The sequence below is a fragment of the Cavia porcellus genome, unplaced genomic scaffold, assembly GCF_034190915.1.
Source record: "Cavia porcellus strain 051 isolate PalLab524CR breed Dunkin Hartley unplaced genomic scaffold, mCavPor4.1 scaffold_24, whole genome shotgun sequence".
In the NCBI taxonomy this organism is placed as follows: Eukaryota; Metazoa; Chordata; class Mammalia; order Rodentia; family Caviidae; genus Cavia; species Cavia porcellus.
In genome coordinates this window covers 33,655,129-33,713,104 of record NW_026947507.1, presented here as the reverse complement: position 1 = coordinate 33,713,104, position 57,976 = coordinate 33,655,129, and the positions used below count along the sequence as shown (strand labels likewise).

General features: G+C 41.8%; 1 protein-coding gene across 1 annotated transcript; it reads left to right on the top strand.

The window, feature by feature from the left end:
• Nucleotides 1–9,494: 9,494 nt before the first annotated feature.
• Slc18a1 (solute carrier family 18 member A1) lies at nt 9,495–35,738 on the top strand. Its single transcript, XM_003479341.4, has 16 exons — nt 9,495–10,803; nt 12,681–12,894; nt 14,347–14,710; nt 15,309–15,367; nt 18,057–18,140; nt 18,811–18,903; nt 20,408–20,497; nt 20,721–20,764; nt 25,832–25,892; nt 25,964–26,059; nt 30,260–30,338; nt 31,228–31,279; nt 33,137–33,200; nt 33,377–33,496; nt 33,715–33,848; nt 35,345–35,738. The coding sequence occupies exons 2-16, from the start codon at nt 12,771–12,773 to the stop codon at nt 35,456–35,458; spliced, it is 1,578 nt and encodes a 525-aa protein (XP_003479389.1). The 5' UTR covers nt 9,495–10,803; nt 12,681–12,770; the 3' UTR covers nt 35,459–35,738.
• The last annotated feature ends 22,238 nt before the right edge of the window (nt 35,739–57,976 follow it).

Genomic DNA, 57,976 nt, shown 5'->3' with positions numbered 1-57,976 from the left:
TGGAAGAGAAAGGAAGACAAAACTTTGCTGGTGTTGAGGGGAAGAGAAGAAAAATTATTCTGTTCTCTGGATCTGTTAAATTTCCAAGAAGGTGTCTGGGCTGAACTGAGATAAGATTTGCCACTTATCAACAAGTTAATGTGGAAATAAAAGAGACAAACCAAAGCCTACGGTCGTCCCAGCCCTGCACTGGAATTTGAACCCAAGGCCTGAGCCCAAGTCCTTTGCATTGAGCTACATCCCCTACTGTTTTTAACTTTTATTTTAAGGGAAGGTCCTGTTAAATTGCCCATACTAAGGTTTAAACTTGTGAGCCTCCTGCCTCAGGCTTCCCAGCGCTGGGACTACAATTTTTATTTACCTAGTGTCCAAAATTGGCATGAATATAAGGAAGCAAGAATGCTCATTTTTCATACTTTATAGGTAAGAATGAATTAGTATGGTATTGAAAAGAGCAGTTTGTTAGTTACGTATACTCAGAGAGGCGTTAGCAGTGTTACTCAGGGACAGGAGATAGCAGTGTTACGGTTAACGGGAGGCTACCTGGAACCTGAAAGACTTAGTTTAAATACTGATTTTGTTCGTTGTATGACCTTGAATGAAGATTTATCCTCTGTAGATCTCATTTATAAAAAGAGGATAGTAATCTCCACAAAATTATTGTAAGTATTAAAACAGGAACACAAAGTTTTAGCAGTAGTAAGGGCTAGATATTTCTGAGCTATCAATATCCTTGCATACCTTTTTGACTGACAAAACATTTATGCATTAATTATCACATGTAAGGTCTTTCCTAAGAGCAAAATGCCATATAGCTAATTTTTACTAAGCAGGTACTATAATTTAAAAGTTATTGTCTTTTATCTTAACTATCAAGAAGGTAAGTTGGGGGCCAGGTGTTTAGCCCAGCCGCATAAGTGCCTGCTTGGCAAACATGAGGTCGTGAATTCAATCTCCAGTATCAAAAAAAAAAAGAAGGTAATTTGGACATAACGAAGCTCTACCAGAGGAATGAAAATGTGGGGCTCCTGTCTTAAGAACAAACACTTGAGTCTGGGCATGATGGCTCACACCTGTAATCCCAACACTCCAGAAGCTGAGGCAGGAGGGTTGCTTCAAGTTCAAGGCTAGGCTGGTCTACAAAATGAGTTCAAGGTCAGACTGAACTGCATAGTGACACCCTGTCTCACAAAGACCAAAAAGAAAAACAAACAAACAAATAAGCAAACAAAAAACAACAAAAACCTCCTCCCCTGCAAAAAACAAAAAAAAACCCAAATGAATGAACACATGTCCATCAATTGATTGTTTTATAGGGAGAGGTTTATCTAAGGAATAGTCACCCTATTGAGACTGTACAATGGTTATTGCCCTCCTCTTATTTGTTGAAATCCTATCTATACTTTACTCCCAAAGACTGCAAGGGTAGCTGGCCCCAGTAGCAAAGAACATGGTCAGAACATAAGACTGTGACTCATCACCCTGGTTTTAATGTTGACTGCGTCTTAACATACAGTATGACCTTGAGGCAATCCCCAATTCCTGAGTTTCCATCTGTAAGGAGGGAAGATGTCATGTGACACATAGTTCTCAAGGATTTAAAAGAAGACTTGCAGAAAACACATTAGACAGAAATGCAAATTCTTATTTTTTTATTATAAATACTTATTGAGGAAGAAAAATAAGGAAAGGAAGGGCAGGAAAGCCCATGCTAGTGACCTAATTTTTCCATATAATGTGTGTCTGTTTTCCTTTACTGGAAAAGCCTGATCGAGGAAAATATTGTTAAGATAAACTACAGCAGATTAAATAAATAGGCCTATACATTTCCATGTAAGAAGCAGTAAACTAATATAAAATTATCATGTAAAAATTTCTGCATAAGGTGGGAGAAGCAGCTAATTTTAAATTTTCATTTGTTGTTACACTGGGTATTTTAAAATACTGACCCTCAGAGATACACGGTGAAATTCATAGGCTGGAAACAGCTTTTTTGCAGTTTCTATTTCATATGCCACATTTCTTTCATTGTCACTAGGGTCACAAATGGGTTGTGAAGAAGAGAGGGAACAGCAGAGGGCCCCCTATGATCAGGACTAGGGCTACTTAAGAAAAGATCAATGCAAATATTTAAACGTAAATGCAAGGAGAGGCCAATGGTTAGAAGTTTACTGACCAAGGACAGCTCTACTGTTGCCTTGTCATCTGGAGCAGAAAAGGTATCCTGGAAACGCTAAGTGCCTTTTATTAAATACTCTTTTGTTGCCAGATCAAATCAGATCTCTAAATCCCAAATTCTCTAATACTCAGTGAGACAAATGTTGACACACTATTTGTTGTTGTTGTTTGAGACAAAATCTTGCTATGTAGTCCAGGCTGGCTTTGAATTCACTAGGTAGCTCAGACTGGCCTCAAACTCACAGCAGTCTTCCTACTTTAGCCTTGAGGGATCTGGGGTTATAGGCGTGCATGACCACACCTGGTTGTTGATACATTTTTAATGCAGTATTATTCAGACACTAATCCAGTGTTGTGTTGTGTTTAGATATCCCCTCAAAACCTCATGTGGTCATAGGTGGGGATTTTTCATAGGTGGCTGGATCTGGAGTGTGTGATTCATGGTACAATGCTAGGATTAAGGTGCTGGGATTAAAGAGTGTGTGACTATTAAATCAGTCCACTGATGGGTTTGGCACCACCCTAATCTCAGTATCCTGGGTAGAATGTTGGGTACTTTATGTCAGCAAAGAGAAAAGCAGCTAAGACAGACACATAGGAAGTCTTTTAAGCATGGGAAAATTTTCCTGATGTAGTACTGAGTACAGTGTTTTATATGAATTGATATACACAATGATCTGCATTATTGATAGATGTATTCATGCATTCAGAAAATACTGGAGAGGTATGTGATATATTAACAGTGACTAACTCTTAAGTTATGAGATGTTTTGTTTTCTTTATATCTGTCATTTTTTTTACCTGAGCATCCACTATCCTTTTTAACCAGAGGTAGAGTTAGAAATATTAAGGTGTTTCTCTTTAAAGTGTTATAATTTTGATTTTCACTGGCAAAAGTTTCTATGACTAATGGTACGATAAGTGCATGCTCAGGAAGATGTAAAGTTTTGTGATATACAGACCTGAAAGGAATTAGGTCAAAGGGAACAGTAACAGATAACAGATGCAACACAGGTGAGAGCTCATTGTTTTAGGTCTAAGACTAGTTTATGATTGTTAGACCACAAATGGGCCTTGGGAATCAACTAGACTTGGCTCTCCAATATACACATGAGGGAACCAAAGTTCAGGAAAGTCAAGCAATCCTTTCTAAGTTTTGGAATGAGATAGCAATGTATTTCCCAGACTGCGGCCTCAGTAATCACCTCCTTCTATCTCTGTCTCCTCTGCAAAAATTTGAATACGTGCAGGATAATTATTGACTTGGCAGTCTGCTTCATTTCTTTCTAGGGGCACTTTGTAAGGCCAAATAAATTCTAAGAAGAACCTCTGAACTTCTGAAATGAGAACCCAAAACCCAGGCTCTAACTTGGCATCAGTCTGAAACCGTATCTGTGATGTTGAATATGAATGATGGACTAACTGGGCTAATATCTGGGATTTTCAGGAACAATTCTAGGGACATTTGTATCATCTCTGCTCTTTACCAGTTGTCATAGTAATGGGCTTGTGCTATCCCAAAGTGTGAATCTCATGGACAGAAAGATTTTGTTTTGTTTTGTTTTGGCTTTCTTGTGATCTCATTAGAGAAGCAAAAGCACCTGCTATTGGTAAGTACATATTGAGTGAGAATTGCATTGAATCCAACATAGAATGGGCACTGGAGAACCTGGTAAGAACTGTTTGTTCCTTCTTTGAGCCATGAATCCATTGCACTGAGCTGGGATAACAGCTGCAGGTTCACTCCTCTACAGCTCTGTCACCTCTTTAAAGCAAAGATGACATTCTTGTGCTGCCCATCATTTCTAAGGAGCTAAAGGATAAATTGTGGAGACAAGATTAACACACAGGATTCATAAGAGATAATGTGCAAAACAGCATGGAGTGAGATGCTGGAGAGTGTAACTGGAAAGGGAAAGATTAGCAAGGGCTGGTTTAGGTCAGGTGGCGCAGGGTAGAAAGAGAAGAAGATAGGCTCTTCATTTAGAATTTGCAAATGTGGACGAGAGGAACAACACTGAGTGTTGGATCATTGAACACAACTGTTTGCAGTCTCACTGTTTGAATGTCCACTTTGTATGCTTTAATTTTGTAACTTAACTACTTCTAAGATGACAATATGTAATCTATTAACTAGTGATTTCTTACTGCTTATTTTTTTAAATTCTGTATTACTTATACCCTTTTACTGTTTTTTTTTTCTTTAAACAAAAATTTTAAAAAAGACTGAATGTTCCAAGTAAGTAGTGAGCAATCTGTGAAAATTTTCCTGTTTAGCAAGAAGTAACAATTCTGAAGCGGCAGCTCCGAGGGGAATTTATTTTAGGGATCCTAGTGTTGGGGAATTCCCTCAACACACAGATGAGTTCATTAGACCAGAGTTGATGTCTTACCACTTTTCTGATATATAAATTGTTCAGATACAATATTGTGTGTCTCCTTCACGCCAGGCACTCAGTGCTTATTGTTAATTTGCTTGTTAAATCTTCATGAGAACTATATAAGATAATAATTCGAGGCACACAGAAATCAAGTAGTTTGTTCAGTCTCACAGCTGGTGAATGGCAAACCGAGGCCCCAAACTGTGATAACATTTTTGGTTTCCTGGTGTGTACAGAAGACTGTTTAGAGAAAACATGGCTTTTGTCCCCAAGAGGCATTACTTATCCTGCACTAATGAAGTCACTGTTATTTTTATGGTTCTGTGATCCGATACAATGGTCTTAGAATGGAAGATTTTCTACATCTGGCATGTGATTAAAGTTAATGAGGAGCCATTGTATTTAAGGCTAAGAACCCAAGGATTAGGGTGTGTTTCAATACATTCAGTTCTGCTATGGAATCCTTCCCACACTGTCAAGAATAGGCAGGCTTGGGGGCTGAATTCCAAAAAGAAAATGGAATTTCTTTATCCTCATTCCAAGACAGTGAGGCTCTGGGAGTGGGAACATGTATTTCCGGGATTCTAGTACCATGTCCAGTCTTATATGAAGCCCACAGAGGTAAGAACGACTCTTCAGTGTCATTTTTTAAGAACAGTGGTCACAAATGGTTAGCAAGTATTTCCCAAAGATCCACGAGTAAAAGGCTTGGTCGCCAACCTGTAGTACTTTTAGGAGGCAGTGGATCCTCTAAGAAATGGGGCTTAGAGGAAGGAATTAGGTCATTGGAGGCATGCTCTCAAAGGGATATTAGGGTCCTGGCCCCATCCTGTTTCTCTCTCGTGTACTATGAGGTGATGGATTTAAACTTTTCCAGAAGTGCCATCTTCACAGGGAGGGTTCTCTTCTTGTGGAGATTGGTGTGAAGGATGCTGCCTGGGGGTGGGGTGTAAAATTTCTTTATCCTCAGCCTTCTTAAATATTCTTGAGTTTGCTACCTGTGTTCCTACAATAGGGTCTGTGAGGTTCCATCTTATGTTGATTTTTTTTTGTTTTGTTTTGTTTTTAAAAGTGCTCTGAAGCCAACACTTCCTTTCTCTTAGGCATAGCAATCCCTTACCTTTGGGACACACATCTCGACTCCTACAGGGACCCAAATGCCAAAAATAGACAGCGGGAGTGAACTGTAATACTCTCACCATCTTTTCGCAAGCTGTGACTTTTAAACCAAAGTGGAAGGCTTTGCTCTCAAACCTCTCTAGTCTGAGGCTAGAACACTGCCATCTGCTAAGTATAAGAGGAAGTTAGAACTAATTGTTAAATATTTGAACAGGGGGAGCAGGAAGTCATGAGAAACAAAAGCACCCTGCAGATCTGAATCACAGTCACATCATGTCCTCCTTGACCCGAGGTAATTGTAATTGGGTTATATGCCATTTGACCTGGAGGAAAAGCTGTCTATCTGAGAATGCCCAGTGCCACCATTTTAACTGCAAAGATAACAGAACCCCTTCTGGTAAAGAGCCTTAGGTTTCAATCTTTGGCTATTCCAGCTAAAAATCAAACAGCCTGTCTACATATAGACTGAGCTATTGCTTTTTATTACCAGTGACATTTTAGTTTTAATTTTTCCAGTATTATTGAAACAATGTAGATATATAATCACAATGTAAATGCTATTTTTAAAAAGTTTTAATTTTAGTAAGATAGATGTAAGATTTACCATTTTAACCATTTTCTGAGTGGATAGTTTAATAGTGTTAAGTATATTGACATTATTGTGCAACCAATCTCCAGACGTTTTTCATCTTATAAAACTGAAACTTTATACTCTTTAGAAAAACCGTTCCCCATTTCCCTCTTCCCTCGACCCTGAATGCTACCACTTCCCTTTCGGTTTCAAAGCATTTGACATTCTAAGTACCTCATATAAGGGGAACTATACAGGATATGTCTGTTGGTGAATATTTCACTTAGGATTATGTCCTCAGGATTAATCCATGTATCAGCCAAGTGTCTCAGTTTCTTTTATGGTTAAGGTTGACTAATATGTGCGTCTAGCACATTTTATTTATCCATTTGTCTGTTGGGGGAAATCTAGGTCGTGTCTACCTTTGGATTATAGGACTATTGTTATGGTTTGTGTCTGGATGTCTCTTCCCCACCACCACCCTGCCCTATCCAAGCCTCATGCACTCATGGTGGGTGGGCTTTTTGGAGGCAGTTGAATCTAGAGTTTGTGATTGATTCATGGTCCAATGCTTGGCAGGTTGTCTGCATAGAATATAAGCAACAGAAAGAGGCTTGTCTTGCTTTCTCTCCATTGTTCCTTTTGCTGTCTGCTTTGAGCTCCCCTCTGCTATGAGTCCCCTGCCTTGGAGCCAGCTGATTATGGGCTGGAACCTCTACAAACTGAGCTAAGTAAACCTTTCCTCCTTTAAAATTTTGGGTGTCAAGTATTTTTGTCTCAGCAATAAGAAAAGTAACTAAGGCAGACGTTATACTGTCAATATACATAGTTTTTTATTTACACTTCATCATTACTCATGTGAACATGTTAATTTTTTCCCAGGTTGATATATTGTCTTTATAATAATTTATAATTTATAATAATTTTTCCCACAATTTTAACAGTAGCTTGATAGCCTTTAGAGTCCACATATTTAAATATTTTCTTTAGCTGGACATTTGAGATGTTCGTAGTTTTCCCTAAATGCTATGGTAAGTTTCTACTGAGGTTTGCTGCCTCCATCCCCCAACATTTTTAGTTATATGTTAGATGGGATCCTTAAGAAGTTAAAGTCCTACTAAGTCAAAAGGTATGAACTTTTCCCAGTTTAAAAGATAAAAAGAGAAGCCAGGTGTGGTGGTGCATGCCTGTAATCCCAGTACTCTAGAAGACTGAACCAGAAGTATCTGAGCAACTTAATAAGAGCCTGTTAAAAAATAAAAACTACAAATGTGCTGAGGATGTAGCTTAGGGCAAAGAGTCTGAGTTTAATCTTTAGTAGCACACACACATAGAGTAAAAGATAGAAAGCAAAATTGCTTTTTAAAAGAATTACACATTTTGTACTCCTACTAATAATATACATGGATTCCAGTTCACCATGCTCATGGTTTCTCTTTTTACATTCAACAACTAACCAGAATTCATTAATGTTTAATAGATATATATCCAAATTATTCAGAGTTATGGACATTTGTGAAGACAATCCAGGCTTGCCCTGCTTATGAACACTCACATACTATAGTTATACTGTTATAGTTTGTGTCTGGATGTTCCCCCAAAGCTTCATGCAGCCAGTGGGCAGGCTTCTAGAGTTTATGAGTGATTCATGGTCTATTGCTACACGCAAATGGGTGTGGCCTGCACACACTGTAGGGCACAGAAAGCCTTTTCTGCATGCTGCCCTCTTTTTGCTTTTGTTGTATGCTGTTTTCTGCTACCATGAATGGCTGCCCCTTCCTTGGAATCAGCTGAGTATGGACTTTCCTCTTTTAATTTTAGGTGTCAGGTATCTTATTCCAGCAAGGAAAGAAATTAAAACAAGCCAAATATGACTATATATATATATCTCACATTAGCAATATACCCAGAGTATGTACTCTATAAATAAATAGTAGCTAGTACTATCGTTGCTGTTGTGCCCATTAATGCCAAAACATGATGATTCTTTGCTCACTGATGAATCTGCTGTTATTCTAATGGGCTTGGCCTTGTAGGTAATGTAGTGCTTCTCTCTAACAGTTTTTAATATTCTTTTTTGTTCTGAGTTCCTGGAATTTTGAATATGATGTGTAGTGGGTAAGTTCTTTCCTGTCTATCTGGAATTCTAAATGCCCCTCTTACCTTGAAATCCATCTCATCCCCCAGATTTGGGGAAATTTTCTATAGCAATTTTTTTGTTTTGTTTTGATACAGGGTTTTGCTATGTACTTCAGGCTGATCTTGAATTAATCCACTGTGGAGCCTGGGCTTGAACACTCAGTAATCCTCCTGCCTCAGCCTCCTGAGTGCTGGGATTACAGTGTACACCACCACACCCAGCTCTATCATAATTCTCAATATCTTCCTCAAAGAGTATGATTCTTATATTTCTTTTAGAATTGTCTAGGGGCTCTTTGGAAATATTTATATTGTTGTCTTTTTTCATTCTTACTGAGTGAATGCTCTCCTATGTTCATCTTGTTTTCTCATAATTCTTATATTTGTATTGAAGTTTGTAGATCAGGTGGGATGGAAGTCTCTACTAGTATTGTGGACTTCTCTGTAGTAAATGATTTTATTTCTTTGGTGTGCCTTTGGCTTTGGGTGTGACTCAGTATGAAAACACCTAGTCATTAAAATACTGTGCTATGGCTGGGGATATAGCTCAGTGGTAAAGTGCCTGCTTGGTAAGCATGAGGTCCTGAGTTTGATTCCTGGTACCGAAAGATAAAATAAAATAAGATAAAAATAAAATAAGATACTCAATATGAAGCATTGTATTGTGAGAGAAGAACCATTATCTTTAACTTCAAATCCAAAGAATCAATCATATATCAAGGTATAATTTAAAATAGTTTTAAATATTTTTCATCCTTTTAGTAGCACAGGAAATAAAGGAGTAGTAATTATATAGGATAGACCAAGAGAAAAGAGGAAAGACAAGAAAACATGAAGAGGAAGGGGAGAAAGAAGCAAATGGTGGATTTTAATGACAAATTTATACTCTAAGAAAGGATGAAGGAAAGAGAGGTTTAAGAGGTTATGTGAGGGGAAGGAAAGAAAGGTTAGGGACTGTACATGGAAAGTGAGAGAAGATACAGGAAAATTGAATCCAATTAATAAACTAGCAGACACACGAAGTTAAAAGATCCAAATATGAACCTTTAGAGGGAGAGAACTTGATAAAACAAGGTCAGACTCTACAGAAGCAAAAGCAATAACTAATGTAAACTTAATATACATGCTGCAATGTACTGCTTCCCCTAATTTGTTACCTTTCTAAATGCCAATATTTAAGGGTTTTTCCTGGTTAGTAACTCATTCATGATGTGCTCCGCGATTTCCTGTGGCACCCCACCACCTTCCAAACATCCCAATGACTTTTAGTGTTAGGCTAACATATACCCGTATTGACATGGCTTATATCTAGATGTTCCTTGAAAGCCTCATGTGCTCTTAGATGGGTCTTTTCAGAGGTGGTTGGCTCTCAGGTGTGTGAATATGGATTAAGGATATGTGAAAACTAAATTGATTTAGCAAAGTTCTGGGTGTGGAGAATGGAGGCCCCACCCTGGGTTTGAGAGGCACCAATCAATGGGTTTGTAGCCTGGATGGATTATAGAGGGAAAGATGTGGAAGGCAGGCTTTGCTGCTTCCTGCCCGCTCTGCCGCAGACTGCTTCTCCCCTGCCATGCTGCCTGGCCTTGGAGTCTGCCTACTATGGACTGAAGCCTCTCCAAACTGAGACAGAAGAAAGCCTTCTTTCTTTCACTTGTGCGTGTAGTGTGTTTTGCCTCTGCAGTGAAGAAACTCCCTAAGATGCATCTCTCAAGGATCCAAAATGAGCTGTCCTCTGTCATTCATTCAGTGATCCGCACAAGAAAGATTTATTGGAGACCATTATGTTCCAGATACTGAATTGATATTGGGATGTAAGGGCTGTGCCTTCACTCAAGCCACAGAGGTTGGACTGTGAGAGTGGATTGTTTATAGGTCAAGAGCACCGAGATCACTTAATTTTATCTTATTTTTTGCTCTGTACAGGTTCTGAGATTTCTTTCTTTCTTTCTTTTTTTTTTGAGATTTTTTTCTTCCCAGGAAGCAATTAGGGTATGAAGAGCCTCTGACAAATAGCAAATGACATGAAATGTACCCTGATCCCATCCTGTATTACACTCTATATTCGGAGCCAGGCAAGAGTTAAAGAGTTTGATGACAGACAAGCACCAGTGAAAAGCAGGGCAGTCAGGTGCCTCTGTAGTTAGAAAGCTATCGCTCCCCCTTTGTGTGCTCCCCGGCCCTGCCTACCTGCCTCTGACGCAGGGAGCCAAGGGTCTGAGTGAAACTTGTTGGAGGCTCCAATTAAATCTGTGTGGACAAAGGGCAGGCATGCACACAGCATCCTCAGATAACAAGTGGCAATAAATCCTTCAGCACATCCACATTCAGAGACTAGAGAGCCGAGTCCCTGCCTGGTGAGCAGAACAGCTGCTGATACCTCTCTGCGTGCCTCACACCAAGATGGGATGCAAGGTAAAATTTTTCTCTCTCTTTCTCTTTGGGCAAATATAATACTTCCTTGTCATTTTTGTCCCTCATTAGAGGAGTTTGACTATAAATTCGGTTATGAATTTGTTGGAAATTTCCTGATTTTCTTTCTTTTTGGTCTTCTCCTTATATTACCTATGGTGTTCTATTTACTATCTTTTAGTTTTCATAATTTTTTTTTTCTTTCAGTCCAGGTGTATCTTCAATAAGTTTGTATTTGAAAATCCCTTAGTTGGAGAAGTGAAGGGTCTTAAATAATTTCATGAAGTGGAAAATCCCTTAGTTGGAGAAGTGAAGGGTCTTAAATAATTTCATGAAGTGGAAAATCCCTTAGTTAGAGAAGTGAAGGGTCTTAAATAATTGCATGAAATCCTTGGTTACAACTTATTTCAGAATTTGATTCATTTGTGACCTCGGTCACTTGATTTGCCATCTGGAGAATGTTCTTCCAGTGGTAGCCTCAGAATCAAGAATCTCAGCTCTTGGAATACATTCAGTGTTTGAGACTAACTCTGAATTCCAGAGAAATCATTTAAATTTATTTTCTGCTTGTATTGTGAAGCTTGTTCATTATAGAATACTGTATTTAAAAATAATAAAAATAGAAAATAATTGAAATCATCAATTATAAACAGCCAGCATTTGGGTTTAAAACTGAGTCTCTATATTTATTTTCTACATAATTAAACTCCAGCTGTAAATACAGTTTAATGTCACTGTCTCTCTAGCTCTCTCTTTCTCTTTGCTTAATATTAAAATTTCCTAAGTCATTATGATTATTTGAAAACATGGCTTTAAAATATTCCATTTTTCACTGATAAAAATTCATCAATTAGTAATTTTGATGATTAATCTTTGGCTGTACCTCTTATAATTTCTTTAGGATAGGTAACTTGAAGTAGAGTTACTAAGTCAAAAGCAAACATGTACTAATAAAAAGCAAAAATAATAAATGTAGAAAGGAACAATTTTAAAAAATTAAATTATTGATATTATTGGTACCACAACAGAAGCCACACATAAGAAAATAAAATCTTCCCTGAAATGATAATACTTGAAGTGTGACAAGGTACTGTGACCAAATGCTGGTGAATTACAGGAAACCCCAGATGAGACACTAATCATGAAAGTCAGTATCTTACATGGGATGATACATCTTTCTGAGCAGGGGTTCATAGCTTACACAAGGGAAAAGCACCTCTAGTACCCTACAGCAAAGGAAAGAGGTAGAATGGAAGTATGCAAGTGAAAACCTTGGGATTTCATCCCCCTGACACCAGTTATGTGACCCAAGACAAATCTCAGCTCCTGAGGCTGTGATTTTGCCACTGTGAGATGAAAGTTCTGGTCCAGTCCAGGGTTTTTCAAAGGGGAGGCTAAATGATTCTGGTCTGTGTAAGACATATTTGGGTGGTACGTGAAACCTAGACTGTCATTTTTGGGTGATAGACATAGAACAGAATATTTTTGCAAAGCATATAAAATTACTTTTAAAAACAGTATTTTAAAAGCACAAACTTAGAAGAGAAAAGGAAATAATAGTCCTAAACAATCAATGACTTATTAATGACCCAAACCAGTGACTAATCTATGATCCAAACAATGACCTTCTAAACAATCAAGATGAGAGGCAAATGTCAAACATTTAAGGAACAGGCGACTAGGCGATTTGTGCTGTCTGTTAAATATACTAGGTATAATTCCAGATATAAATTGCTGGTAAGCAGTGTTGGCCTGGAAGGCAGTGTGGGAATTGGTGGAGTTATTATTAATAGGTATAAGAAACGAAAGGAGTCAAGGCATAGAAAATTTTCAAACATCATCTTTCTAACTATAATCTGCTGCACTTTTCATTGTAACAGTGAGCATCACTGGCTGAGCAGACTTGCTCTGCACTTCTGTGGCTCTAACTGCCTTCTCCCGGAGGAAGAAGTATCTGCCCTAGCCCCACCATGCTCCGGGTGGTCCTGGACGTTCCCCAGCGGCTGCTAAAGAAAGGAAGAGAGTCCCGGAAGCTGGTGCTGCTGGTGGTGTTTGTAGCTTTGCTCCTGGATAACATGCTGCTTACTGTGGTGGGTAAGTTATAGCATCTTTGTATTGAGGGTTCTTTTGCTTTGGGCCCTGGAAGGCAGCACATATCCTGCTCAATTTTAGCAGTAAGCAAACTTCAGATTTTTTCTGATGGAACACACATGGAAGTCTCTAGGGGCTGGCGGAAGTTGCAGGCAGTGAGCTCAAAGCCTGCCAGCCATTGCTCCTGACACCAGGGGCTCAAAGAGAAGGCCATTCAGAAAGCATCTGACTAGAAAAGAGGAAGTCAAGGAGACAGAAAAATCTTACTTTTCTTCTTCCTCATTCTGTCTTCCCGAGGTCTTAATAACTACAGTAGCCTCTGAGACAGTAGGTAGTTTTGCCCTCCAAAAATAGTACACTGCGTTGGGTATCCAAGTTTTTACCAAGCCCTACTTTTCACACAATCCTGCTTTTTTTGCTTGATACTCTTTTAATCTATACATTATATTATTGGCAGTATATAAATGGTTATTAAAAAGTTGTGCCTCCTGAGTAAGATGTAAGTCTTTAAATAAGAATGTTTCCAGCTGGGCATTTTGGTGCACACCTGTAATCCTAGCATTCAGGAGGCTGAGGTAGTAGTTCAAGGCCATCCAAGGCCACAAGTTGAATACAAGAGTTCAAGACCAGCCCGGACTGCATAGTAAAACTTGGTCTCAAGAAGACAAGAACAAAAAAAAACAAAACAAAATATAAAAGATTCTTCCTGAGACAAATAGTTAATCAAATACAGTTGGTTCTTATTCATGGTTCTATAGTTGTAACTATGTTCTATTAAACTGTTGCAAACACTGAATTAGTCAATACTGAGTCATTTTCATAATCAGATGCACACACAACGCCCCTCTTGCTACATAGATTAAATTCTGGAAACAATGCATTTTGCTTATTTTTTTCTCTATAAAAAGTTAAATTCAGAAGTGTTAAGTGATATGTCCAAAGCTACCTGCTAACAAGTACTATAGCTGGGATTCAAGGCTCATGGAACCATTCCAGAGCTTCAGCCCCTTAGACCATACCCCACTGGTTCCCACGCCTCTTCCTATTCTCTGATCACCTATGTGGGGGGACTGAGACAAGGGAGCAACATTCACCTTCTCCTTCAGCCAGAATATATGCAGCAGGTGCTTCAAGTTTTTAGGTACTTTCCACCCGTCTGCAAAAACTCATGAGAGCTCAGCAAGTATTGATCTCAGGTTACAAATAACTTTGGTGAGTAGTGAGTTAGCCAATATGAAATCCACGAATCCATGAGACCAACTGTGTGATGGTTGGAATTCAGGTCCTTTTGCTAATAGGATAGTGTGGGCAGGTACAATCTTTAATGGGTGAGTGATATCATTTGGACATCTTCCTTTAGCATAAACCAAGCCCCATAGCAATGCTCCTGAACCTAGTAGGGCTGAAAAGATTATCTGTCTTTAGCCTCCATCACATGTCTTCATTGACTTTCAGTGCCCATTGTGCCCACCTTCCTGTATGCCACAGAGTTCAAAGAAAGCAACTCTTCTCTGCACCACGGCCGTTCTCTAAGTTCCCTGCCAGCTCCTACCTCTACTGCCTTCTCTGCCATCTTCTCCTTTTTTGACAACACCACCATAGTTGTAGAAGAAAGTGTTCCCAGGAGCACAGCATGGCCCAATGGCTCTGCCAGCACCATCCCTCCTCCAGTCACTGAAGCCAGCTCAGCACATAAAAACAACTGCTTGCAAGGCACAGAGTTCTTGGAGGAGGAGAACATGCGAGTTGGAGTTCTGTTTGCTTCCAAGGCTTTGATGCAACTTCTGGTCAACCCATTTGTGGGACCTCTCACCAACAGGTATCTCAGTGGGCACAGTACTCTACAGGCTCAGGTAGTAATAGCTGTGTGCTAAGGTTTCATATAGATGATTACAAGGGGGAAAAAAAGGAACACTCTGGTCCAAGGGGAGTCAGCTATTTGAAAATCTGGTTCCTCCAAAGGATGATGTATTGATAAAGTACTGTGAGCTTCTTTTCTTAGTGATGTAATGAATATTAAATATTAAGCAGAGAACCAGTGAGCAGCACCTTACAGCTGATGTCTCATCCATGCCCTGGAACAGGGCTTGAGTGGGAAGAGCAGGAGAATCTAATGCAGTCTAAAGTACTAGGGTTCCTACTGTTTGTGTCTGGGATTACCCTGGTGTTTTAAGGCAATACACCCTTTGTAAGCTATCCTTTCTGGAAAAGAGAATCTGGCCTTAGTCTATGGGGTAAGTTTCATATTTGTTTATTTTATTTACTTGTGCTCATTTACATGTTGTAGTCCATCTCCACACTTCATTCATAGGCAGGTTGTACTCAAATTAACTGCATTTCTGTTCCCACTTCTGTTAAAAATATATGTATATACACTACAGCCTGTTGGAATTGAATCTTGTTCAATCCCTTTTTAGGGTTGGATATCACATTCCCATGTTTGCTGGCTTTGTTATCATGTTCCTCTCCACCATTAGTAAGTAATTCTCTCCCCTTTCCCTTCCCTCCACTGAGCGCCCTGATTTTATCATGCTGTGTACAGAAGAGAGTCAGTTCAGCCCAGAGAGCAATTAGGCATCTGAGTAAGTGGACTAGAACACTGATTTGAAAGCTTTGCAATTTTCAGAGTGAGGACTAGAATGGTAGTGGCAACTTAATCTAGTTAGAATATGCCTGTTCTGCTGAAGAACAGATACTTCATTTGTGCTGGTAGAAATCATGAAAGCTGTTTGAATGTGTGTGTTAGTGTGTGTGTGTGTGCGTGTACTAGTAGCAGTAATCTTCTGGGAAAATTTAGTACAGTCCCCACCCCCATGTTTGGGAAGAGGTCATAGCATTGTGATATGCCTTGGTGAAGGACAACTAACAAAATAAAATGGAAGTTGGACAATAAGGACTGAAAAATTCCTAAACCGTTACTGCTTTCCAGCTAAGGGCATTAAAGGTTATAATTTAGGAAAGTAAATTTGCTAAAGGAGCAAGAAAGGAAAAGGACAAATAGTCTATCCAGTAACAATAAATGTTTCTAATAGAATGGGGATGGAATATAAATATTAAGAAAAATATAGTTGGCCCTTAGATGTAAAGAAAAGAAGAATGCAAGGGGAGTCTACATTAAGGAAAAGACTGTGGGCTCATCGGTGATTTCTGCAGACTCTGTTGACTTTCTGCTTTCCAAAAACATAACTTTTCCCTCTTTTTAAATTACCTTTCTGTTAATTAATTGTCTATTTCCTGTACAACTCTTCTTAAATTTTTCTTACCTCCCAGCATAAGATTCGACTCCTATTGACCCATTATTTAACAAGAACATATTAAATCAGGGCTGGAAATTATTTTTTTAATTTTTTTGTGTTGCTGGAGCTCAAGTCCAGGGTCTTGTGCATGCAAGACAAGAACTGTACCAATGAGTCACATTTCCAGCCCCAAAGGATTCAAATTAAATATTAAGGAGATCATCTAACAAGTCTTAAAAATTGCTCCACGAAATCTTTTGAAGCACTTGTATTATGTCACTTAAACACAGAAAAGACATGGTTCCAGGTATCCAAGAGTATATGGTGGCTGGGGAAAAAACATCCTGCAAAGTAAGATAATGCAGTGTATTAGTGGAGCCTAAACTCTTTAGCCTTAGGTCCTTGTCTGATTCTCTGCCAAGAACTCCTATTTTAAAAGCTTTTCTTATCTACCAAACTGTATGTGATAAATCATAATTTTTGTTTCAGTCAGTTCTCATTTCCATGAGATCACCAGTGTCCTGTACTGACTTAGCATAATTCTATCCCAAACAAAGTATATTTAGTGGTTAGAACATCCCTCTGTATCATCATTTAGGGTTTAAAAAAACAGCTGAAAAGAGGTTGTTATGCCCTCTACAACCATCAAAAGTTCCTGTCTGGGAACCATGCTTACTGCAGTTGGGAACTAACTAGTGGCCCGGGTTGGCAATGAAAAGAAGAAGGAAACTAACTTGATTTTTCTGAGTACAGTGACTAACCACTGTATCTTGCTCATTTTCTACGGGGCTTCCCAGAATAAAACACTGCAGTTTTACAGCTAAAAAAGTGGGCAAACCAAAACAAGTTGGTCACTCTATTCTCGAAGGACATAGAATGGTAGATTTTGAACATATTGGAAATCTGTAAAATGGCATTGGAAGCCAGCAAGGGAGAGACCAAGACTGTGTTTGTTTGAGAGGCAGTGAGTAGTTGAATGTGATCATGTTGGAAAGTAACTGGTTAAGATCATAAACACAGCCAAACACACCTATAATGATGACCCAAAGGATTAAAATGCTTCTGATTCAGACATTTTGGGAGGGATTTTTCTTTCTTTAGGAAACAGCATTCTGGAATTGAGGGTGAGGCATGTCTGAACGTACCAACCTGACCACCAACACCCTATAATTTAGTGTTTGATAACGTATTTCTGTTTGACTCACATTTTCTTGTATGTTGTTAGTCTCCAACAGATTTAATCTCTGCTGGGGTATAACCTAGATGTTCTGTCTCTGCTTTTGTCTCTCTCTCTCTTTCTCTCTCTCTCTCTCTCTCTCTCTCTCTCTCTCTCATTTGCTATAGAGTCTAGCAAAATTGTACATTCAGTCTATGTTAATACTACTTTGATTTGGGTAAAAGATCTTCTAGTGTGAGGTAAAGCAAAGGATCTGACTGCATCACAAGATATTTTCAACTCAAAACCTGTGGTTCCTGGTGTGTACATGTCACAGTATTCTAGGTGACCAGTGTAGCCCAATAACAGAAAAGGCCAAATTTGTATGTTTCAGAAATCCAAGGAATAGAGTCTAAGTAGGTACCTGGTAGTTCCAAGACCAGGCCATTGGACTTCATGGAGGTCTGTTTCCAGTGACCAGGATGTCAAGTTTTCACCAAGATATACTGACAGTCAGCCTTCCATCCACTGTGCAATTGCTTGGTTTGCATACATGTGGTTTCCCAGTCTTCTTACCAATTAAAATCAATTCTCATTGAAAGCTGAGGAATATTAGAAAGACAGCTTCAAGAAAAGATAGTAAAAATCATCCTGCTCTATTAAAAGATATGCATAAATGAGTCACCTGTGCTGTATCATGAGCATGTCATCTGGTGGCTGGCAATCTAAGGCAGCTTGGTAACAAAAGCATTCTTGCTATTTTCTGTGCACAGTGTTTGCTTTTTCTGGCACCTATACCCTACTGTTTGTGGCTCGAACTCTCCAAGGCATTGGATCTTCCTTTTCCTCTGTTGCAGGTAGGGCTGACAAACATTTCTTACCACCCATTACTACCTCAGGCAGTATCACATTTATATGAGGAAATTAAGGAAAATGTCATCCTCATAGGTAGAAATTATGATTCAGGAACAAGGTAAGGGTAGTGTTGCTAGCAGAGCCTACAGATCCCTAAGCTGATGATAACTCCCTGTGATAATATTTAGCTGCAGCTAGCTTGGGTCAGAACAAGCCCAAGTAAAGCCATGAAGTAAGCCAAGCCCTTACTTTGGGCCATTTTGTGACAGCTACCATTCACTTCCGGGTCCCACCCTTTTCCAAGTGCTGGGCTTGTTCATGCTTTTCTTTGGACACCAGCCTGAATGAGATAGTCTGTATTCACTGGGGGACCTTTCCTTAGTCTCCCCTATGAAACGAGGCATAGTTAGACTGTTATTCTGTTACCCTTTCCTGAAGCCTTTGCACTTCCAAAATTATTAATTATCAGAGGAATGAGTAGTATGAGGATTTGGGGGAATGGTAGGAAGCAGTATTTACAATTTGCTGTGGACCAAGTTTTGCGTGCTAACCCTTCAAACTGGGACTATAACTAAGATTGTCACTGAAGATATAGTAGGGCAAGGACCAAAGACACTGACAGGGCAGACAGAAAGCTCCCATATGCCAACTTCACCTGCAGTCTTTGTTCAGGTCTTGGAATGCTCGCCAGTGTCTACACTGATGACTACGAGAGAGGAAAAGTCATGGGAATCGCTCTGGGTGGCCTGGCTTTGGGAGTTCTAGGTAGGTTGTGCCTGGCTGGAGATTGAGACTCAATAGGGTAGGGGGTACTGCAGACCATCAGAGATGGTTCCAGGAGCTGGTTTTTCCAGTTACATGGAAGACAAGTATTTTCCTTCTTGACCTAATCTCATGTTGACTTCTTTGGAAATATCACCAAGGAAAAGTTTCTTTTTCCTTAAGTTGCTGAGCAGCCCACAAGAGCCTGGGGCAATTCCAGAAGACCAGCCTGTCCAAAGGAGTGAATGTTTTACATTTGTGCCCATTGCCTGCCTCACCTCTGCTTCCACACATGGCCAGAACTTTCAGCATGAAAGCATGCCCTTGCCAGATCCTCTACTTGATTTACTGTAGATATAATCTCCTATGTTCCACACTGCCACCTTGTGAAGAAGGGATGATTACCAGAAGGATAGAGTGAAGATGAGAAAGGTTAGGTAACCATTCAAAGACACAGCCAGGAAGTTCAAGAGCTAGGATGAAGCCTGAGACATTCCTCAATCAGAATCCAAGCTCCAAACAATAAGGTTATACTTTTTCTTGAAGTTCATCATTCATATTGCTTAATTGACTAGATCTGACAAGTTACTTCTTTCTGCTGAACACTTCCTATATGTTAAATACAATGCTAGCTCAGAGGGTGTGTGAGTAAGAAGCTCCAGACATACGAAGTCCTGCCTTCTGGGAGCTTCCAAGCTCATTGAGATGACACCTAAAATCTTTCCAAGAATGAGGCTGCCTTCTGCCACCATGAGAAAGAAAGGGAACAAAGTTCTGTTCCTCATTAATATCCACCAACCTCTCTCAACTAAACTTTGGTGCTTCCAGGGTTCCTTCATCACAATCAGTCTCAAGGAAACAGATTCATTATATCCTCTACAACTGCTTCAAGACAAGCTCACTTGTTCTTGATTGGAACAGAGCACCAGCTTCCTGGCTTATCTCTTTCACATTCTCTCTTCCCTTCATGATGCTCCCAGTAGAATTTCCTGAGTTCAGTGGCCTCAACCCACCTCACCACTCTTTCCCTTCCAAGTATTCATATTCTAATGATACTGACTTTATTCTCTACCTGCACCATCTTTTTGGACAGTTCTTTTTTTTGGAACCGGGGATCCAACTCATGACCTCGCACTTGCCAGGCAGATGCTTATGCCGCTGAGCTAAATCCTCAGCCTCCTCCTTACATTCTTTCTGCTTCTTCACTTAGCAAAACCCTTGTGGCCACCTAAACTTTCTAACTCACACCTCTGGATTTACACAGCTCTTGTGCACACATCTTTTACTCCAGGGCTTCCCATCACATTCTAATTTTTTGTCCTCTGACTCCCAAGCACATTTCCTTCACTACATGGACAAACACCAAGTCTTCATCCCTGAGGCCCCCAGAATCTCCAGTTGAGTTTAACCCTTGGTAGGCCTTCAGTGAATCCTCATTTGGTAATGTGGATAAGTCTCGCTGACTGGGATGGGCCTCACCTCTGTGTGTGCTGCGTTGCTTTTCCAGTGGGAGCTCCTTTTGGAAGTGTGATGTATGAGTTTGTTGGAAAGTCTGCTCCTTTTCTCATCCTGGCCTTCCTGGCACTACTGGATGGAGGTGAGTCAGCAATGGGGTCCCGGGTAGGTGATAGCTCAGGACAGATTAGCAATGCAGTCTGTCAGTCTTTACCACTGGTGGGTGGTGTGGATGTGTTTTGATGGAGCAAAGGTTGCTCCATTCCTAGAAAAGAAGATGTTAGCTGGCAGCAGTGTGGCTGTTATTGGAACCCCTGCCTGACCATGAACAAGCTGAACTCTTTCTCTGTCCTTTTCTTTCTTAGCACTCCAGCTCTGCATCCTGCAGCCTTCCAAAGTCTCTCCTGAGGTGAGTGGACACCAGTTGCATTACTAAGAGATATGTAGAATGGCTGAGTACAGGTACCCAGGCATGCCTGTCACACTGTCAGGGAAAAGGGGAAAGAGCCCAGACAGATTTCACAGAGTGTTACACCTGGGTTTTTGCATAGGGTTGCATTTAAGTGTAGGCAATGGCAAAAGAATCTGACAAAAATGGAGGACCAAAGAAGTCTTCTCTTGGAGAAGACTGTCAGGCCCTGGGCCCACAGACAACCCTACCCATAAAAGGCTTCCTCCAAGACATCCCTAACAGGTGATCACTCTGTCACAGACAATGAATACCAGAGACACTATTGGTTTGACTCCATGCCAAGTATGGCTGTGTGAAATCAATATCAGATCATATTGTGATGAATTACTCAGCACACAGAAGAAAAGAGTGCAGGAAATATGGCAAAGTTTAATCTAAAGACTTTGACTTTGCATTTAAAGACCATGAAAGTACTCCAGAAGTAGTTATAATACTACATCTAGTAATTATACCATCTATGCTTTATGTTACTTATCTTAATCACATTCTACAGACACAGAAATTGAAGGTAAAGTGAAAAGCATCTGAGATAATTTGACGCTGTGACAGTGGTGACGTTTTGACAGTGCCAGTTCCCACACAGTAGTGTTGGGAGCCTTCTGTGGTCTGCTGAAGCAGAGATGGTGCCACTCTTCGGGAACTGGCATCTCAGCAGAGATGTCTGCGTCCTCGGGGGGGATGCAATTATAACCACTGCCCACTCTGAACTCCTCAGAGCAAGGAGAACCACATGCCTTCCTCTCAGACCACCAGACCTTGAGCGTGCTTGGTCCCAGTACCTGCCCAGGCTGAGGCACATTCTCCAGTTGGTTCCACTACTACTTACTGAGTACCCTCTGTGCCAAAGTGATGGGTCTTTCAACCAACAGACTAAGTTGGGGAAAAAAGGAAACCAGGAAAGCAGGATACCATCTAAGATTTTTAAGAAGAACTTGACTCTGGGGGTACAAGTTTCATTAGACTTTTGAAACTTGTGATTGTGAAACAATTTCAAATTTACAGAAGGTTGTCAGCGTCAGATATCAGACGTAGTCCAATGAAAGAGAACCCCCACAATCCAATGTCTTTAGTAACTTTTAGCATTTTTGTTATAGTTCTTCTTTCTCTGTCTTTCTCTCAAACACATACACAAATTATTATCCTTCCTTATCCTTCTCTAAGCCATTTGAGAGTAGCTTACTTTTGTCATCCTCTTACCCCTTAATAAGGAATTTTTCTTGAGAACAGAGCTATTTCCTTATGTAATGGCAACTGAGTTATCAAATTCAGGAAATCTGACATTGATATAATATCCCAAGTACTACTCTGATTTTTCCATTATCTGAATAAAGCTCTCTGAGTAGTCTTTTTTCTTTTGAATTTTCAGTAATAGGATTTAGTCCAGGATTATGTGGTACTTTTGAGTGTCCTATCTTTTGGTCTCCCCTAATCTGGAAAAGTTCCTCTGCCTTTCTTTATTTTTCATGGCATTGGGTTTTTTGAAGCATAAGATTATTTTAGAGAATCTCCATAAATTTTCCTGGCTTTATGTTTCCTCATGATCAGCTCTAGGCCATATACCTCCTGTCATCGCATCACTTAAGAAATACTGTGTCCTTCTGGAGTGTGATCTTTGGAGGCCCACAGTCCCCATCTACCTGTCAGCGGTGATTGTTTTGATCACAGGGCTAAGATATTGTTGGTCTCTCCGTTGTGCCTTAACTGTTTTTCACTTTGTAGCTGATGAATAGTCTGTGGGAGACACTGATGCCATGTTAATCTCCTGTCTTCTCCAAATTTCACCCCATCCCAAGTTTATTAGACATCAGCGATCCTTGCCTGAACACATCCTTGCTATAATATTTGATAAATGCTGGGATTTCTATTTTTTTTTTCTTTTTTCTTTTTCCTTTTTATCGGTACCAGGGATCGAACTCACGACTGCCTGCTTGCAAGGCAGGCGCTTATGCCGCTGAGCTAAATCCCCAGCCCCTGGGATTTCTATTTTACCAACCCCTCCCCACCATCATTGATATTTTTCTGCAAGAAATATTCATTCCTTTTTCTATCTATATGCATAATACGTGTTTATTTATACATATTATATGCAAACATCTGCACTTCATTTACCTACTCATTTTCAATTAGAATCCATAGATTGCTATTTTGATCAGTGGATTGTAGTTCCTCATTGTCTATTTACTTTGATGGTCAAATTGTCCTAGATTTGGCAAATGGGAGCCCTTTCAAAGTAGCTGTTGTGCCACTTTAGCGTGCCATCAGTATTTTTTGAATAAGGTTTTACTTTCTGGTACCAAAACTGGTCTTGTGCTCATCTCATATCTTCCTTGCTTCAGCCCTGGAATCAACCGTTTCTCCAAAAAGTGCTAGTTTCTTCCAATGGAGAATGGTACTGAGAAGCCAAGACGTGGGCACTTGATCTGCTCACTGCTGTTACGGGCTCCCCCTTCCTAGGTCCCCTCAGTGAGAGAGTTGATAGGCACACACGAGTGCATTGTGAAACTTCTGCTTCCAGACCAGCGACACAGGACGTTTGTCATGTTCTTCCTTTTGTATTTGTATTCACCCATTTTCATTGTGAGCATCTTGGCTGTCCCCAAATTAAGACTTTTACCTATTTGTGCAATCCTATAACAATTTATAATATATTATTATTATTTGTATGCCCATGTCACTATAAAAAACAAACCTACTAAAAAGTGTTCAAGACTTTTGCATTTCTTTTCTCCATAAGCTTAGGGAATATAGCCAAAATACTGTTTAGAATTGCATTGGTTCTTTTTCCAGTCGTGTGTGTGATTGTACTACATATAACACATTTAAAGTTCAGTTGCATTCATTTGCTTTTTTTGGCCTTCAGTTTTAATTGTTTCTCCATTCTTGGTACTTGCATTAGTCTCAGGTTGCCATAACAAAATGCTGGGTGCCTAAACAGCAAGCATCTATTTTTTCACAGTCCTAGAGGCTGGACATCCAAGAGCAAGGTGTTGTCAGTACCGGGCTCTAGTGAGGCCTCTGTCCCTAGTTAGCAGAGGCCACCTTCTCGTTGTGCCCCCATCATTTTTCTTCAATGTGTGTGCACAGAGACAGAGGTCTCTTTCCTCTTATAAGGACACAATTCCTACCAGAGGAGGGCTCTATCCTTATGACCTCATTACGATTATTTCCCTAAAAGACCTGTCTTCAAGTAGGGCATACACTAAGCTTCAGCATATGAGTTTTGGAGGTTCACAGTTAAGTACATAACATGAACATAACTCTATTATTTAAATATGTCAAACATTACCATGTAGAAGTGAGTCTGTCCATAAGCTTTCTGCCTTTGCCCTCCCTCACCCTTACTATTTATAGGTATAGTAACCCATTTAATGATTTTCTGGTTTATCTTTCCAGTGCTTTTGTATTTCTTCTCCAAAATAGTTCATGTATGTTTTCTTATCCCCTCTTTTTCACATAAAAGCTATTATACATATACTATTCTTTACATTCTACCTTTCTCCTGTCATTTGACAATATATCCTAAAAATTACTTCCTATAAAGGGAGTTTTTACTATTATTTTTACTAGGAAGAATTCTGACAGTTTTTAGCATTATATATGCCACATTTTATTCAATTTCCTGTTTGAGTGTTTATATAGTTTTCAATAGTTTGCAGTCGCAAATAATGCTATAATTTTTTTCTTTTAAAGAGATTAAGACAAAAGAGGACAGAACAAAGCAGATCAGAACAGAACAATATAAGCAGCACAGCACTTCACCACAAGACAACCGGATATTAACAGTAGCTACCATAATGTCTCTTTCTTTGAAATAGTTGAGCATACCTTCATATACAATAGTATCAAACATAACAAAATAGTATAAAACCATTCAAGAGAATGAAAGTATTACAGGGCGTTCAGAACCAAATAACAGAAAATGAACAATGTATACTATATTATCTCATTTTCCATAAAATATAATGCTATAATTAATTATCTTACATACATGCATTTTTAGAATGTTGGCAGTAATCTTCAAATTTCTAGAAGTTCATTGAACTTTATTTTTATCTTTATCATTTCCATTTGTTTCTTTCTTTGAATTATACAAGAACTGAGGGCTCTTTATGGATCTCTTTATGTCTCCATCTACTCTTTTGTATATGCACAGATTATCACAACGAAATTATTAAGGCTCTTCCAAGATAAAATAGAGCACACCCTATAGGGGATTGGGACAGAATGCTGAGGAAGTTTGAAAGAGGAAGAAGTTCCAGCTACTAAGCTAGGGAACTCTAGGGAATGAAGGAGCCATTTGAGCTTGACCCTGAATGAACGTGAGGCACCTGGAGATGAGAAGGAAGGTTGTTCCTGCAAAGAGATAAATGATGGTGGAGGGAATGCTGTGATGCATGGGAGGACAATGGGTGACCAGTGTGCTGGGATAAAAGTATGCCTCTTTAAGAGGGAGGGGAAGCTAGAACCAGGCATCTAGGCCAGTGTTTTTACCCAGATGTCAAAGCTATCTGCTACACCAGTGCAATGTACCTCACCTAGTGACTAGGAAGAATTCAAACAGCTTGAGGAGCTTCCTGAGGTAGCACTTCTCAGCCCATTCTGGGGATTCATGGTCAGCCTATGGTCCTCCCAGAACAGAAGTTGGTGCCAGATGGATGGAGCTGAAAGGCCTCGGAGTGCCTGTTGCCCAGTACTTATCACCATTCACATGGGCCTGACTGAGGTCAGGTTGAGGCAGGCATCACACTTGAAGTATGATGCTTCTTCTCTGTGACTATCCATGTTTCTGTCTGGCACACAGGATGGGCTCTGCCTCCAGTTTAGTATGTGACATTAGGCAAGTCACCTTCTGCCCCTGGACTTGGCTTTCCTGATCTCTGCAGTAAAGGGTATGGGCTAGATAGTTTCCAAGGTCTTGTGTGCACATTCTCGGACTCCGCAAAGACAAGAGAGATGTGAGCACTGTACTGATGGAGACTTTTTCTTGTCCATGTTCCTTCTCAGAGTGCCAAGGGGACTCCGCTCCTTATGCTTCTCAAAGACCCTTATATCTTGGTGGCTGCAGGTAAGCTACCAATGGCTCCTAGAAGACTCTGGGCTTCAAGCCCACAGTGGCTCACAGAAACATCTCTCCAGGTTCCATCTGCTTTGCCAACATGGGTGTGGCCATCCTGGAACCCACACTGCCCATCTGGATGATGCAGACCATGTGTTCCCCGGAATGGCAGCTAGGTAAGTAACCTTGGACTTGGGCAGAGGTAGGAGCTGTGGACCATTTCTCGGATAATCAGGAAGCATCATTGAGCCCAGGTCATCAGCATCTCAGAGGGCCAATCTATTTCCTTTGTAGAGTTACCTTCCCTGTGGGCAGCCACCCAGAGAAACAGACTGAGAAATGAAAGGGGCAGTGGGTGACAGCACCAATATGTAGCTGTATGGTAAAGTGATTAAAGTTTTCCAGTCAAAAGACCTAGGATTCTGTTTTGGTTCCATGGATTAGTGAAGTAAATGTGTGCAAATTACATTTCTCATCTCTAAAATGGCACCAATCGCCATATAGTCCAATAGAAATTGGAGTAATAAATGTTCTGGGTTGTGGAAATGCTTTGCACATGCAGTTATTGCTATGCACTATCATGACCATCCATATTAACTGTAGGAATGAGCTATGTAAGTGTGGGCACGCTTTGTACCACATGAATGTGAACCAGCAGTACCATCCATGCTTTCTTCTCTTCCACTCCCCCTGCTTTTTTGCTTTTTCATCTCTAGGAAAGTTGTTGTGGAAGAAGCACTGTAGCTCTCAGCACTTAAGAAGGTGCTGAGCTCTGTACCCTGTGGAAATCTCTACAGCCAAAGAGAGGTCACCAGCCTCTTTGCTGGAGCAGCAGGATTCACCTGAGCTTAGAGAAAAAGCTCCAGCTCCTTCAGGAAGTCAGAGAAAAGGGACAAAGAAGGCTACGTGCAAATGGCTCAGTCACTGCAGGGAGTGGAGGCTTACAGAGCCAGAGGGGAAACTGATAAGAACTTGATATAGCCCAGGATGCACCGAAAAGTACCAAATCTAATTTTTTAGGGAACAATTGTAGGCAAAGTTCCCCATTGCACTCCTGGCCCCAAATTGAATTTTTCTGGAGTGCAACTGCCTCTGGCCTTGATAATTAATTGAGTTAGGCAATGTTCAGTGCAGATAATGCATTCCCTGCCCATAATCTGACTCCTGAGCTCCTGGTGCCCACAAATAATGGCAGCAACGAGGATCCCTCCCCCGGCAACCCTGTTTCCAGTTCCTGGTGCCTTGTGCAGCTTTCCTCAGTGCCCTCTGCATCTGTAAAGTCTAACATTGAAGGTTCTCCAGTGCTGACCCCAGAGCTACCCTTCGAGGTTGTAAAGCCTGATTGTGGGCTCCAGACAGCAGGTCAGGAAAGACAAATGTGGATTCCCAGTGAGATTCCAGGTGATGCTGTCTGTCACCAGCAGCCACAAGTAGTAAACAAGTGCTCCACATGGAGATCGCCTCTCCATGTTGCTGGGAGGAGCAAAGGCAACCAGGTTATTAGGAGCGAGGTGCAGGCCACAATGCAGCCTTTGCCATGTGGCCCACTTGTGCCAAGCACTATTGGCAAACACTGAAAGAAGGCTCAGCTTTGGAAACTGGCCTGCCGGGGTCTGAATCGAGACCTGGCCACTCCTGTTGTAACTTTTGATGAGTTATTTCACCTCCTTGCACTCCCGCCCCCCTTTTTTTAAACCAAGCAAGATGATTTTATTAAAATAGAAACAGAAATTCCTTAGGTGATATATGTCAAGTTTCTGGGTCCATAGTGGCATCTAAGTAAGTCTTTTATTTTATTTTATAGAGAAAAAAGGAAAAAACCCCAGAAAAATCAAGAAGCAAACAAACCTAAAAATCAACCACAACAAAAGCAAAATGACAACAATAATAACAAAAAACTCCCAACAATAGCTATATAGGTTTTCAAAACAAGGCAATAGAAATTTAACGATGGTTGTTATATTGCATATTGTTATCTTCAAAGCAAAACAGTTGCTCAGGTTTCTTTGTTTCTTTGTCAAAATAGAGATAGTCTTCCAAGTTGTTTGGATCTATGTATTTATTCCAAAGAGATTAGTACCATGCAGAGAATATAGTATGCTCTCAGCCAATAAGAAATATTATTAGCTATTTTCATAAATTTTTAAACCATTTTGATAGTCACAGCACTCTTGAAGACACACTGAGAACAGTGCATATCGCCGGTGGACGTGGAGTTGAGAACACACAGCGCGGCTGAAGTGTGAACTGTAACTAGGTTCTGAAGAACCAGCTGCAGGGATTGAGGAAAATCTCATTTGGAAATTCCACACCATTCACAATGATGTTGAGGAGATGTAGCTAGGCCAGCAAGCTTCCTAGAGATGCCGATTTCCTCCAGTGAGATAAACAGTCCAGTAGTTATAACTCTAGGTTTTTCCAGGCAATTATGCATAAGCAAATAGATATACTTTGAAACAGATTGCCACCCCAGTGCAGATAGACTAGACAAATACACTGAGCTAGGCTTCGTTTCCACTCCATAGAAGAGAATATTAAAAGCAAACACGCCATCAGCCTGGACCTGATGAATTGTTGACTTTGGGTTTAATGAGGTTTTCTATTGGGCTCCATTGCTTCCTTTATGTCCAGAGAAGTGCAGTTCAGGCTGCTGAGACCCGGAGAAACTCATGCTGCTAATTCCAAGCAGGTCCTTGCTCCAGAGCCATTGAGCCATTGAGGCTGGTAGTGGAAATGCCTGGCACTGGAGCAGGAAGCCTGGGTTCTGCTCTTAAACCAGTCACTCATCATTTATGATGAGACTAAAGTCAGTTCTCATAAGGTACTACTTGTGCCAGACATCATGCAGAATGTTTGACAGGCAGCATCACCTTTAAGCCTCATCTTAACTAGCTCATATGGAAAGAAATATCATCCCTTGTATGAGTACATTGTCAAATGCCCGAGAAAGATTCACTTCATACAGTCCAAAGGCTTATTTAGTACACAGTTTTGGAAGCTAATGATTCAAGCAACATACTGTCAGCTCTGGCAAGGGCAGATGGTTAGAGTACGTGCAGAACAATGAATCATATCACCAAACAGGAAGCCAGAGAGTGATCTGGTGTCCAGCTTACACTTGGAAAAGCTCAGGGACTCCATGTGTCACCTTAATACATTTGGGAGGCAGCTCCCCCTCCATCAGGCTTCACTCTTAAGGCTCCCATCACATTTTGTGTCACACTATGCTAGAGACAAATCTCCCACATAAGACCCTTTAGAGGACACACTCAGATTTTCAGAGGGTTCTTAATTTCCCCTTGGAGCTCCGTTCTCCTTTGTTCCTCCAAACCTTGGGCTTTGTGGAACTCCCTGTCATTGGTGAGGGCGCCAGGCCCTCATTCTTTTCTCTGAATGCCCCCTCCGTCTTCACCATACCTGGATCCATCCTCGGGACACTGCTTTCCCGCAGTCCTCTTGAGGGAAGGCCATGTTTCCCCAGATTGTGTTCTCTGTTCCTGCTCCCATATTGCCCGCATTAAGTTTCCTCCATGGAACACATTTTTCAAAATTATGTATTTATTGTTTAAGTTTTTTTTATTGTCTATTTTTCTCTACTGGAATTTTGAGCTAGAATTTTGTCTATCTATTCCTAACTCCATTCCTAGCTGCAAGAAAACTGGCAGTTGGTGAAAGTTTGTTATGAAGAATGAATGAAAAAATGAATGAATGAATGAACGAATGCAGTACAGAGACACCACATACACTACCCAAGGTCACAGAGCTCACAAGTGACTGAGGCACAATTTGAATTCAGAAGTGTGTAGTGAGCCTATGTTCCTACAACATTTCCCTCTACTGTCACACAAAGCCATGTGGCCAGGGCTTCTGTTTACAAAGTGTTTTCATATTCCATATCTCATTTGCCTTCCCTGTAACCTGATAGGATAGAATCACAGCTTGGCTTTTCCCACATGTGTAAACCAAGGCTCAGAATGTTTTGATAACTCATCCAAGGCAGAGCAATAGAAGGAGGGTAAATAACAAGGTGAGGATTTTGTTTTCCAAGAAATATGTATATCCTTCTTGCTCTCCTGCTGATGGTTGAGCATATTTTGTGCACTACTATGACTCACTAGGGCCTCTTGCCAGAAAGTCTAAGGAGGGACCAGGAGCACATAAAATGGGTTAAGGTTAAGCAATCCTTCTTTTAGGAAAAGCAGCCCTGTGGGGTCCTATGACTTCTGCTCTGCATTTGCACCAGGATCTCCAAACCAGAAAGCAATGTGGTTGGGGGATCCTGGAAAGTAAGAGGGGAATGTTGCTGCCTCCTAGGAGACAGGTGTTTCAGATCTAACTAGATGTGTCCTCAGATGAGGCTCTGTGTCCTCCCACAGGTCTAGCTTTCCTGCCTGCAAGTGTGTCCTACCTCATTGGCACCAACCTCTTCGGGGTGCTGGCCAACAAGATGGGTCGGTATGTAGCCTGGGGGTCTGGGAAGAGTGATAATAACACAGCAGGAAAAGGCCTGCACTTAGATGACAAACGACTTCTCTGAGACTGGGAGTTTAGGATAAACACAGAAAGGTGAAAGCTGCCCACTGAGAGGAAGGAGAGTGGAGAAAGGAGCTGTGGAAGAGGCAGCGCATACATGAGCGACAGTCTTTGCTTTCCAGCTATTTCCTATCCACCTGAAGAGATAAGACAGTCCCCAGAGAAAACAGCTGTGAAAAAGTTCCATATACTTTGGGGCAGTTGGCAAACTGCACTCAAGGAACCCTGGGGATTTGACAGATGGACCTCAGAAACCACTAATGGGGAAGGGCTGGGTTGAGTGGTATGCATGCAGGTTCTGTTCTTATAGTATGATGAAAACAGCTACAACTTTAGTTTTATTTTTGGAGTTCAGAATATAGACATTTTTTTACAATCACTGCCAAAAGGAAGTAGAGATGATAGGTAATTTGAAATTTGTTTCCTTTTTGAATTGGACGTCCAAAATCAAAGAAAATGTAAATGGGTAGAAGGTGGTCTCGACTGAAAAGTCATATAAATCAAGTTGGAGGCTCCTAAGGTGCCTTCTGAATCAACAAGCTCCTCTCCTAAGGGAAGTAAGAATATGTCCCATACTTGCCTCTGCTGTGGGAAGCGGACTGGATCTGAGCTGGTGAAAGATGAGAACAAGGAAAGGACAGGAAACATCCGAGTACAAACTGGTCCTGTAGAGATGCAGTTAGCCTCTCGCGTCCTCCAGGGTTGTTGGAATTGGAGGGTGGGTAGGACTGGCCAGTGTGGTAGATCTGGGGTGACAGGTGGCAGGGATCTCTCCCCTGGCTCGTGTCTGCTGACAGCCCTTTTCTTGCAGGTGGCTGTGCTCCCTGGTTGGAATGGTGGTCGTTGGTACCAGCTTGCTCTGTGTAAGTCTAATAAGTCCCAGGGGAGAAACAGACAGATATTAAAAGACCATTTTTGTTGAAATTAAACAGATTCAACTAGGCAAGAACTGCAAAAAAAGTTGTGTCTGAGTAGGTAGGAACTAGCCCTGGTGGATCTGCACTTTCCAAATAGTGTACCATCGAGAGGAGGAGAGGGAGGAGAAGAAGAGAGCAGTAGGCGGCAGGAAACAAGGGTCTCAGGCTTGGCACAGAGGCCCACAAAAGGAGACACATTAGCAGCTATGGCGCATTTTACAGCATTGTACACCCACTCTGACAGGTCTCCATGCATCACCAAAGAACTATCATCTGTGCCTTGGTCCCTGGCACTGCTACATTTGGTAGAAGAAGAAAGGAAGATTTGCTGTTTGCAAGAGCTCCTTTCGAGCTCTCTAAGCCTTTATTTCCTCTTGTCCTTGTGGAGGTCATCAGGACTCTGGCTTCTGGGCTTAGGGGTGATGAGAACAGAAATACAAAACCCTGAATACTGTGCTTAGGATGGGCTGGAGTTCGGGGCTCCACCCCAGCTTTGTCACTTGCTGTTTGTGTGACCGTGAGGTACTTCTATCACCTGTCTGCTCAGTATCCTTGTCTGTGTGGGGAGGATTCCGCTAGCAGTTCACATGGTGGGTACAGCAGTCCACAGCACTGCAGTGTGAACCTGCATGCAGGTTCTGTTACTATAGTATGATGAAAACAGCTACAACTTTAGTTTTATCTTTGGAGTTCAGAATATAGACTTTTTTTTAAACAATCACTGCCAAAAGGAAGTAGAGATGATAGGTAATTTGAAATTTTTGTTTCCTTTTTGAATTGGACATCCAAAATCAACAGTCTTTGCTTTCCAGCTATTTCCTATCCACCTGAAGAGATAAGACAGTTCCCAGAGAAAACAGCTGTGAAAAAAGTTCCATATACTTTGGGGCAGTTGGCAAACTGCACTCATGGAACCCTGGGGGATTTGACACACGGTGTGTGTCACTATGACTCACTAGGGTCTCTTGCCAGAAAGTCTAAGGAGGGACCAGGAGCACATTAAATGGGCTAAGGCTAAGCAACTCTGCTCTTAGGAAAAGCAGCCCCGTGGGGTCCTACGACTTCCGCTCTGCATTTGCACCAGGATCTCCAAACCAGAAAACAATGTGGTTGGGGGATCCTGGAAAGTAAGAGGGGAATGTGGCACACGGTGGCCCTTGGTGAGTCTCACACCGTACTGATGGCACCACCCTGACACTGCTATCAGCCACTACTGTCTGCGTAGTGTGCTAACCGTTGGAGAGATAATGGGTTTCAGTGACAGTTACCAAGAAGGGAAGGCAGGCCACTTGCATAGCAGGGAAGAGAAGACCTTTAGATTTCTTTAGAATTTCTTATCCTGTTGATGTGGTGCTGAAACCATGCCACTGTCCCCGGGAGTAACTGGCTGTTGAACTCTTCTGTCTTTTTGCTCCAGTGAGTACCAAGTTTGGCATTTACATAAAACCTTAGGATGAATGGGGAAAAGGGCGGTAGGGAGTCTGGGTAGAGAATGGTAGAGGATGAGGAGGAAGAGTGTGTGACCTGCAAAAGACCAGCGGAGCAGCACAATGGAGTTGGGACTGAGGTCCAAACTTGCTCTCTTGCAAGTTAGCTCCGTAAGTTTGCAGAGAGCATTTAATGTGATGGACACGATTCCTGCTTTCACCTCTCACTGTGAAGGTTATGGTTCTTCTTCCTGATGAGATGCGAGAATTCAGAGTGTGGCACCCAGCACACACACTCTTCCAGGCATTCGTGTGAAACCTTGTGCCCACCCAGCCGAGCCATTGTCCTGATGAGTTCTTTTCCTTCCCCTTGCAGGTTCCACTGGCTCACAATATTTTTGGTCTCATTGGCCCCAATGCTGGCCTTGGCTTTGCCATAGGTAAGACGCCCCTTCAGATGCCTTTCTGCCTCCTTTTCCCATCAGAGGGAACTGGAGAGGAAGAAGGAGCAGGAGGATAGCAGGCCAGGGGGATGTGTGAGACAGGGGAGGGAAGGAGGGGATGCCGTGGGTGTGTGTAGAGCTGGCTGACTGTGTCTGGTGTGCTCTGGCCACAGGCATGGTGGACTCCTCTCTGATGCCCATCATGGGACACCTGGTAGACCTGCGCCACACCTCGGTGTATGGGAGTGTCTACGCTATTGCCGATGTGGCTTTTTGTGTGGGCTTTGCTATAGGTATGTTGGCTGTGGGAGAGGGGAGCTCCAGACCTGGGTACCATACTCATTTCTGTGAACTATTGGCAAGCTGGAGATGAAGCCAGAACGCTGATGGTCTAGGGCCTGAAGATATCTGACCCTGTGACATCCTGTGGGTCACCCAGGGCTCCTAGTGTAGTGTCTTACAGGTGATGGAGGCTCAATAAATACTTGTCAGTTTTCTTTATTCTTCACAGGCCCATCCACCGGGGGTGCCCTTGTGCGGGCTATTGGTTTCCCCTGGCTCATGGTCATCATTGGAGTGGTTAACATCCTCTACGCTCCTCTCTGTTACTTCCTGCGAAACCCCCCAGCCAATGAGGAGAAGCTTGTAAGGAGCTCCAACTGTTTAAAAAATTCACATCTGCTTCTTTCCATTGTCTCTCTCTGCTAATTTCCTCCCTCTGTTGATCATCTCTCTGACTTGCCACATTTTCTGATTTTTATGTTTATCTTCCTGTCATATCTTTCCTTAATTTCTGTTTAAATAACTACACCCTTTAATTTTTATTTATTTATTTTCTTCTTCTCCTCCTTCTCCTCTTTTTCCTCCCCTTCCTCCTCCTCCTCCTTTTTTTCTTTATATTATTATTTTTTAGTCTTTTTGAGACAAGGTCTTGCTATGTAGTTCAGGCTGGACTTGAACTTGCGTAGGCAGGGCTGGCCTTAGACTCACACCTACCCTCTTGCCTTAGCCTCCCGAGTGCTAGGATACAGGCATACATTACAATGTGCAGCAAAGGGAGTCTCTCAAGAGGGAAGATGGAGCCAGACATAGAGGGACAAGCTTGTAATCTCAGCACTCTGCAGGCTGAGGCAGGAGGATTGCAAATTCAGGGTGAGAAGGGGCAATTTAACAACTTGCAAGACTGCCTCAAAAAAGGAAAAAAAGCTGAAACAAAACTAGAACTAAAATATAAAGGACTGGGGATGTAGTTTAGCAAGAAGGTCCTGGTTTCAGTTCCCAAAATTGAATAAAAGAAGGAAGCAAAGAGGAAGGAGAAAAGCAGTTACCCTCTGTACTTATGTAGTTACTAGAACAGTATGAATTAACAAAGTATTCCTTTCATAAATGGGCAGAATTCCACTGGGCACATTCATTCAGTTAACCATTCATTCATTTGAATCTGCCATTATCTGGTTTTGTTTTGGTTTTGAGACCAGGTCTTGCTATGTAGGTCAGGCTGGCCTTGAACTCACTATGTAGCCCAGAATGGCCTCAAACTCACAGCAATCTTCCTGCCTCAGCCTCTGGAGTGGTCATATTATAGATGTACACTACTACAGTAGTCTGCCCTTCTCTTTACTGGGTCTCTCTATCTGCCTGCCTGTCTGTCTGTCTGTCTGTCTGTTTCTCTTTGTTGTTTTGGGGACATTTCTTTTTGAGTACTAAAAACCTCTGCATGATTTTAGCTATTGATACTTTCCTCTGGTTCCAGCAATCAACCCTGAGGTCTGATGGGTTGGGAAGGGCTGAGGAGGAAGGTCTGACAGCTTGAGAGTGATTGATGCTGCTCAAAGGAATAAAGAAGACGGGGAGGTCTGGTAGAAAGCGGTGTCAGTGTCCTCTGGCTTCCTGCTGTGTCTTGTATCATCACAGGATTCAATTAAAACTTAATAGGTGTTTGTTCCCTATAAGGGATGCTCACCTATGTATCTTGGGAGGCCTGTGCATGTACATGAACCAGAAAGGCTCTATGGTCTACAGTTGCACCCTGAGTTTTTCCTAAACAGCACTAGATTTGGATGAGCTAGTGGGGGACAGGAATGGGGAGATGGGAGGCAGTCAGAGATGTGTAGTGATTGCTCTTCTTGCCTCTCCTGCAGGCTATTCTGAGCCAGGACTGCCCCATGGAGACCCGGATGTATACAACCCAGAAGCCCACGAAGGACTTTCCCCTTGGGGAGAACAGTGACGAGGATCCTGACAGTGGGGAGTAGCAGCTGAAGGTGACCCCTGAGCCTGGTCTCAGGTGAACCCATGAGGCTTGTACTTCAGGGGCTGCCTCTTCCCTGGAACCAGGTCACGATGGGCTGCTCAGCGGGTGCCACTCTGCCAGCCTGGGGTATCTTGTTTCTTCCCCTCAGAGGGGTGCTGAGCCTATACTCTGCTCACCTGAGTCACCCCGAGTTCTCCCGCAATGCTTCTCCTGTAGGAAGACAGAGTGATGCCTCCTCCCTGGCTGCTGTGAGATTGATTAAACTTGAGTTGTGACAGGTTCTGCAAGGGTGACTCATTTTCTGGAGGTGGCAGTGAACAGTGTGCCCCTGAAACTGGAGGTGCCAGTGCAGGCCTTGTTTCCTTTGTTTTCTGATTTGCTTTGGAGCATTTCCAGCATGCTGCAAGGGTTTTGTCATCTGCTCCATGGCATATTCCGCCCCACATTTTCCCAGCAGAGAGGAGCAGGTGCTGGCAACATCATTCAGCCACCAACGGGCAGGGTATTTCTCTCTCTCTCTCTCTTTTTAAAAAGCAAACTGATTTTTCTGCAGCTAAACCTACTTACTGCTTCTCAGATGACTACCTACAATGAACAAGGTGTCTTTCTGGTTTCTTCCATTATCTGACAGAACAGAAAGCAGTGTGTTTCTCCTGCAGTTGAGTTACTGACATCTTTTATGCTTTCCCATGTATGTCTCTCTCTTTCTGAACTTCTCAGCCTATTAGAAACTACAGTGAAGAGGAGGCTGAGGCAAAAAGATTGTAAATTTGAGCCTAGACAACTTAGTGACTTAGTGAGACTCCATCTCAAAAAAAAAAATAAAAAAGTGTACAAAGGCCTTAGGTTCACCTGCCCTGAGAAGCATCCTAATGGACCCAACATGCTGTGGGAAGAACAGAAAAAAAACTTCTGTGAACTCTCCCTCCCAGTGTGAATTCCTAACGTGAAGATCATAATGAGCCATTGTTAACATCGGTTAATGAATAAGTCATTACCTAATGCAGACACGGAAACCAGATATTTTTCTGTAGCAAAACAGAGTGTGGGGCAAACACCATAGTTTAAAACACGATTTAAAAATAGTTCTTGGGTGTTGTGCTTTTGAAGAGATAGACCCGGCACGCACCCTAGGTAGCTTCCCATCTATTTTGGCAAAGCAGATACACACTGTAAAGTGAGAAGCAATACTGCAGTTTGGTGTGCATTGCACATTCAAGGATGAGGCAGTGTGGTCACACCGGGTGTGAGTTGGAATAATGGCCGAGATGGAGGTGGATGCAGGATGGGGAGACCCAGAGATGCTTATCATACAGGGGTGTCCTTGCTCTGCAGGAATTTAAAGAATTTGTAGCAAACCGTGACTCCCCAGACTGTGCTGGCTCTCTGAAGAGCTATCTTTATTGTCACATTCAGGGCACATTCAGGCTGAATCTCTTTGATGAATCTTTATCCCTTAGACCAAAAGGCCCTGACTGATGGCTAATGTTTTTAGGGGTTGAACATTAATGACAATCCCTAGATTTGCAAAATGAAAAGCCCTTACACTGTCGTTTAGTCAAGATGACATGTGTCTTGGATTGCGAAGGACCCCAAAGGTAAAACTGGAAAATTGTCCAAGTGTATAAGCTCTAACTAACAGTACGGGATGAGTGGGTGACCATGGGGCCCTTGCACAAAGCTGGAGGTGGTGGTGTTGGGAGTGGTCCCATGGTCCATGTATTAGAAATTGCTAACATTAAAAAATATAGGAAGAAATTTTTAACAGGAACTCATTTCTGACTTGTCAGTTAACACTGAGTCACAAACAAAGATATGGAAACAAACAAAGATATGGAAAAGAAAAAAGTAATCGATGTAGTGAAGAATTTAAAAATACTTTTGGACGAATCAGTCCCACATACTACAGAGTAAGTGAGGGAGGGCATCATGCTTCAAACTGTAGATCAGAAGTAAAATAAGTAAAATAAATAAGTAAAAAAATAAAATAAGTAAAATAAAAAAATGTAGCCCATGCATGGCAGAGTATAAAAAAGAAACCCCACAACCACAGAAGATTAGTCTTTATTAATGGCCTAATGGGAGACCCAAAGAAGTGACTGTGATAAACTTCCCATACTCACAGGTCACATGGAGTTCTTCTAAAAATGACAGTGCCAATCCAGCAAGCATGAATCCCAAGGACTTTTCTCTAAGGGCAGCATAAAGTGACGATGGCCTGCGCTGCAGGACAGTGGGTGGTATCCCCTCACGAAAGGCAGGAACTCATTCACATGTGATGGGCTCTGAACTACCAGTTGCCATAGAGCAAAGAAGACTGGAGTTTTATGAAGCCAGGAAAATGATGCATGTTCTTCAAGTGCTGGAAACCAACTGGAAGACACTCTCTTCCCCAAGTACAGAGGGTACTGCTCTCACACTCGGGCTGGAAGCCACAGCACTGTGTGTCCAGGCAGTGACTGAGGAGGTGGAGACAAACCAGAGAAGACAGCTGTGATGGCCGTGGGTGGCAAGGCGGGATTCGTGCATGGGTGTGGGAGGGTAGGACAAGTCTCCTGGCGAGAGGACCAACACAGCAGACACCATTCAGAGGGGCCCAGTCCCCACCTCTGACTGCTTTCAAGGGATTCTCCCACTGGGCCAGACAGTGGCATGGGTGTTTGAAAATATCACCCCCACTCTTGTCTCACTGTGGAACCCGTATTCCAGCAAGAGCCCAAGCAGACAATGATGAATGCTCCAGGCAGACTGCACTAGCTCTCTGAAGAGCTATCTTTACCGTCATATTTTATCTGTTTTATTATTTATTATGGTTGATGTAGCTTAACATGTGAAAAATCTACCCAGCACCTTCTTTCTTCGTTTGTTTCTGTTTTGTTTTAGAAAGTGTCATGCTATGTAGTTCAGGGTGGTGCTATGTAGTTCACTATGTAGTACAGGCTGGCTTTGAACTCAAGGTGATCCTCCTGCCTCAGCCTCCCAAGTGCTAGGATCACAGGCCTGCCCTGCCACACTCAGCACTTTCTTGATCTGCTAGATTCTGACTTAATTTCCTGCCTTCCTTTAAAGGTAGATGGGGCTGGAGTGTTTCCACTAGCCAATCCCCAAACGTGGTTCTACCCAACTTGATAAATCTCTGGTAAGGATTTGCATTCTTCTGATCACAACAGCACACTGCTTACTGGCTGAATCAGGGCGGTGTCTGAGTTTTCTACAGCACTCTGTTGCTGGGCCTGCTTGCTTGGTCTACAGCACTCTGTTGCTGGGCCTGCTTGCTTGGTCTCCTTGTGGAATTTCCCCTCTCCCTGGTCCTTTCTCTGTTTTCCCTGGCCTGGTCCGAGCCAGGTTTGCCCACCTTCACTCTCCCTGTGTGCATCTCCACCTATGACCCATGTGGAGGTGCAGGAAGCCCCAGGAAAGGGAACGGGTACAGTGGGGTAGGGTAAAAAATGCGGCAATCCACGTCCTTACCAGCTTCTGAGAGCCCAACCTACCTTGGTTTTCAAGGTGTTTTCCTTTCTTGTCCTTTCTCCTTCTGGCTCTTTCTCTTCCCCTCCACTTGCGCTCAGAAATTGAGTGTAACAAGGTGGAGAGGTGTGTGAGTGTTAAGTCCATGTGCCATAGATACTTGGATGGAAATGTGCAGCCCTCCCTGCATTCCTCCACCAAGCCCAGAGGTAAGGGACCGCCAATCCTAGAAGTTCATCTTAACCTGTTTTTGACAAATTTTAAGTATTCCTTTGTTTATTAGATCTTCACTTTTCTCATCAGAATTATATATATATTTTTTCTCATCAGGATTTGATTTCTCAATTACCTTTCTTGAAGTGAAGCCTAAAACAAGGACACCTCATGCTATCACACCGGGGAAGGGGTTCTGGCCCCAGTTTACAGATGGAGAAGCTGCGCCTTGCATGGTTGCCTGTCCATCCAGCAACACCCTTGATCTCCAGAGTCTGAGCTCTTTCTTCCTGAAGCCACTCACTGAGCCCGTGGTCTCTGCTCATGAACAGTATTTAACATAGTTTCTTTTTCCCCCAGTGAAATATTAACAAAGTTTGAATGGGCTGCAGGTACCCTTCTGCATATTTAAGAAATACTCTGTGTCACCTGCAGCTGGTCCCACCTTGCTTCTCATTCCTCTGAGCCACCTGCTGGATTCTGTCTGAACTCTGGGGAAACTGGTCTGAGATTTCCAGTCTTTATGACCCATCTGCAAAACTTGAATATGGGTCTATTTCCATTCTGTCCAGAAGAGGGCAGTAGAGTCCACACTAAATTGCTTAGATGCTGATCTAAGGAGTAGAGACTGGAGAACTGGGGTTTGGTTGATTTATTAAGGGTTTTATATGTATTACTTATTATGAGCCTTACCCATACTTATAGTTTTTCAGTAAATTTTCCCATACATTCTTCATTCCTTGTCTAGATTCTTTTTTCTTTCTTTCTTTCTTTTTTCTAAATTGCAACCTGCAGAAGCCTTGGGGCAGGAGGAGCAGCTCCTACTGCCCAGAGTAGATGAGTGATAACTGTGGTTTCTCCCAGGAGAGGGACAACCCTAATCCCTAACAGCTGCCTGAATGTGTTGAGGATGTTCCTTGAAGTGACAGCTGCCCTCTGACTGCTGTGCCACAGGCACTGCCTGCCACCTGCCTAGTACTGGGAAAGTCGCTAGGGGAATTTTTAAAGAAAATTAAAAACTGAACATAAGAATAGCAAACGTTGTTAAGTGCCAGGCAATCAAGCCAGCCCCTTTCTGTGAGTCGGCACCATGCACGGGCGAGAAGAGAACCAGACGCCAGAGCCTTTTGGCGCATGGGCTGGGAAATAAGACCAAGGGCCACCCCCTCTCCATTAAGGTTGATCCAGAGAGACACAAGCTGAGATGATAGCTTTGGAAGTAAAATACAACTTAATGCTTGTAGTGTTTAGTGTTTCTCTGACTGTGTAGGACTAAAGCTGGTAGTGTGACCATTCTATTTAGAGGGTAACAATACACAGTGTATCATCTATGGTAGATTCTTTCTGAAGGTGGTAGCCATTGTTAATTTCCTATTATCTTCTTTTAAAGTGCTGCATTTGTTTTGTTTGGTTTGGTTTAGTTTTACTCCGTTTTGTCTTGTTTGATTTTATTACATCTGATGGCATAGGTAGCTATTTCTAAGCTAACAACATTTATTATGCTAGCCATTTTGGATTTACTATTATCTTGGGGTTTTTTGTTGTTGTTTGTTTTGTTTCATTGGTACCAGGGATCAAACTCAGGACCTTGAGCTTGCCAGATACTTTGCCACTGAGCTAAATCTGAGCCTTATTGTCTTATTTTGAAGTCCTGTATTGTGTTCATTTTTGTTTTTATTGGTTCTATTCTGTTGCGTTTTGTTTTATGTTATTATGGCTGATGATATGGGCTGCTATTTTGAGGACAAGAAGAGCCATTATTGTAGCCATTGTTGATTTCCTTTTCTCTTGTTTTGAAATCCTGTATTGTTTATACTGTTTTGTTTTTATTGGCTTTATTCTGTTCTATTTTGCTTGATTTTATTCTTTTTTATTTTATTATTTTCTTTTTATTTTATTCTCTTTTAAAAAAATAAAGTACCAGGCACTTTTCAGACATCCACAGAAGCAGCTGTGAGTGCAGAGCACAGTGATGTGTGGAGAGTTCTGAACCTGGGGTCCAGAGTTCTGAGCAGGTGGGACCTCCCCTGAGACCAGCAAAAACTCCAGAGGTTTGCTCATGGCAAAGCCAGCCCTGCTGCTCACCAGCATCAGGATGCAGGGCCCTCCTGCCTGACCTGGAAGGGCCACTTGGCCCATTTCTCCTCAGAAGTATTAGGCTATTGGCTGCGACATTGTGGTGTCACAGATAGACATCTATCTGGTTTTGGTCCTGGGCTCCAGCACAGAATTCCAAACCTTTGGAATTTCCTAAATGAGAAAGGCAACAGGAGTAACATTTTGTCCTCAAGCGGTGACTCTTATCAGGCTCATAGATGGCTTTAGGATACAGGGTAGTGAGCAGAAAGACCGAAGATTCTGAGCTGCATGCTTTAGAACAGACCAGAAGAGGTAAAGCGTATTTATGAGTTCTCTGAGCTGTTCTAGCAGAACATCAAACCCGAGGAAGGGCATGGGAATCCTGATTTGCAGTCAGTCAGAAGTAAGAGGGGCTCAGGACTCACATGGGGGCATCTTGTGACAGAGCCCTGAACCTGTAGAGTCTGCCCTGACTCTGGGTGGTTTGTGTCCAAGTTAAATTGCAGGGTGATAGACCCCACTGAGGCTGGAGGATTACAGAATTTGTTGTTGGTGTAGGAGAATACACTCTATTCCGTACCTGGCTGTTCATGCACAGTACGGGGCTCATTCTCACTAATCGGAATTGAGGATGGTTTTTCCCCAAGTCAGACTGTAGGAGTCCCTGGGTTTGGTTTTTGTTTTTTTTTTTTTTTTTTTTTTTTTTCCTTATATCTGGTCCTTACTAATTCTACTTTGTAGGATTCTTTTTTCTTCTTTTTTGAGGATCTGTGTAGAAAAATGCTGAGCAACTAAGGTCAGCCAGAACTATTTGCATGGTCCTGTGGTGTGTTTTATGCCTGTGACTTGCAAATCAGTTGCTTCCTGTTTTCCAAATCTTTGAACATGGCCCTTTTTCCTGCGACTCCTCAGATTGGTTCTCAGCAGTCAAAGACACACAGGGGATGTGGTTGGGGAGATCTTTAGAAGTTTACCACACATCAGATGAAACCTTTGAACTCGCTAGGGTATGAGGCTTTGGTCTCAGCAAAGATGGAAACAACACCTTCAAAAGGCTGTGGAGAAATGGAAAATGCCACTTCCATGTCGCATAGGAACCAAGTACCAAGGGACTAAGTTGAAGAAAAGCCTGGGTTCAAATAAACGCCTCATTAATAGCTCTATTTATGAGATATACTCATAATTATGACCTGTAAATCTGACGGGCAGTTTTATCTTACACTTGATTAAGTTGCTTCACAGTCTTTTTGTTCACGGCTCTAGAAAACTTAATTTTCGCTATGGGTCACATTGGCAATGGTGTTCAGTGTGGAGGCGCAGGAGCTCCTTAGAAGATGTGAGTGTCAGAACTTCATTAAGGACAGTGGGTGTACTTTGTGAATATCAAAATATTACAGACAGCTCAGTTAGGTAGATATAGGCAATCAGACAGGGCTCTGCTCTTGAGGGAGTCGGTGCAGAAGATGAGAACACATTACAGCTGTGGCTAAAGGTGCATCTGCTGAAGGCCAGGCCTCAAGATAAAGTTAGAATGAGATGGATGATGCCTCCTGAAGGATAAATAATATACTATAATCAGTATCCCATGTTCCAATACAGTCTAGACAGACATGAGTCACCCAGGTGGGTGATCGGGACCTGCTGGTCCATCTCTTCTTATAAAAGTCTTTGTTATTTCCATGCTCACTCGCTATGTCACTGGCTTCCCCACTGGATCAATAATGCATAAGCAGCTGTCCTTGTAACCTTATTGGGTGATCATAGTTTTGACTTACCTTGTACCCACCTGGTGATTTCACTCTATAACTTCCTTTGAGAAGTGGGCTCTTTGGCAACCCACTTTCAGGTTCCCCCACCTGTCACTCAGAAGCTGTCTCTCAATAAATTTTTTATGCTTTTAACTTCCATTAAAATCCATTTTTTAAATTTAGAGAATATGAACTTGGCGACTCTAATGTCTAGCACATTGGGAGTTACATTTATTCTGTCTACATCAAAAAGACCCCAGAAATTATTTGTACTGGCATGTTCATTTCCTAAGATAACTATGGCATAAGCAAAATGGCCTAGACTTCACAATCAAAGGCCTAGTGGAGCCCCTGTCTTTACCCCATTCCTGACAGTGTGAGACTCCCTAATGGTATCTGCCCTGCCTGTCCCAGAATTGCTGCAAGCCTCAGGTAAAGGGAGATTGTGCACAGGGACAAATCAGACAAGCTTTATGCACAAAGTATGAGTCCCTCCAAAAGGTTAGATTACCTAGGCTTAACTAACTTCACAGGCTGTAGAAAGGAGTAGGGAATCAGATAGGGAGAGACTTGAAGTACCCTGGAGAGCCATAGTACAGAGAGGACAAAGTTTGTCTTGTTATACTGATTAAGTCTCTTTTAAAAAAAAAATTTATTTAAAGCAAAAAAAAAAAAAAAAAACCAAAAACAACAACAAAAAAAAAACCAGTATAAGGGTACAAGTAATACAGAATTTCCCAAAAAAAGCAGTAAGAAATCACTATTAATAGATTATATATTGTCATCTTAGAAATAGTAGTTCAAGTTACAGGATTAAAGCATACAAAGTGGACATTCAAACAGTGAAACAGCAAATAGTTGTGTTCAATGATCCAACAAAAACTTAGTAATATGATCATCTATCTTACACACCTAAACACACTTGCAGTTGTATCCTTTAGAGACTTTCTTTTCTTCTCTTTTTTACAGTAACATTTACACATTTTGGGTTTTATTACTCCCATAGTTCTACTTTTTTTGGGGAAGAGAATAAAACCAAATATGACAAAACATAGTTGTTAGTCAAAACAAAGGATAGACATAGCACATGATGTAAAAACAGAATACAAGGTAATCAACAATGGTTACCATAATGCCTCTTGCTACCTTAAAAAGAATTGCCTATATCATCAGGTATAATAAAATTGAACAAAACAGTACAGAACAAGACCAATAAAACCTAAACATTGGAGACGTACAGGACTTCCAAAGAAGATAACAGTCAAACCAGAATGGGCATCATAGTGAATCTTATTGCATTCAAAGTAGTTGCCTATACACTCAAACTTGATACTATCAAACAGAACATAACAGAACAGAGTGAAATCAGTCCAAACAAAATGGTGAGAGCAATACAGGGCTTCAAATCAAGTTAACAGGAAATCAAAAAAGTTACTATAATATAACCTGCAAATTTTTTTATTTTTTCCTTAATTAAAAATAATAATAAAAAAATAAATAAATATATTTTTTAAAAAAGGAGGAGATTGAAATAAAAGAGGACATAACAACCTAACAATACAGGTCAAAGCAGAACAATTTAAGCAACATAGTATTTTACCACAAGATAACCCGACTTAGTAGTTGTTACCATATTTGTATGAGTATGAAATATTTGTATGAGTATGAAATTTCTGGAATTTCCCTCAGGAGAAGAGCTGCAGAATGTGGGAGCAAGGGGTGCAGCTTAGTGGTAGGAGAACACTTCCGCAGAGCTGGAGGGAAAAGACTGGAAGAGTCTGTCTGGCTAGGTGTCCTGGGTGTGGTGACTTTAGGTCTCCGATGCTTATCTGATGAGATTCCTAGGGACAGGGCTTAATTCAACTGCATTCTTTCTCTTACTTAGTAGGGAACCAGTTCCAGAGACAGCTCCTCCTAGCACTTGGTGGAGAAAAGGAGGCTTTGATTCCAAAGTCTTCCCAGGTGTCACGGTGCTGCAAAGTATCTATGTGCACCCCAGGAACACAGCCCCATGGCCAAACCTGTGGGTATAACACATCTGTGCAGCTGTGATTGCTTGAGATGGGAAGATTATCCTGGGTTATCTTGGAGTAGCTTTAATCTAATCGAACAGTTTCTTAACAAAGAAGAACCAGTCCCAGCTGAGGTCAGAGTCAGAGACATGGCACAGGAGGCAGGCCGAAAGATAGTGAAGATGCACCTGTGGCAAACATGGAATGTGTTTGGCCTCCGGAAACTGGTAAAGGCAAAGAAATGGACCTCCCAAAACCTTCAACCTACAGAGCGCTTTCCTGGTTTGGGTGCAGTGGGATTCACAGGACAGTAAAATAAAAAACAACTGCATTGATTTAGTTTCTCAGTTTTTTTGTTTTCTTTTTGGTTTCAGGAATTGAACTCGGGACCTTTGCTTGCCAGCCAGGCACTGTGCCACTGAGCTACATCCTGGCCCCTAATTTAGATTTCAAGCCTGTGGTGATTTACTACAGTAGCAATAAAAACTAGTTAGAGGACTGGAGGTGTAACTCCACGGTAGAGTGCTTGCCTAACTTCAGTGAACCTCTGGCTTTGAGCTCCAGGATAAAAAGAGATGGGTGGGGGAGAAAAAAAATTTCTTTGCTGTATAAATTGGGAAGAAGTAGTTTGGGAAAATTTTTTCACTTGCTCTATTAAAGAGCCACCAGGTGGAGCCCTCACCACACAACTGAGGCCCACCTATGCTCAAAAACTTCAACTCTTCAGTTTTGGAGAATCAAGAGCCTAGAGAAAATGTCACTCCATCAACAAGCCTCAGGCGTAATTTTGGTTAATACTGAAATGGTCGGTCATTCGGCCTATTTTTCCATCCCCTTTCAGTTTGGCCCTCACAAGTCACCCCAAGGCCCGGTGTTCCCTGTGGCTTCTCCAAGCTGGGCCTCCCAAGAGCTCTCCCCAGTGCTAAAGTACCAGCCAGCTTTGCACCAGGTAAAATCTACCTGATTCTCTCCTTTAAATTTAGTTGATGGTCCAGGAAGCTAAAGTGCACTGCTGTGTCCTCCTCCTCTGCTCTTCCTCTGTCTATCCCTGTCACTCACCCTCCTAGTCCTTCCTGCAAGTCCTTAGAAAGACTATTCACTCACCAGCTGGTTCACGTACATCTCCATGGTCAGCAGCACCACTTACTAAGCTCCTATGATGTGCCAGTAACAGTGCTAGGAAAATAAAATTAGATCAAGCTTGGCTTCTAACAATCCAAGATATGAGAGGAGCACAGGAATGGGCTCTGTTGGCAGAAGGATTAAAGTACTCTGGGGACATAGAGCAGGGCTACTCTACCCTACCACCATCAATTCTATGGAGGGGGAGTGGGGAGCAGAGAGAGACTGGGGCAGAGGAGAAGTCTCTCTGAGAAGTTTAGATAAGTGTGCTCTGCAAAGGGGAGTTGGACATTGAAGAGATGGGCCTAGAGGGCCTGAATGGGCCTAGAGGGGCAGGCACATGGCCAAAGAGGCTGATGGCCATTCTGGCAAAGTGCAGTAGAGTTCTTTTATGGAGAGACTTCAACACCAACCCAAAGGGTTCAGACGTTAATTCATAGTCAGTTGGGATAGCACTGGGCTCTCCACATCTGTGGGTCCTTCAGCTGCCACTTAACCAACAGCAGAGCATGTAGGTATGGTCAGATCTATGCTGGTTCCTTCAGGACTGAACCTGTACAAGCTTTCTCCTGTCACAATTCCCTAAGCAATACAGTTTAATGACAATGTACACAGCACTTACACTGTATTGGGAACTGTGAGATACGTAGAGGTGATTTAAAGTATGTGGCAGGACGTGTGTGAGTTACATGCAAACCCTAAGCCGTTTCACAGAAGGGATTTGAGCATCTAGAGGTGTCTAAGGAGTGTCCTGGCATCGGTCACCATAATTGAAGTTAAAAGTTTTATTCATGCCTCACTGTGGCTCTGATGGTACATACAAAAGGTCTCTTTCACAGAGGAAGTTGGGGACATACGGTAAGCAGGGTGGCCAGTTAGGAATCTTCTAAAAGAAATGACTTCTCAAGGGGCACAAGTGGAGGAGACCAGGTGAGTGAAAGACAGAGGAGCTGATTAGACTTTGTAAAATGAACGCAGAGGGCAGGGATTGAATGAAGTGTCAGAATACAGAGTTTGCTCTCCATCCTGGGTGGTAGTTTTGTGGCGATGCCTTTCACCATCAGAGTGATCAAGAAGGAAAAACACCCATGATTCAATGCCATTTGTGGACTGCGGAGGAAGAGAACAAGGCCTCCCTAAAAAGCAAGCCATGGAGCTGCTGCCACGCTGCCATTGCTAACGCCTCTACTGGAAGGGTGAGGAAACCTCTTCATTACAGGCCCGAGACTGTGCCCACCCATGAAATCAGGCATTACCAGACATCCACTGAACTTCTGATTTGCAAGCTTCCTTTCCAGCATCCGGTTGATGAAATTGCTCAGATCTGTGCTTCCAGAGCACAGCTAGTGGTGCTTTGCAGGATGCAAGCGAGGCCTATCTTGTTTGCATGTTTGAAGATGCCAATCTGTATGCCATCCATGCCGAACATGACACAATTATGCCAAAAGACAACCAGCTAGCATCCCGCATTTGTGGAGAGCGTGCTAAGAGTCCACTATGGGGGAAGACATTTCACACTCAAAAAATTCTTTTCTCTTCTTCCTGTTATTGGTAGTGTTGAATGTTACATATTTTTTTCCCATGGGATCTAAAGGTACCTAAGTATATGATTGTGAGTGGAAAATCGGGGACAGAAATCAGGTATTGGCAGTTTTTCCATTTTCATTTGTATGCAAATGTTTAATATTCATACAGGGATGCAAAACATTAATGCAAGTCAAAATGTTTCAGCGAACAAGTTTCAGCACTACAACTTCATAACAATTATAAATACAAATCTTTAAATTTTTCTGCACACTGCCAGCATTTGGATTTTTAAAAAAAAACAAGTAAATCTCTTTTTGACAGCAACTGAATGGTGTTTGTAGCATTTTTATTATACAGTAGATTCTATTCAGTCACTACATTTTTCTGAGTTGTTTTACATGCTAATATGTGTTTTTAATGTTGTCTTTCTGTAATGTTCCTATAAGTTTGCTATTAAAATACACCAAACTCGGGGCTGGGAATTTAGCTCAGCGGCATAAGCGCCTGCCTTGGAAGCAGGCAGTCGTGAGTTCGATCCCTGGTACCGATAAAAACAAAAAAGACCAAAAAAAAAGAATACACCAAACTTAAAAAAAAAAAAAAAAGGAGGAGCAGGAGAAAGAAAAGAAGAAGAAAAAGGAGAAAGAGGAGGAGGAGGAGGAGAAGAAGAAGGAGGAGGGGAAGAAGGAGGAGGAGAAGAAGAAGAAGAGGAGGAGGGGGCGGAAGAGGAGGAGGAAGAAGAAGAGGAGGAGGAACAAGCAAGCCTTCCCTCAGAACCAGAGCTATGTATGGGCCATCGGTGGGGGACAGCCTGACCCCAGCCCCTTCCAGCACATGGGCTGGCAAACAAGAGCCCATGCCCTCCACCCCTAACCCCGCCCCCCCCATAAGTGACCAGCTGATCCAGAGAATCACAGGCTGCAGTGATAGCTAATGAGGTGAAATGTAATTTGATGCTTGCGGTGTTTGGTGTTTCACTGACCTTGCAAGTATCGGGCCAGTGGTCTGATCAGTATTCAGAGGATGGTGGTACACAGTGTAACACCTGGGGGGGGGTCTCCTTCTAAGAGTGGTAGGCATTATGAATTCCCTATTGTCTTGTTTTGAGATCCTGTATCATTTTCATTGTTTTGTTGGGTTGGGTTTTGTTCTGTTTTGTTGTGTTTGATTTTGTTATATACGATGGCAAGAGCAGCTATTTCAAAGATAACAAGATATATTATGGTAGCCATTTTGGATTCACTTTGTCTTATTTTGAAGTCCTTTATTGCATTCATTGTTTTGTTGGTTCTATTCTCTTCTATTTAATTTTCACTATGTCTGAGGGTATCTGCAGCTATTTGGAAGACAGCAAGAAGTATAACTATTGTTGATTTCGTATTGTTTTGAGGTCCTGTGTCATTTACACTGGTTTGTTTGATTGATTTTATTGTTTTATTTTCCTTGGTCTTATCCTCTTTAAAATTAAAAAAGATTAATTAATTTTAAAAAAGGAGAAACAGAGAGGGCATGAGGTTTAAACTGAGACCACAGTGGTATGTAGACAAAAAGTCTGGAGGAATGCTCAGAGCCACAGAAAAATAAATCAGGAAAAACTAGAGTTTTGTCACAAGCTGAGAAACAAGACAGTTCAAGGAAAAGAAAGAAGACAGGAAAGATAACATGATCCACGACAATGAGGAGTTTGTTTTACCAAAGAAGGAACTGGCCATAGAGCACAGAGCAAAACAACAACACTGTGACTCCACTTTCCAGAGAGCTGGAGCTCCAGAGAGATCAAGGGAAACAGCCCACAGTTACGGGGAGGTGGAGCACAGGTAAATACATTCATAGAGGAAACAACCAAAGGAGAAACATGGTATGAACTGCACGCACTGCTGGTAGCCACTGAGGAGAAACCTTCAGTCAAGGGCATTCCTAAGATTCCACTGAGGAAGCCTGAGGCTCCCCTTTGATTTAAAGACCTCAGGACTCATGTGGCTTCAACCAGGGAATTGGGTGAGGGGCTTGGCTTCTGGAAAGAGCCTGAGGAGGAAAGTGGATGTGATAATGTCTGCTTTAAGAGGGAGGGTGCGGCTTAGTGGCATTGCACAAAGGAAACCCCCAAACATTGCCTCCAGTGTGGCTCATGAGGTCTAGTTTTTTTACTTTCACACCCATTGCTGAGAAGAGTCTCCCAACAGGATGATTTCTGTCCCGAGTGGGGACAGCTAGCGGCCTAAATGTGTTTGCGTGTCTCTGTTTCTATGTACTTGCGGCCCTTCCCTGTGTTCACCAGGACCTGGGTTTTTCCTTACCGAGGAGCGGAGCATCCTTTGCTGCTGCTGGCTTGCTGTGTAGTTCAGACAGCCTGAGCTCATAAAAGCCCAGCCAAACTCCCTCTTTTAATACCTTTGGTGGGAAGGAAGTGGCGAGCCAGGCATAAGACAAACAGTGATTTCCTACTAGGAATGCCAGACCCATCCGTTTCTTAGAAAGCTCTCACTGGCGAGCCAGTGCCTTGGCGCAGGCTGACCTCCCATCAGGAGTCGAGCAGCAGACAACCCAGCTCAGACCTCTGCACACCGATCTTGGTGCCCCACCATACTTAACTAGTCTGAAGTTCTGTTTTTCTAATTAAAATACCACACTTCTGGTTTTAGGAATCTTAATTTTATCCTTTCTATGATGACAATGTCTCCAAAAATTTCCTTACTGAAGAATTTGACTTAGACTCATTGAGGGAATTGTGGACAGGGATTGGAGTAAGGAGAGATTTGAGGCTCGGGGATGCTGGCCTTGGTGGGACCAGCAGGGAGGTGACGGTGGCCATGGCCATGGCTGTCTGCTGAAGCTTATCTTGGAGCCCCTCATGAACACCTAGATTGGTGATGGTGAAGTGTTAGAGACAAATGCCAAACCCAACCCTAAACCCACTTACTTATTGCAAAGTGTCAACAATGCAATTCAACCTCAATTCTGAGGTTTTAGGTTAGAAAAAACAATTCATACAGTAATACCTTTTCTTTCAAAAGTAAAATAAATTACATGTATGCCATAGGTTTGCCACAACTGATTTAGATAGTGCTTTGGATGTGAGGGTATATTTTTATTTTTAAAATTATTTATTTATTTATTTTTGTGTGTGTGTGAGTTGTGCAAAAGGTATATTTTTAAAGAGCTGGATGATTTTCTTATTCATTTAAGAGGCAGAGAAGAACAGGGAGTAGCAAAGGAAATGAGCTTGGGTAGATCACAGTGTTGGGAACAGGGCAGGGTGAGCATAGCCACACATGTGTCTCCATGCATGTCTAAAATTCCTTACACATGGAAGCTGAGACAGGTTCGACCCCATAGAATTCCAGATGCTTACATCACTTCTACTTCATCACCATTGGAACAACACAGAAAAATGGTCTTAGGAATATCTGACAGATCATTCCTAGAGAGACTTACTTGCACACCTATCTCAGGCTTGGGGAGGCCAAGTAAGATATTTTCCTAGCAAAACTACCCATTAGGCTTGCTCAGTTGGGGCATGGGTTAACTTAGTTTTCTGAGCTTGGCATTGAGAATTGGGTCACCTTGGTGACATTTGCTGGGAGTCTTTGAATTGGCTTTAGCAGATGTTCATTTGAGCCAAATGATGGTGCTAACCCAAGTGAGAAACTATTGTGATTTATTTCTTGGGTGTTAATTTGTTTATCTTGAAACATTCATCTCAGTGGGTTGTGCTGCATATTTGGTGGCTAGATCAGTGGTGGTCACCAGGAAGCTGCTGTCTTGCAGCCAAGAGTGTCTGCTGTGGACGTCTATAGCAGGCAGCAGCGAAGTGGTCACAGAGCTTGGGAGGAGCCTCCAACCATCCAGGAGGCTTGTTGGGTTCCTGTACCATTAGGTTCTCTGTGTTCCTTGATTTCAGGGAATCTGCTCCCAAATTTTATTTTTCTGTGATCTGGACTAATTGAGATTTTTCAGAAGTATCCTGGAAAACCTTACACCTTGACAAAAAGAACAGGACACTTTCCTGTTTCTTCCTCTGATTTTTAGGAATATTTCATCTTTGAAGAAGCAGAGAGATCACTGAGATCTATTGCTTTAACTATCTCAGCTGTGAATTTAACCTTTTGGTTTACAAATTTATTTTGTCCCCTTATTTGCTTTGATTTTTGCATACAGCAGCTGATTTGACCATGTAAAACTATGACAAAAGTGCATTGGGAAATATTTTCAAATTACCTAAAGAAAATGACAGTGGAACCAGAGGCTTTCATCCTCAGGGACAGATGTGTCTTGAGAACTCTGAGAAAGACTGACAGCTCCTTTTTCCCCAGTGATCTGGGGCTGCATTAGTGTATCTCACTTAAGAGTTTTAGAATGGGGCCAAGGGAAACCTTATAGCTCTCAATATTGGATTAATCATAGATTAATGGATTCATGGGCTGAAAAGTGATTTTGCTATAAAGTCAAGCTCTCTGTCATACTTGCTATTTCTTGCCATGTGACATCTCCCACTATGTCATGGCCCTTACCAAATGACAAACAGACTCTCTGGTGCTCTGCTCTTAGACTTCTAGAAGCTTGAGTCAATTGAATCTCTTTTCTTCATAAATTACCCAGTGTGTGGTATTCAATTCTAGCAATAGAAAATGTACTATAACACCAGTCCTTTCTTATCAATTATCATTAGAATTGTGTTGCTACAGATTAGAAGATGCAAGCACAACTACAAAGACACTCAGCCACCTGATATTTGACAAAGGGGCTAAACATGTTCACTGAAGGGAGGATAGCTTCTTTAATAAATAGTGTTGGAAAAATTGGCTTTCCACATGCTGAAGACTGAAACTAGACCCATGCATATCACCGTGCACAAAACTACAGTCTAAATGGATCAAAGAGCTAAATATTAAAGCAGAAACAGTAAGTCTACTGGAAGGCAAGGTATGTAGAAGTCTTGGAGACATAGGGGTAGGCATAGAATTTATGAACAAAACACAAATTGCCTGGGAAACACTTCAAAGAATCAACAACTAGGATCTCACATTATTGAAAAGTTTCTGCACTTCAAAAGAAATCACCAACAGAGTGAAAAGAAAATCCACAGAACTGGAAAGAATTTTAGCCAGCAACCCCTCAGACAAAGGACTTATATCCAGAACATATAAAGAATTGAAAAATATCAAGCCCCCCAAATTCAAAAATCCTCTCCAAAAATAGGCATGTGAGATGAACACACAGTTCTCAGATGAAGATATACAAATGTCAAATAAATACATGAAGAAATGTTCACCATCACTGGTCATTCAAGAAATGCAAATTAAAACAGCTTTGAGATTTCATCTCACTCCAGAAAGAATGGCTGCCATCAAGAAAACAACTGATAACAAATGTTGGTGAGGCTGTGTGGAAAAAGAAACATTGCTCCACTGTTGGTGGGATTGTAGACTGGTACAGCCACTGTGAAAATCAGTATGGAGATTTCTCAGAAGACTAGGATTGGAAGTTCCATTCAATCCAGCTATTCCTCTCCTGGGTATTTTCCTAGAAAAACTGAAAAGGTCGTATCACAGTGATCTGTATATTCACATAGATCATGTGTGTAGCAGCACAATTTGTAATAGCTAAATCTTGGAAGATTTAGCCCATCAACCACAGAGTGGATAAAAAGATGTGGTATTTTTATACAATGGAATACTACTCAGCTATAAAAAAGTATGATCTTGAGGCCTTCACAGGCAAACAGAGACAACTGGAGGCTATCCTCATTAGTGAAATAAATAAGAAACATATTTCACAAATATCACATTGTGTCTCTAGTGTAAAAAGTAATAAATGTAGGAGTAACAAAACCCAAAATGTGTAATTGCTATTGTAAAAAAGGAGGAAAAGAAAGTGCTCTAAAGGATATAACTGCATGTATGTCTAAGTGTTTAGGATTGATAATCATATTACTAAGTTTTTGTTGGATCATTGAACAGAACTGTTTGCAGCCTCGCTGTTCAAATGTCCATTTTGTATGCTTTATTTTTGTAACTTGAACAACTATTTCTAAGAGGACAATATGTAATTTATCAACTAGTGATTTCTTACTGTTTATTTTTTTGAAATCATGTATTATTTCTACCCTTTTTCTGTTTTTTTTTTTCTTCTTTTTTTAAAAAGAGAACTATGTTGCTACACATTGCAGAAAGAGTGTCAACATCTCATGGCAGATGCAGGGGAGGAGCCAGAAGTCATCCGTTAGGAATTTTGGGAACCTTCAACCACCCCCTCCCCCCCACATAGCAATAGGTGCTTTATACAAAAAGACAAAACTTTGGTAAACTGTGAAATGATGAGGGAGCAGAATGAGTGCAGTATATGTTGTTAAACCTCACTAATTTTGGCTTAGCTTCCAAAGAGAGCACAGTGGTTCAGATAAAAGTGGGCTGACATTTGTGTCGTGGTTATTGAAAAGGGCTCTTGCCATGGAGAAATGTGACCAAGGCAGCAGGCTGGAGGTTCAAAGTCCACAAAGGGATGAAATCTACTTTGAAGCATTGTCAAGAGTAAGGGAAACCCATTAATAGTCAACCACTAAGGGAAATGATGAATAATTTCTATTTATGCATTAAAGTTTCAAAAGGAATTCTCCCAAACCATACTTTTAGGAAACATCATTCTAGCTAGAATATACTTTTCAAGATACAGAACTGGATCTGTTTAATTTCTTTTAAAAAGATCCACAAATGTAGACAAGCCTTTCTTTTATTGGCTAAAAATGCTGAGTTGGGTTCCTATCTGAGGGTCAAGTCATGCTTACGATGGGACCTTGCTCCAGGAGAGCAAACTATCCTATTGGGAATACAGGAAGTAAAGCAAGAGAAAAGGAAATTACTCAGCAAACTACTTGAAGTTTTATCTGTCTTAGTCAGCTCAGGCTGTCATAGCAGAATACTGTTGGCAGACAGCTTACACAATAAAAATTAATTTTCTCACAGTTCCAGAGGCTGAAAATCTGAAATCAGAGCACAACATGGTCAGATTCTGGTGAGGGCCCTCTTCTGACTTGCAGATGGCTGATATCTTTCCATGCATACACATGGTCTTCTTCATGCAAGTTTGTTGAGAGAGAGAGTGCACAAGTACAGAAGACTTTCATGTAAGGGAGGAAGCCTAGCAGAGCAGGACTCTATTTCCTAAGTTCTCATCTTCAAATACTATCACACTAGGTGATAAAACTTCAACATGTGAACTGGGGTGTGGGACATAAACTTACATTCCATAGAAATACTGAAGATTACAATTTTGGGAAATGACTGAATTTAAAACTACAGAAAATTTCTGAAATAGTTCAAAGATTCCTTTGAGTGCAGGATAGTACTGTGGGAGTCACAGGGTTTGGGCTGTAATCTCAAGGAAGAGTTGGGTTTCAGCTGGGAAGGAAGTTCAGGAATGCATCTTAGGCAAGACAGAAGCAGATGCTTCGAGGGAAGGCCAACATACATTAGAGAAATTTGGACCATTGACAGAGAAGAGTGATGATGGCCAGGAAGACCACAATAGCAGTGGAATAGGAAAGAAGCATCATGTTATGCAGAGATAAGGGCTAAGAAAGGAGAGACATGATGATGCTGAGTTATCAGGACCCTCATAAGTTAGGTTGTGTTAGGCTGTTTCTGTGTTGGTTGTAGGGAAGGGAGCTCATGAAGATGACTGTCCAAAGAAGTGACTTGGGAAAGGCTGTGCAGTATAAACGTAGGGAGACTTAGGAGACAAGCAGATTGGGGAGAAGCCTGAAGCAGTGGCTCAGCCTCAAGGGAACCAGATCTGAAATCAGGATCTTGGATATTGCCAATACTTTTGCCATATTGCAACTGGAAATTTCTGGCTTCATTTTATCTCTCAGAATTGAAGGTATTGCCCAATCTGATGGAGTGGGCAGAAATCCAAAGGGCTTTCAAAATCTTTGTCTTGTTTGGACTCAGGAAACAGGAGAACACTACAAAGAGTCTGAATAAGAAGCCTCAGAGCCTGAGAAACCATGAACAATGCCTTCAGGTGTCAGAGGCTTGAGTTCTGATAAATCATGATTGAATTAGAGAGTTCGCCATGAAATCAAATGCAAAGCACCCACTAGTGGAAACCCATTTTCTCTTATTTGGAAGCATGGTGACATCTAGTCCTTCTATGCCTTCTCCCCCACACAGAGGAGTGAACAAAGGAGGCCAAAGGGAATTAGGATGATTTTGTAAGATTCACTTTTTCACTAAAAAAAAAAGAAACTCCAAACCCAAACAACACAACAAAAAGCAACCCTCATTTTCTAGCCCGATATCACTGACTAGTTCTCTGAAAATCATTTCATAATTCACATTTATGGTCAAATACTTCTAAAATATATGACAATTCTCCCTTTGAGAGGTCTGGCAGAAGAATTTCATTATAGTTGGTAAAGAAAGCTAGACACATCCTTCTAGGTGAAAGAGAGCTTGACAGACCCCTCACATAGCTGCCAGTCCAAATCAAGAAAACAATCCGAGTTGACAACAAGTGGTTTCTGCCTTGGTTTTTCCCACCAAAATCTGTTATTTCAGTGCTCTCAATATAGTAACAATACCATCACTCCAGACCCCAAAGACTGTGATTTCTGGACAGAGATCCATGGTCCAGTCCATCACAACAGAAAGGTGGCTCATAAGCCATCTGCCACAGACTTTGAGTACCATTCTCAACTTGGTTTATCAGAAAAATAACATCATAATAGTACCATGTCCTACTTTGTGTCAAGGTGTATTCAGACTGAGACTGAAAGTACTATCTCTGCTATCTTTATGGAAGGTTCTAGAAGCACATTCAGTCTTGTGGAGAACAATGGCATACTCTCACGTATCTCCTCATGGGCATAAATAAACCTTAAAACTAGGGAGAGGGTGTCCCCTGGTCTTGAGGGAGATGGAAATGTGGAATAGGCTATGTGAGTGGAAACTCTTAGTGGGAAATAATCATAGCATCTCAGATTTACATGATACTGTGGTGGTTAATTAATTAGTGGTCAACTTTCATGAGAACACCCAGCTGAATTGAGTTAGCATAGTTTTGGGCGTGGAAGACCCTCTTCGGAGGGTTGTTGGCAGAGCGATGTAAAAGGAGAACAGGGGGTAAGGAGTTCACGCTGATTTTCCCCAGGAGAGGCTTCTGCTATTCTCTTAGGCTGAGCTCCTCCTTCCTCACAGACAGCTGTTGTTCTGGTCTTCAGCTTCACCTTGAGTATTGTCTCCCAGCATACATACTTCAGTTAGGAACTCTGATATGGTCTTGGTCTTCGCCTTGAGCGTTATCCCCTGGTTCTCAGTGCAGATTCTTCAGCTTCTAGCATCAGCCTTTTAGCCTACTGGCACAGATTCAGTGCCCCTGGCACTGGCCCTTGTACTTTTTGCACGGACTCTTCAGTCTTCCCCAGAGAGTTCCTTGGCCTCCTGGTACAGGCTTGCACTGGGGCACTGGTATGGGCTTTAGGCCTCTGGCAGGACTCACACAAGACATTGGCGTGGGATGGGGGCCCTCAGCTGGATTCCTCAGATCTCTGTCTCACAGATAGACCTCTTATACTCTTGATTCTGTGGGCAAATACCATAAGCTACTCTTCTATGTCTGATTCTAGTAGGCACTGACTAATAGGTACCCTTTCATTTGATCCCACAAAGACAAGGGAGTTGTTACTCAGGTCACTTTGTAGATGGAGTCAAAGACATTCTGGGAGGTTCAGTGTCATGCCCAGGTCACATAACTCTTGAGTAGCACAGCCAGATGCAAGCTGAGCTCTTCTGATTCCTGCCTGCAGTCTTTCTGAACATTAAAAAGAAGGCTTTGCAGAAAGAGATCTAGTTCCTTCTCGGAGTAACTGTAGAAACAGTTGTTTTAACAGTCACACATAGGAAACTTTTTATCTGATTTTGATGCAGTTGACACTCATCATTTATGATTAAAGACACCTAACTTTCTGGTACTTCCAGGGCAGGCAGAAAAGGAGAGAAGCTGAGTTGTATTGTAGCCTGGCTTTTTCATTCCTTTACTTTTTAGCATAAACTATCCTTTATGTTCCACCTCCATCCCAGGCACGCAAAATATACTTGAAACTGTCTCTAAACAACTTACCTAAAAGAATGCATATTCACACCATTCCCACACCCAGACTCCAGATTCTGAAGGAGGAACGGGCAGGAGAGGAGAATTTGTAGCCAGATCCATTATTCTTCAACAAGTTCGCAAAATTTGCTTCTCTTAAGGGTTCTCTACTGAGAGCTCTGCTTCATGTCCAGCTTAGAGAAGAAGAGCAGTAAAGCATGAGTAGCAGGAGGACCTACAGGATGCAGAATTGGAGAGGCA

What these genes read in the sequence shown, in the direction of transcription:
- Slc18a1 (XM_003479341.4), top strand. Translation starts at nt 12,771, where the DNA reads ATGCTCCGGGTGGTCCTGGACGTTCCCCAGCGGCTGCTAAAGAAAGGA. An exon ending in CATGCTGCTTACTGTGGTGG is followed by an intron (nt 12,895 to 14,346) that starts GTAAGTTATAGC and finishes ATTGACTTTCAG; the next exon opens with TGCCCATTGTGCCCACCTTC. An exon ending in CTGGCCAACAAGATGGGTCG is followed by an intron (nt 30,339 to 31,227) that starts GTATGTAGCCTG and finishes CTTTTCTTGCAG; the next exon opens with GTGGCTGTGCTCCCTGGTTG.